Here is a 72,089-nt window from a genome sequence, read left to right as displayed (position 1 = left end):
AAGCAGATTGACTTTAGAGGCAAATCAAGAATACCCCATGACCAGCATGTGGTATTGATCTAGGAAATGCTAGTAATGTCTACAGTGATTTGGAAGAACCATTACAAGCAGTTCACTTTTACCTGGTAACAACAGTATAGCTTCGATTTTGTACTGCAGCTCTATGTCAATTCTGTAGTCTGACATAGGCTAGTCCATGAAAAAACCCAATCTTCCTAAAATCCTGCCCATGATCACACTGTATCACTACTTGGTTGACACTGGGCCTGGTGAGAGAAGGGAAGAAAAAACTAGATGCTTTCCTAACATATATGTATGATAGAGGTTGAGAGAGAAACACAAAAGACATTCAGGGGTCTTCTCTCTTGGAAAGTTTCCAGTCACCCTGTGAGCAAGAGCTTGTTAGGGTATTTCCTCTGTAAAGGAAAATTACTACACTTTGCATTGTGTGTCATGAGTGTGGAAGCACAGCACTTGACCGGCCTCTTTGGATTTTGGGGGCCACATTCCATGTCTGAGTAAACTACTCTGACACATTTACTGGGTAGCCAGGAAGGCTGCCATGTTTGAGCACAGCCTCGAGCAAATGAAGCTCTGAAGTATGTCTAGAAGATGGAGGCAGATGTTTTGCCCTTTGTACTTTAAAATCAGGTGAACAAACAACATTCAAAAGATTTGTGTCAAAGAGATGGCTCTAGTGAGTTCTAGGAAGCCCCGTCAGTAAATCACAGTATAGGGAGTTTACTCCCTAGGTATGGAAGTAAAGTCATGGTCTTTTTTCATAGATAAATATTCCTTGGAGGAACATCCCTTAGAGTGATATTAGGTTCTGGTAGAAAATGAAATCTGATAATGAGGTATCAAGTGAATGTGCACACTGGGTTGTTTATTATGAATGGAGTATTAACTTGCTCACAAGTGTGTTACTGGATTGACATTGACAGGAGTAGCTGAAGTTGCCAAAATTTAAAATATTTTTCTCAAAAGACAGGAGAGAGAGCCCAGCAGGTTTGTTTGTGGTGCTATAGTATGCTGAATAACAGGTCTGGGTAAATAAGGTGGTATGGGACAAAGTGCTTATTGTGTGACATGTACATAATAAAATTCCTATCAAGTGGATTTTAATGGATTTCATATTTCTTGTCTGTAAAGGCTTTTTGACTTAAATATATATTTGCCAATAATATAGAAACTAGGTCTTATCATTGGATATTTCACTATGTGTTTATATAGGCTGCTCATAATATTACATTATAAAATAGAATAAAATTAAGATAAGCACTCATAAAAACACTCTTCATCGTTATATTGGATAATGGTATATTATTTCTTATTTCACATTAACTTTTCATTGCAAAACCCAATTACGGTGATATTGCTTGCATAGCAACAGCAAATTGTGTTAGTATTCTTACTCTGTACTTTTGAAATATGGAGGCCGGGCGGGGTGGCTCACGCCTGTAATCCCAGCACTTTGGGAGGCCGAGGCGGGCGGATCACGAGGTCAGGAGATCGAGACCATCCTGGCTAACATGGTGAAACCCCGTCTCTACTAAAAATGCAAAAAATTAGCCGGGCGAGGGGGCGGGCGCCTGTAGTCCCAGCTACTTGGGAGGCTGAGGCAGGAGAATGGCGTGAACCCGGGAGGCGGAGCTTGCAGTGAGCCAAGATCGCGCCATTGCACTCCAGCCTGGGCGACTAAGCGAGACTCTGTCTCAAAAAAAAAAAAAAAAAAAGAAATATGGAAAGAAAAAGTCAATTGTAATTTAGTTTAGTTCCTTTATTATATCAATGAGTAACCTAAAATAAGAGAATTAAAGACTTCATCAGGTTTATACTATTAATTTTTGCAGCATTGAGTTCAAATTACTGTTACCAAGCCTATTGTAATGAGCTTTCACTAACTCATTAACCTCCATACAAAAGAAAAAAAAGCTCATCTTTTTATTTTTTCATTCAATTTTTCTAAAAATTCTAAACAAATACTTCATACGAAAGGTCATAAATATTGAGCAGTTTTGAGAGTAATATGTTTTATTATTCCCTCTACAAGGCTAACCAGTATTTTCAGCTATTAATAGTATAAAATGATTTTTTTCTAATGCACAATCTATCATTAGGCATTTATGGAATATCTATTACTTGCCTATTTGATGTTCATGGCTGAATGGAATCATGGTCCTTTATTTATAGATAATGAAATCTACTTTGCTATGAATGCATGACAGTGACACATAAAAGAGTTAAGTAACAGTATGACTCACTATTTTAATTCATTATAAGTTGGAAAAATGAAGAAACTCAAAAGATATATCTGCCCTTGAATTAATTATAGAGCTTAGATAGATTGAAAGGTTGAAAGATTTTCAGAAAGCATTTATAAAATCACTTTGAATACAAACATATAGTTCCCCCAAAATATTATTTATTTCTTCTTAGAATCTATTCTTCTACAAAAATAATTATTTTAGTCATTGAAAGAAGTAGAGGCTCTCCATTCAATATATAAATAAATTCATGGTGAATATATTGCTATCAATAATTTATTTAATAATAGATGAGACCATAAGACACATTTTTTGCCATCTGCTTTGTCTGGTTTTCCCTTCCTCCTTCTGTTGCAAAAACATTGTGGAGAAATTCTAATAACATTTCTGTTTATGTTTACTAATCTTGAGAGAAAGAAAACTATGATTTAATTTTCATGTTGGGACAGATACTATGATTAAAAAACTGTTATGTGGACAAGTTGTTTTTGTTATTTAAGACTAATTGCCTCATTTATAAACAAAGTGAAATAAAGCAATATGATTGCTAAAGTACTGTCGTAGATGTAATTTTGTTTCCAAATACTGTGATTTTCTTTGTTTCACGACTGACTCTATGTTGAACTCAGGATTTCCATGTTATGTGCATCAACTTTAATAGCCATGTGTGATGCTCCATTTTTCTTTTCCCATTTTGAAGATATTCAGAGAGAGGCTGCCTGGTCAATCTGCATTCTGGAGTGCAGATGACATAGAGAAGGCCTACAGCCAATCTATAATTGACCTGACTATGAGCAAGAAATAAAACTTCATTTCTGTAACCAAGGATTTTAAATACTTCTTTTATTGTAGCACTATTTATATTTCAACTGACACAGTGATCATTAGTTAATTTGTACAATAAGGCCTACTATTCAAAGTATATGTTTTTAGATATGAAGTTTGTATAAGAGAGAAATCGTTAGAACAACTTACTTAAACATATTGATTGCTACATTTTTAAATGTTTGTGTCACCCAAAATTCCTAGGTTGAAATCTAATCTTATATGATAGTATTAATTGGTGGGAAGTTTGGGAAGTGACTAGATCATAAGGGTGGAGCCCTGATGAATGGAATTAGTGCCCCTAGAAAAGAGGCCCAATAGAGCTTGTTTGCCCCTTTCATCATGTAGGGATGAAGCAAGAAAATTCCATTTATGAGGAATTAGCTTTCACCAGATGCTGAATCTGTAAGTATCTTGATCTTAGACTTTCCGGCTCCCAGAACTGTGAGAAAATAAATTGTTATTCATAAGCCACACAGTTTATGCTATTTTATTACAGCAGTACAAATGGACTAAGACATTTATCACCATGATAAAAGATTAACAAACTTTCAAATTTACTTAATTTAACTTTATTCTCTTTAACATGACCGCAAAACTGGACCTATAATTTATCCGCAAATGTGAAAATGATTCATTGTGTATTGACATGTAATTTAAATGTAGTCCCAATAGTAGATACTTTTCCCTATTATAATTTTGGGAATTCTGAAAAGGCCAGTAGCCTTAAAATAAACAAACAAGGACAGAGGTGTTCCCTAAGACACTTTTTGAGTATTGGAAATTAGAAAGTAATTTTCTTTTCTCCACTGTATATCAAATTCCTTTAAGGGAAAATAAAGGAACTTTCTTCTAAACAATAGATAGATATTTGTGAGTTTATCACCTCATTTTTGAAAGACTATGTTTTAATGGTGCATGTAAGAGGAGGATATGGAACAGGTCGGTGATAGAAGTAACCTATCCTAAAGCAGAGAAAAAGATGATATATATGTATACTGGTTGCTAAAGACTGGTTTTGTCTTCCTTAAATTGTTGCCATGATTCTCCTGAATACTATATTTTTTTCCTGATTTTTGCTCTTGCATGAGAAAAATAAAAGATAAGACAATTCTTTTTAAAGGGGGAGAAGCATTTGGAATATTGTGCAATTCAAATCCACATTAACCTTTAAGATATTTTACAGAAGGAAGCCAGATAATCATTCTGTATTAAGTTAAAATTTCTATTCCTGTAATATTTGAAATCATCAACAATTTAAAACATATTTTGAGTTTATTTTTCAAAGTATTTAAATGAAAATGCTATGGAGTCAAAATAAATTGTTCCGTATACTGAAACCGTGAAACATGATTATTATTTTTTAATGTTTACCAAAAAACTTCTTCAAATTATTTCATTCTTCATTATCTAACTTTCTTCCCCTGGAAATCATGAAACAAATATGAAGATACATTTGCAGCTTGTAAACTATACTTTTAAAATGATTTTTATTGGATTTTATTTCTCTTTTCTAACTTGATTTTAGATTCATGGGATACATATGCAGATGTGCTACACGGGGAAATGGTAGGTCACTGAAGTTTGGTGTATGAATGATCCCATAACCCAGGTAGTGAGATAAACTAAGCGGTGCACGATGGCTCACGCCTGTAATCCCAGCACTTTGGGAGGCTGAGGCAGGTGGATCATGAGGTCCGGAGTTCAAGACCAGCCTGGCCAACGTGGTGAAACCCCATCTCTACGAAAAATACAAAAATGACTCAGGCATGATGGCGGGCACCTGTAATCCCAGCTACTCAGGAGGCTGAGTCAGATAATTTCTTGAATCTGGGAGGCAGAGGTTGCAGTTAGCCGAGATGGCACCACTGCACTCCGGCCTGGGAGACAGAGTGAGACTCTGTCTCAAAAAAAAAAAAAAAAAAAAAAAAAAAAAAGTGAAAGAATTTAATGCATATATTTTTAAAATAATTCTTTAAATTTTATTACATAGTTTTTTTCATATTTGGATAAACTAAATTCTCTGAGAAATGTAATTTTTTCTGGGAAATAATAAAGTGTTAAGGATACATTGATTCCTTTTACTATTTGATTCCCTTGATGATAGAGACTATGCCCTGTGCTCTGCCTTAACAAAATAGAACTCAAACTCCATCATTTTGAGTGACGTGAAAAACATTGAAAAGATTGAGAATTTGATAAGGATGAAATAAAATATGGGTCTTGGCAGCTTTTCATTATTATGAAATAGACTTCAAGAAGATTAATGCTTCTAGGTATTATTTTATGTTATTTCAATTATATTTGTGATTATGACTCTATTCTAATCTATCTATTTTGCTGATTTTTTAAAATAAAATTTTGCTCTAGTACTCAGAATATCTCAATTAATTTTAACTAATAACTATTTAAAGACATGACAGTTTTCAGCCAAATCTAATATTCTTGTCTTAAATTTTGAAGGCAAAGGTAGTATCGGGACTTTTATTGTAATCTTTTTATATGCCATGCACAGGTAAATGTTCTATGCCCTTTATTTAAGTATTACAACAACTCTGTGAGGTAGGAACTTTCATGATTCTTACCTTATAGATGGTAAAGCTAAGAGCAATTAATTGGAGAAGTTAATTACTTTTCTCAAAGCCACATCGGGAGCATGTGGCAAAACTAGGTCTCAGACACAGGTCTACTGACAACACCTGTGCTATTGTAAGTTATTTTTATTCTTCCCCTGTTTACTGATAAAAACATTACATGAAGGTAACTAGATACAGTTTCTGTTGTTGAGTTTATGCTTTCATGTCATTTTATTTTTAATGAGATATAAAAATCAATAAAATGCAGAAATCTTATTTAACTTGATAGATTTTATAAATATATTTACTTAAGTAACTGTAACTACCACTCATATAATGATGTAGACTATTTCCATCAATCTATAAAGTCTATTGGATCCATTTTCAATCAGCCAATATCAGATGACTTATTTTCACATAAGTCACACACATCAAGTTCATGGTGTTTTCTGGTTTTGGAAAAAATAAAATGATGGCTAGGAGACAGGACAAATGGGCAGCTCACTCTTGGACGTACAGAACAGCATGTGGAGATTCACATTGTGAACTTTTGCTCCAAGAACCACCACAGGAAAGTACCATGAAAACCGAAAGAATTCACAAACCCTCTGAAAGAAGCAGTTTGCTGCTGCAAACTCCACGACACAGCTCAGATCATGGGAAAAGGACTGAACCTCACCTAGAGATGAAACAGATTTAGGGAGCCAAGTGAAATATAAAAGTAGAAGCAGCAGGATGAGCTCTGCAGGCACTCCTGGTCCCCAGCTCTAGCCCAGAGAAGCTTTAACTCACAGGGGTCCTTGGGGAAGGCAGCCAACACAATTGGGGAGGTATCCCCAAATGATGGACGTTTTTAGTTGAATTTTGTAATAATTTTGACTGAACATGAATTTTCCTGAGGAGAATCTAGGGGGTGCAAATGGGAAGTGCATATACAAGTTTAGATGCCACAGCCAATGGTGCCAGCAGTGGGGAGGGTTGAGGCCTGAAAGCCCAGCTTGCTTTCTCATCAGGAAGTCTTGTAGCCTGGGGCAAAATCTCAGCCCTGCACACTGGCTGCCTGAATATAAATTGGATGCTACTGATGGGGCATGGGGAAAGTAAGGCTGGCCTTCTTGGTTGTTTGGGAGCTGCGTGAGACCTGTCACTGCCAGTTTTCCCCCCACTTCCCTGGTGACCTGTATGATGCAGCAGAAACAGTCGTAATCCCGGGAACATAACTCTACTGACCTGGGTACTACTCTCCACATCCACAGTGGCTACAGCAATCCTGGCCCAAGGAGAGTCTGAGCTCAGAACCACCTAATGGCCTGCACCTGATGGCTTTTCTCTACGTGATCTGGTAGCCGATGACAAAAGACGTAAACTCTTGGGAGCTCCATGGCCCTGCCCATCACCTGAGAAACCCGAATACTGATTCTGGCCAACCTAGGGCAAGCTTATGTTCCCCTTCAACTACCACAGGTGGTGCTCTCCAGAAAATGCTACCTCCTGGCTGTAGGCCAACCAACTCAAGCCATTATGACAACTTATAACAGAACAACCTCGCTCCAAAGAAAGAGAAAGCAACAGTTAATTCTACCACCTGCAACACCTTGACTAACCAGAGGTCCTAAGTCTATCCACGTGACAACCTCACTGCTAAAATAACCAGAATTCCAGTAAACCTCCACACTAAACAAAACAACAACCAAGGACTCCCACAGAGAACACTTCACTCCCCTCCCACCTCCACTGGAGCAGTTGCTGATATCCATGTCTGGAAGACCTGAAGATGGATTATATCACAGGATTCTTTGCAGACATTACCCAGCACTAGCCCAGAGTCTGATAGCCCCACTGGGTGGCTAGACCCAGAGGGGCAATAGTAATCACTGCAGTCTAGTTGTCAGGAAGCCCCATCACTAGAGGAAAGGGGAGAGTACCACATCAAGGGATCAACAGTGGGAAAAAAATATCTGAACAGCAGCCCTTGAGTTTCAGATCTTTCCACTGAAAGAGTCTAACTAAATGAGAAAAAAACCAGAACATCAATTCTGGTAATATGACAAAACAAGGTTCTGTAATAACCCCAGAAGATCACACTAGCTCTCCAGCAATGGATCCAAACAAACAAGAAATCTCTGAATTGTCAGATAAGCAATTCAGAAGCTTGATTATTAAGCTACTCCAAGAGGTACCAGAGAAAGGAGAAAACCAACTTAAAGAATTAAAACAAAACAAAACAAAACAAAACAAAACAAAAAAAAACACAACAGAATATGGATGAAAAAGTCTCCAGAGAAATAGATATCATAAAAAAATCACAACTTATGGAAATGAGAGACACACTTAGAGAAATGTAAAATACACTGGAAAGTTTCAACAATAGAATTGAGCAAGCAGAAGAAAGAACTTCAGAGGTCAAAGACAAGACTTTCAAATTAACCCAATCTGACAAATACACACAAAAACCTTTTTTTAATAAATAAAGCCTCCAAGAAAATTGGGATCATGTTAAATGATCAAACATAAGAATAATTGGTGTCCTGAGGAAGAAGAGAAATCTAAATGTGTGGAATATTTATTTGAGGAAATAATTAAGGAAAACTTTCCTGGCTCACTAGAGATCCAGACATCCAAGTAAAGAGGCTCAAAGAATACCCAGGAAATTAATCACAAAAAGATCATCACCAATGCACAGAGTCATCAGGTTATCTACAGCCAAGATGAAGGAAAGACTCTTAAGGGCTATGAGGCAAAAGTATCAGGTAGCCTATAAAGGAAAACCTATCAGGTTAACAGCAGATTTCTCAACAGATGCCCTACAAGCCAAAAAAGTTTGGGGTCTTATTTTTAGCCTCCTTAAACAAAATAACTATCAGCCCAGAACTTTGTATTCAGTGAAACTAAGCCTTATAAATGAAGGAGAGATAAAATCTTTTTTCAGACAAATAAATGTTGAGAAAATTTACCACTGCAAAGCCAGCACTACAAAAAATGAAAAAAAAAGAGTTCTAAGTCTTGAAATAAAACCTCAAAATACATTACAATAAGACCACCTTAAAACATAAATCTTACAGGGCCTATAAAAGAATAATGCAATGAAAAAAAAGTATTCAAGCAGCAACAACTAGCATGATGAATAGAACAGTACCTCAAATCTCAATATTAACATTGAATGTAATGGCCTAAATGATCCACTTAAAAGATACAAAATGGCAGAATGGATTTAAAAAAAAAAATCCACCAACCAAGTATCTGCTGTCTTCAAAAGACTCACCTGATACATAAGGAGCCACATAAACTTAAGGTAAATAGGTGGAAGAAGATATTCCATGCAAATGGACACCAGAAGCAAGCAGGACTAGCTACTCTTACATGAGACAACATAGACTTTAAAATGACAACAGTAAAAAAGACAAAGAGGGACATTGTATATTGACAAAAGGATTATTCCAACAGAAAAGTATCACAATCACAAATATATATGCACCAAATACTGGGGCTCCCAAATTTATAAAACAGTTACTCTAGACATAAGGAATGAGATAGATGGCAACACAATAATAGTTGCAGGGATGTCAGTACTCCACTGACAACAATAGACAGGTCATCCAGACAGAAAGTTAACAAAGAAATAATGGACTTAAACTCTACCCTAGAACAAACGGACTTAACAGATATTTACAAAACATTCTACCCAACAACTGCAGAGTATACATTCTTTTCATGAGCACATGGAACGTTCTCCAAGATAGACTGCATAATTGGTCACAAAACAAGTCTTAATAAATTTAAGAAAATTGAAATTATATCAAGTACTCTCTCAAACCACAGTGAAACAAAATTGGAAATCCACTCCAAAAGGAACCCTCAAAACCATGCAAATACATGGAAATTAAATAATCTACTCCTGAATGATGGTTGGGTCAACAATGAAATCAAGAGGGAAATAAAAAAGTTATTTGAACTAAATGAGAATAGTGATACAAGCTATCAAAACCTCTGGAATACAGCAAAAGTGGTACAAAGAGGAAAGTCCATAGCATTAAATGCCTATATCAAAAGGTCTGAAAGAGCACGAATAGACAATCTAAGGTCATACCTCATGGAACTGAAGAAACAAGAACAATCCAAACCCAAACCCAGCAGAACAAAAGAAATAATGAAGAGCAGAGCAGAACTAAATGACATTGAAACAACAACAACGACAAAAGGATAATTGAAACGAAAAGCTGGTTATTTGAAAAGATAAACACAATCCATAGACCATTAGCAAGATTAACCAAGATAAGAAGAGAGAAGGTCTAAATAAACTAAATAAAAATGAAATGAGAAATAGTACAACTGACACCACAGAAATACAAATGATTATTTAAGGCTCCTGTGAATACCTTCATGCATACAAACTAGAAAACCAAGAGGAGATGAATAAACTCCTGGAAATATACAATCTTCCCAAATTAAATCAGGAAGAAATAGAAACTCTGAACAGGTCAATAACAAGTGGTGAGATTGAAATAGTAATAAATAAATTGCCCACAAAAAATAGTCCATGACCAGATGAATTCACAACTAAATTCCATCAAATATTCAAAAAATTGGTAAAAATCCTACTGAAATTACTCCAAAAGACAGAGAAATATGGAATTCTCCTTAAACCATTCTATGAATCCAGTATTAAACTAATATCAAAACCAGGAAAGGATGTAACAAAAAAAGAAAACTATGGCCAATATCCCTGATGAGCACAGATGCAAAAGTCATCAACCAAATACTAGCTAACCAAATCAACAGCATATCAAAAAGATAATCCACCACGATCAGGTGGGTTTTATACTAGGGATGCAGTGTTGGTTTAACATACACAAGTCAATAAATGTGATGTACCACATACACAGAATTAAAAAGAAAAATCACATTATCATCTCAATAAAGACAGAAAAAGCATTATGATTAAAAACCTAGGTAAAACTGGCATAGAAGGGACATACCTTAAGGTAATAAAAACCATCTATTACAACAAAAGCCATCTATTACAACACACCATACACATACAGAGAGACAACTAAAAGAATGTTAGTAGCTTTTCTTCTATTCTCATTTATGTTATGAAATGCTAGCAAATCTTTTTCTCAGGCATTGAAGAAAATAATGTAGCTTTTTTTTATTGGTGAGAATTATGCTTTTGTTTATTTATTTTTGCCCTTCGCTTAGCTTTGCCACGAGATGTAGTTACCTAAAACAGAAGAGATAAAACTACTTTTTAATTTCACTTTACCTTTCTACTAGTGTACTGTATTAGAGATAAAATTAGACAAAAGAAAATCCCTTCAAAACTGACAAATCAGGAAATCCACACCTGAGTGTCAAGCTTTTTCCAGCAATTAATTTAGGTGGGAAGGATAAAGCTGGCTTTGGGCAACCTGGTACTGCTAAGCCAAAAAAAAAAAAAAAAAAAAAGAAAAGAAATGGGAGCCTCGTGAAAGTACACGGAGCACAGCTAGAAATGTGTCCTCTGTCTGTGCTTTGCTATGCTCTCCTTTGCTCGTATTTTATCACAGCCCGATCCAAATCCAACTTTCCATCTATTCTCTATGTTGAGTGGTTTCACTTTAAATTCATAATCAAGAATCACGTATAGGCACTGTCTACACACTTTCTTAGTTTTCTCAAGTCTTACAGCTTTCATATTTAGCTGTATGCCAATGACCCCATAAATTATATCTTCCATTCAAACCTTTCTGAACTGCAAATTTGTATAAAGTACTTACTGATCTCTCCATTCAGATATTTAGCATATTTAAAGTTGAACTATTGTTTTTGGTTTTTATTCCTAAAAGAAATCCTCAATCCCTCCAGAATTTTCTCATTTAAAATAAGGGCAGGCAAAATAAATAAATAATAAATAGTATCATTTTAATACTACTTTCTTTCTTACTCTTATCCAATCCAACAGGAAATACTCTCTTCTATTGGCAATACATTCTTAATCTGATTACTTATTATCATATCCACAGTTACTACCTTAGAGGAAACCACCAACCCTTCTCTCCTTGATTATTTACTCTCTGGGATAGGTTTTTAGTTCCTCACTGCCCTACTAGAATCTAATCTTGACACAGCAGCCTGAGGCATTCTTTGAAATGTTTGATAATTTCACTATCTACTCAAAATCTTATAATGGCTTCCAATTCTCCCAGTATTTCCAGTGGCCTAAAGGGACCTGCAGGATATAATCCCCTCTCTCTGTGCACTCTGACCTCAAATTCTATTATTTTCCTTCACATTTGCTCTGCTTCGGGCACACTGACTCTCTGCTTTGATTGATTGTTTTTAAAATTCTACGCCTTTGTCAGTTTAGGGCCTTTGTCCTTCCTAGTACTTCTGCCTAATTTGAGTTTCCCTCTGAATTGTATGTAGCTAACTTCTTCACCTCATCTAATCTTCTTCTCAAATGTCATCTGCAAAATAAGGCCCACTCTGATCATTCTCTTTCATTCTTTGGCTTGCCTATTTTATGCTCACAATGTCCCTCACCTAGTTTTACTTTTACCCTCATTTATTACTCTCTACAATACTGTGTAATTTACTTAGTAAATATGTTACTTAGCTCTTGTGTTTACTACTCATCTCTTTGTGCTAGAATGATAGGGGGATCCTTATCTGTTTCACTACTGATGTAGACAGGTGTCCAACACCTGGTGAATGATTAATATATGTAAAATGAATGAAAGATTAAACAAAATGGTTAAGTGTTTTATTAAAAAAACTGTATGACTGATAAATAGAGTTTCTTACCATACCCATCAAGGACACGATTGCTTTTCTCATATTGTAGCTCCTAAATATATCTTCAATCTGTTTGCTTTTTTTTTTTCATCCTTGTTCACTCAATCTTGTTCCAAGACACCATCATTTTCATCTGGTCTACTTGCTATAGTTTTCTGTTGGTCTCCATTTTTTCACTTTTGCAGCTAAAATAAACTTTGAAAATATACTTCAGATTATGTCACTTCTTTGGCTTCAAACCTTTGAATAGCCTCTGCATTCCAAATTTTAAAATACCTATACAACTAAATATCATGACTGACATAATTTGGCCCCTTGCTAACTCAGCCATCTCTCATACTTCTCTTGCCCTCTCCACTGTTTATTATGATTGGCGTGCACCAGCTTCCTTGCTGTTTTGTGTAAAAGTGATTCATCTCTTTTAAACCCTTTGTATTTCCTGTTCCTGCTATATGTAGTAACTTTCCCATATTTTCCCTCTGATTGACTTTATATTCTTCATTTCCAAGTTTATGCTATTAACACCTCTCATCTCTCGGTAAACCTGGCATCACTGACATAGTGTCCCAGTCAGCAGACAGGTTCAGCACATAGAAAGATTCTTTGTGAATGGTACAGACATACGGACTTTGAAACTTAGGTAATGTGACATGATATACCTCATAGAAATTTTAATGTCATGAGCTCCAAATATACGATTCTTCATCTCTTCTTATAATCACTGGTTATGGCTTTCTCACAGGTAAATTTTTCTTTAGTGATCATCCGGTTACCCTGATTAGGTTGATTAAATAATTTATTATATTTTTCATTTCAAAAGTCATGTCTCATTTGAACTTTTTTATTTTCTGGTATACATATTCATGTCCTGATGACATTTTTTTCAAATACTTTGACATAATTTTACGCAAATGCTGACAATGCTCATATAAGGATCCAAAGAGCCCTACTGAATTTTTAGTACCAGACTTCTAAAGAAAAAATATATTTTTTTAAAGAATTATTTTCACTGCTTATCTGAAAATTAGCTATATAATACATTTGCCTGGCTTTAGATTTAAATACATTATATAAATATACTAATATTTTTCTCACACATCATAAATTTTTATTTTCTGTTTTATTTTAAAATGAAAATATACCTGAAAATACATAAATGTACAAAAAATAATGAGACACCTACGTATCCGTTACTCAATTGTTTTGTTTTGCTTTTAGAAACAAAACATATCTATTACAGCTAATGCCCCACCTAACATTTCATCCATTCCTACGTTTTACAGGAGTAACTTGAAAATTTGTGTGTTTCTTTTCCATAAACATTTCATACTTTTGTCAAGGTTTCCTGTTTGTTTGTTTGTTTTTTCTTTTTTTCTTTCTTTCTTTTTTTTTCTTTTTTTTTTTTTTTGAGATGGCGTCTCACTCTGTCGCCCAGGCTGGAATGCAATGGCCCGATCTCGGCTCACTGCGAGTTCCGCCTCCTGGGTTCATGTCGTTCTCCTGCCTCAGCCTCCCGAGTAGCTGGGACTACAGGCGCCCACCGCCATGCCCAGCTAATTTTTTGCATTTTTAGTAGAGACGGGGTTTCATCATGTTAGCCAGGATGGTCTCGATCTCCTGACCTCGTGATCCGCCCGTCTCGGCCTCTCAAAGTGCTGGGATTACAGGCGTGAGCCACCGTGCCTGGCCTGTTTTTTTTTTTTTTTGAAATAGAAAAAAGTACAGAAAATTAAGAGCAGAATAAATTAAGATAATATTTTTTTACTTCTATTTGTGCTCTGTTAGCCTCGTGCTTGTGCTGCATTTTCCAAGATAAATATGTATATCTTTATTCTTTGCATGCAACTTATTTTGAGTTCTTTTTTCCATTAAGAGGTCAGTATTGTTAAAATATAAAGTTAGACTTAAAATGAAGGCATGCATTGAATATGTATGAATTCAGTCAACAAATACTGAATAAGCACCAAATAGTGCTAGGAATATGATTTAGATTATGTTGACATATACTGAAATTTTTTTTATATATATATGTATAGACACACACACACACATATATATATAAATTCACCATACCTTTGCAAATATAATTTTTATTACAAAAATATATTGTTAGATTTTACAATGTCAAGAACAAAATATAATTGGGCAATAATATTGAATATTTATATTTAGCTCAGTTAGCAAGAAAATACACTTTGTTGACAGTTAAACAATATTGTGACATGTATATGGCTCAACAATAAGAACCAATTTGAGGCTGATAGAAATGCAAACTAGCCTGCAAGGACGCATCATTCATACTGTATGTTGATATTTTCAGACTCAGTACAGTTTATTTTACATCCCAGGAAAGCCAAGAGTTCATCTATCACCTGCTTAATTGTCTGTGGCGAACATTCAAGCCTAAGGAGTGTTGAAAGCATACTGTCAGCATAGGGAAAGCGAACAGTCTATTCCATGCATCTTCTCTTTATAAACCCAAGGATGAAATAAAACTGCATAAGGAGTAAAGACAGTAAATACAATTGATGATGATTGATAATGATAATGATGAAAGTCAATAATAAGCATTGCGGATAAGTACTCAGGCTCTTGTTTTGTTGATGAATGAATTAGAATCTCATTGCTTTTGCTTATTAATTATACAAATTAGATAGGCTACTTAATTTCTTCATACCTCAGTTTATCTATCTTAAATATATAGATTAATCGGATCAACCTCATGACTTTCTTAAAGGAAGTTAAGATATATAATGCATTTGGTACATATCTTACATTTACTTTTTTGGTTACCTTATTAAAATGTGAATCTTTCTTCAACAAACGTAAGGAACAGTAATGAGTGTATTCATGAATGTAAGACCCATGGAATTTCTCTTTTTGAAAAATACAAGCCCAAGGGGATACATTTTTTTTAATCAGATTTTCTTTTAGGAGCAGTGTGGCTGTATCTGATTCCTCCATTCTTGCTTCTATTTTCTGCCCGCTAAATTTAGGTAGAGTTTTTTTTTTTTTTTTTTTGAACATATTGTTGCTATTCTGGATTTTTCCCTCTCTTTTAGATAACAAGTTTGATTTGGCATCTGAGAGCAAAAAGTAAAAAAACAAAATAAAACAAAACTTTTCTCATATTCTAGATTTTAATAGTTTTTGGTTTTTGAAGCCAAAACTGTTCACTCCAAATATGTAATATTCAATTATTTTGAGCAATAGCTGAAAATGTACACAAATATTAATGTGTTCTTTTTTTTTTTTTCCTCAAAGACATGTCATCTCATTCCCAGACTCAGAAATTGGGAAGATTTCAACTTCCAGTTTGAAGGACCACAGGAACAAGAAAACAAGTTTAAGTACCTTATTTTTCAGCCCCATCCAAAGGCCTTACAGTAGGGAAGGTACACCTAACTTGAAAATTATCTGCTTTCCTACGCTCAAGCGTATCTCTAATGGTCACCATGAACTTCATTGGCTGTTAATGCAATTCATCTAGATTTCTATCACAAATTTCAAGACAAAAATGCATATTTCCTTCTACATACAAAATACTGTGCTAGTTTGTAACATCTCCAACAACTTACAGTTCAGTATCTGACAGTGATATTGAAATGGGATAGTTCCCTTGACCCCTTCATGAGACTTGTAAAGGGGTTGGCTCATTTACTCAGCCTGCCTGTCTCAATCCCTCATGCGAGTGCGAACACACAGGTGAGTGGGTGCAGGGGCCAGGACAAGTACTTCTGAGCCCAGACAGGAGTAGAACTCTATGAGGCCCCAGGGCAGCATTTGCGGGGGTGGGGAGTACCTGCAACCCCTGGAGCCCCAGAGCGTATGTGTTGCAGTGTGGTCTTTTAGATTTGCCATCCATGGATAGCTTAAGTGTTTAACAGTTCAGGGGAGGGTCAGGGTGACAGCCTTTTGCACCCACCCTCTTGGTACCCAAGTTGTTTTCCAGTGTCCAGGAAGAATCAGGTCACATGAACAAATTGCATGTTGGTGAATGAGGATTTTATTGAGCAGCAGAAGTGGTTGTCAGCGGGAAGTGGCTCTCACTGGGGACCACCACACTCTTTTCCGGAGCCCTGCCATCAAGCCATTCGTCTGAAGTCAAACTGCTTCTCCCCAACACCCAGCTGCTGCTTCTCTTCACTCTTTCTCTGCCACTCTGCTGGTGAGGCCTTGAGTTTTTACGGGTACAGGATGTGGGTGGCGGGTGGGCCAGGGTGGTTTTGGAAAAGGCAACATTTGGGTGGGAAAACAGATATGCATGTTCTCGCTTTGGGCTACGGGTCCAGGCTTGAGGGTGTGGCCTTCACCAGAGACTGCCATATTCTCCCCAGTATTTCCCTGCCTCCTGTCCATATCAATATCATGGATTCCTTTCCTAGTTCCAGAACCAGTTGAAAGCTCTTTATTCCCTAGTTTGCCTCTCTGATTCCTTAATTTGAAAAAAAAACAAAATTTGTGTTGTGTGTGTGTAAATCTTGCTGGGAATTCATGTTTAGCTTACCTTTATTTTTTGTTTTGGGATATCTAAACATAGCACTCTAAAACACTCTAAAAAATGGTAACAAATGACCTCTCTCAAGTCTCACTGGGTATTGTTAATGGAAAAAAACATGTATGACACTTGTTAAAGATGATAAAGTAGACTTTATCATAGGTGGCCAGGGTGATAAATATGAGGACCACTGCAACATGGACATGTGAGGATTTATAATCAAGGAGTATGGCAAGTTTCAGTGACAGAAAAAATTCCCAAGAAGAAACGTCAGAGGTAAGGAGTTTATTGCTTAACTGTCTCAACAGAACTCTTTTGAAGCAGACATGAATTCCTAAAATATTGAGGGTGGTCAGATACCAAGGGAGAGGGATTTTCACTAAAGGATTCTCGCTCAAATTGGATTCTAAAGAAACAGACAAGGAAGTCCAAGGTAAGATCCAGTAAAGCTGAAGGCTCATAGGATTCTGACTAAAGTTTTGGTAGAATGAGAGCGTCTTTGTCAATATATACGGGCTTCTACTCTTAGGTTATTTTCTTTGAAACTATCTGGTTACAAAGCAGTCTTTTCTTTGTTGGGGTAAAGTTATATGACTTTGTTCACTCACTTTATGTTATATTGAGGCCTGATAGTGTTCTGTGCCCTGCCATTGTCATCTTTCTCTTGTTTCTTCCCTTCTGCTTTCTGTAGTATACATATAGCATGAGGTTAAATATATTCTCTATTTAATTGCTCCAAGTAACATTTTGATAGTCCCATATCTCCCTCCCTTTTGATCACATTTTTTGGCATTGATGGAAATGGAGCAACTGATCAGACTTTAGTATGCTGTTTTTTTTTTTTTTACCAGAAGTCCCTCATGAATGTAGTGGAAATTAATAATTTGTTCTTAATTTTGAGATGAACTACTGTATTACTCAGGGTTCCCTAGAGGGACAGAACTAACAGCATTTATATATATATATACACACACACACATACATACACACACACATAAACAGGAATTTGTTAAGTGTTAACTTGCATGATCACAAGTTCCCACCATAGGCTGTCTGCAAACTTGAGGAGCAAGGAGAGCTAGTCTGAGTCTCAAAACTGAAGAACATGGAGTCTGATGTTTGAGGGCAGGAAGCATCCAGCACGGGAGAAAGATTTAGGCTGGGGGGCTAGGCCAATTTCACCTTTTCACATTTTTTTCTGCCTGCTTTATATTCACTGGTGGCTGATTAGCTTGTGCCCATCAGATTAAGGGTGGATCCACCTTCCACAGCCCCATGACTCAAATGTTAATCTCCTTTGGCAACACCCTCACAGACACACCCAGGATCAATACTTCTCATCCTTCAATGCAATAGTTGACATTCAGTATTAACTATCACAAGTCTGCCCCTTGTTAACTTAAACCCATACACATCTACTGAGATTATACATAATCTTCAAATAAAGATTAAGGTCATAATTACACCTAACATAATACAACTGTCCTTTGTACAACTGGAAATGCACCAATCCCCCACCCAAATACTATTACATAAAGTTAACGATACTTAAATACTGATATGAAGTCAATAAATCTTGCTACATGATAAAGGAAAAGGAAGTAAAATGAAGACATTTTCTTAGTACAGGTGTAAACATGCACAAATATGTTTTTAACAAAAGGAGGAGGAAATACTCATGACAATTACAGTCCTCATTTCTGCAGCTGGTCACAGGATCATAGCTGGTATTGATGACTAGCTTCTTCTACTACCTATTCTGTATTTCCTTTGCCTTCACCAATCATCTCACCAGGTCATGGTTTTTTTCCTGGTAGATTGACACAAACCATTATTCCCGAGGGGTCTGAACCATTTGTTGTCCTGACTGGATTGGGCTGTTGTAGTTTCCCATTGACCTTAATCACAGGGCATGGTAACACTAAGAGACGCCTTAATGGTCTCCTGTGTTCCATGCATTCTCTTCCTTACCTCTATTGTGGAGTAGTAGACAGATTTCATCTTGATAGTCCATGTCAGTCACCCCAGTCAACACTGTAACTTCCTTCTTAGCCTGTTGACTTAAAGGTAGGAGGAGCCCAAAGTGTCCAGGTGGGAATCTGAACTTCCAGTTTAATGGAATCATTGTTGTGTCTCCTGGTGGCAGTGTTCCTCCCTCTGGAACTAAGACCTCTAGGCCAGCACAATGTAATGTCATGGGAACAGGAGGTAAGCAGTTTGCTAGTGGATCACTAGGGGTGATGGTGAGTGGTGCCACTTCAACTTCCACCCCTTGATTCCTGGATATGTGAATCCTGGCTATGGGAGAAACAGTACCATAAATTGGACACTGATTCAGAGCATACACAGCCTTCTGGAGAATTTGGGCCCAGCTCTGCAAAGTATTGTCACCTAGTTAGAGTTGTAATTGTGACTTCAAAAGGCCATTCTACTGTTCTATCAATCCAGCTGCTTCAGGATGATGGGAACATGGTAAAACCAGTGAATTCCATGAGCATGAGCTCACTGCTATACTTCTTTAGCCATAAAGTGAGTGCCTTGATCAGAGACAATGCTGTGTGGAATACCATGACAGTGGATGAGGCATTCCGTGAGTCCACAGATAGTAGTCTTGGAAGAGGCATTGCATGCAGGATAGGCAAACCCATATCTGGAGTAACTCTCTATTCCAGTGAGGACAAACCTCTGCCCTTTCCATGATGGAAGAGGTCCAGTATAATCAACTTGCCACCAGGTAGCTGGCTGATCACCCTGAGGAATGGTGCCATATTGAGGGCTCAGTGTTGGTCTCTGCTGTTGGCAAACTGGGTACTCAGCAGTGGCCACAGATAGGTCAGCCTTGGTGAGTGAAAGTCCATGTTTCTGAGCCCATGCATAACCTCCATCCCTGCCACCACAGCCACTTTATTCTTGGGCCCATTGGGTGACAATAGGGGTAGCTGGGGAAAGAGGCTGAGAGGTGTCCACGGAACGAGTTATGCTATCCACTTGATTATTAAAATCCTCCTCTGCTGAGGTCACTCATTTGTGAGCACTCACATGGGATACAAATATCTTGTTTTTGCCCACTCGGAGAGGTCTCTCCATATACGTCTTCCCCAAATTTCTGTCACCAATTTTCCAATCATGCTTCCTTCAAGTCCCTGACCATCCAGCCAAACCACTGGCTACAGCCCATAAATCAGTATATAATTGCTTGTCTGGCCATTTCCTCTTCTATGCAAAGTATACAACTAGGGGCACTGCTCAAAGTTCTGCCCACTGGGAAGATTTCCCTTCACCGCTGTTCTTCAGGGATGTCCTAGAAACGGGCTGTAGTGCTGCAGCTGTCCACTTTCGGGGGATGCCTGCATATCATGCAGAGCTATCTGTGAACCAGACTCCAGTCTTACTATTCCTCTGATAACTGATCACAGGGAACTCCCCATGGGGCCATAGGTTCAGCCTGGGCAAGAGGATGCAGGGTGGCAGGAGTGGAGACCATGGGCATTTGAGCCACTTCCTCATGTAACTTACTTGTGCCTTCAGGACCTGCTCGAGCCCAATCATGTATATACCACTTCCATTTGATGATGGAATGCTGCTGTGCATGACCCACTTTATGGCTAGATGGGTCAGAAAGCACCCAGTTCATGATAGGCAGTTCAGGTCACATGGTGACTTGATGACCCATAGTCAAACGTTCAGTTTCCACCAAAGCCCAGGAACAAGACAATAGCTATCTGTCAAAAGAAGAGTAGTCATCTGCAGAAGATGGCAGGGCCTTGCTCCAAAATCCTAGAGGCCTCCTCTGTGATTCACCTATGGCATCTGCCAAAAGCTCCAAAAAGCATCCCTATCTGTCACTGTCACCTCAAGCACCACTGGATCTGCTGGTTCATATGGCCCAAGTGGCAGAGCAGCTTGCACAGCAGCCTGGACCTGTTGCAGAGGTTTCTCCTGTTCTGGACTCCATTGAAAACTGGCAGCCTTTTGGGTCACTCAATACATGGGCCAGAGTAACACACCCAAATGAGGAATGTGTTCCCTCCAAAATCCACATAGGCCCACTAGGTGTTATGCCTCTTTCTTTGTTGTAGGAGGGACCAAATACAGCAACTTATCCTTCACCTTAGAAGAAATATCTCAACAGGTCCCACACCACAGGACCCCTAGACATTTCACTGAGGTAGAAGTTTCTTGAATTTTAGTTAAATTTATTTCCCATCTTCTGGTGATATCTTGTGGAAGTGAAAAGCGATGATGTTCTCTGCAAATAAGATTATGAGACAAAGCTGGGGAGTTGATATACCCCTGAGGTAGGAGAGTAAAGGTATATTGCTGGCCTTGCCAGCCAAAGGCAAATTGCTTCTGGTCAGCCTTATGGGCAGAAATGAAGAAAAAGTCATTTCCCAAGTCAGTGGCTATGTACCAGGTACCAGATGTGTAAATTTGCTCAATCAATGAAACCACATCTGGTATAGCAGCTGCAACTGGAGTCACCAATTGGGTTAAGCTTATGATAATCCACTGTCATTCTCCAAGATTCATCTGTTTTCTGCAGAGGCCAAATCAAAGAGTTGAACAGGAACGTGGTGGAATCACCACTCTTACATCTTTCAAGTACTTGATGGTGGCACTAATCTTCACAATCCCTCCAGGGATGCAATATTGTTTTTGATTTTCTATTTTTCTAGGTAGAAGCAGTTTTTTTCCCCATTTGTTTTTTCCCACCATAATAGTCCTCATCCTACCAGTCAGGGAGCCAATATTTGGGTTCTGCCAGCTGCTAAGTATGTCTATGCCAATTATCCATTCTGGCACTGGAAAAATGACCACAGGAAGAGTATGGGGACCCACTGGACCCACTGTAAGTTGGACCTGAGCTAAAACTCCATTAATTACCTGACCTCCATAAGCCTCTAGTTTAGCTGGAGGACCACAATGATGTTTTGGGTCCCCTGGAATCAATGTCAGCTTAGAGCCAGTGTCCAGTAGTCTTGGAAATGTCTGATCATTTCCCTTTCTCCAATGCACAGTTACCCTGGTAAAAGTCCAGAGGTATCATTGGGGAAGGATTGGGGAAAGATTTCCTGCAAAAATTATCAGTAATGTAGTAAAGTCCTTCCTCAAGGAGACCCAGCCTCCCCTACATTCAAGGGGTTGTGGGTGTGTAAACTGGTTCAAATCTGGAAGTTAATTGAGGGACTGTGATTCTCTGTTTTTATCATTCTAATTAGCTTTTTCTCAATTTGACCTAGAAGTTTTCTGCTTGTATAAATTAAGTAGAGATGCAGTAGGCTTCCTATCAATTTCATTGCAAGGAACACTGTGATAAATTAGCCAGTGCCAGAGCTCTACACGAGTCAGACTATTCTGATTTCTGCTTTGCCTCTGTTGTCCATTACGTAGCTACACCCACCTTGCCTTTGATGGTTGAGTGCCGCCACTTGGCCCCTGCCACCTGGGGATCCAATTATTCCCATTGTATTTAAATTTTGTAGTTGAGTGACTGAGGTTCCCACCATTAGATCTGACATACAGAGAAGAGCAATTATAGGGCTCTTCAATAATGCAGGTGCTGCCCTCACAAATCTATTTTGCAAGGCATTGGTCAAGGGTATGTCTTCTGGACCCTCCCAGCTGGGATGTGCAGGCCTAAAGTGACTAATCCACTCTACCATGCCAATCTCCCTAACCTTTGGATTCCCTTCCTCTACATTAAACCAAGGGAGACCAGGCATTTCCAGGTCACTCACAGTGGGCCCTTTTAATTCATATTTCGGCTAAACAAGCAAGTAAACTATTAGAACCCTTTTTAACTCCCCGAGCTGCAGCATTAAATGCAGAGTCCCTACTTAGTGGGCCCAAATCAAAAAATTCAGTCTGACTGAACTCTATGTTCCTTACACCATTAGCCCACACTCTTAATATCCGTTCCTATACCTGTTCCTCAGATTTCTGTTTATATACATTAGAGAACACAAAGAGTTCTTCTTGAGTGTACCGCACCTTCCATGGGTCACACTCTCAACCTCACCTCTAGGGTCCCATAGGGACTTTAGTTATAGGTGTAGAAGCAAACAAGGGCATTGGGGTTGACTCCTGAGGAGAATCAACATTATTTTGCCTGGCAACTGCCTCAGGAGAGCCCACCACTGTTGCCTAGGCAGTGTAGGGTTTATCCCCTCAGACAAAGGTAGAAAGGGTGATGGTACCATGGGTTGGGGAGGGTATGTTGCCACTACTGGGGATGGGGAAGCTGTTCCTTCAGGCAAAAAAGGTTCATCAGAGTTTACAAACTCAGTGTCCCTAGTTTCATCAGGGTCCTCCCACACATCCCCATTCCAAGTTGCAGGGTCCCATTCTTTTTCAATCAATGCTCTCACTTTAACAGTAGACACATGGCAAGGCTGTGTGTGCACCTTTTGTGGCAGGTCAGCCACTCCCATGGTAAGAGCTTGTGTCTGTTTTTCCACAGTTTCAGCTATTTCTCTACAGAAGATAAGACTCTCACTCAGGGCAATCTTAGCAGATTTGAGGCTCAGTATCTTCTTCTAAAGCCCAGAGACAGAATCCCTCAGTTCATCATTTTCTTTCATCACTTTGTCCATTGAACTTAGGAGTAACCAACCAGCTTCATTATGTTCCTTGGTTTTCCACATATGGTAAAAATTATTGTGTAGAGGGTCACTAAACTCCTTGCCTCTCACGAGCAGTGAATCAGGAGTGTCAAATGCATTTATTTCGCATAGCTCTCTAAACAGTTCACACCAAGGACTATCAGTATCCTTCATACTATTAGAGGTAGAGTCTAATCACATTAAGCAGCAAACTCCGGAAACCCCAAAACCAATGAAAGAACTCCATCCTTAATATTCTGTTCCTCTAGAACCACTTCTGGTACCAAAATTGGTATTAGTCCAGGTTCCCTAGAGGAACAGAACTAACAGAATATATATCCTATTAGTACTGCAGCATATAATATATAAAATATATTCCACAATAGGCTGTCTGCAAGCTTGAGGAGCAAGGAGAGCCAGTCTGAGTCTCAAAACTGAAGAACTTGGAGTCCAGTGTTTGATTCAGGAAGTTTCCAGCATGGGAGAAAGATGTAGGCTGGAAAGCTAGGCTAGACTCACCTTTTCATGTTTTTCTGCCTGCTTTATAGTCACTGGCAGCTGATTAGGTTCTGTCCACCAGATTAAGGATGAATCTGCTTTCCCCAGTCCACTAACTCAAATGTTAATCTCCTTTGGCAACACCCTCACAGACACACCCAGGATCAATAATTTGTGCCTTCAATCCTATCAAATTGACACTCAGTATTAACCATCACAACCACCGAAAAGGGAAGAAGGGATGACTTACCTAACTGATGAAGGAAGTGGCTGTCAACCCCTTTATCCACAAACTTTTAGACCTGGCTTTCTATAGGTAAAGTATAATCAAATTGTTTTCTGTTTCTTTGTTGGAGGCCTGCACCTTTCCACTGTTACTGGTTGGATACGTGAATAAGTACTAATAGTTTAAAGAGAAATATTAGCCATGTGGGTTAAAGATAGAAGCATGAGTACTGCAGCATATTATATGCATAACAATTCTGACATCTGATAATCCTGTGCCTGATTGCTATATTTGTGTATATTTCAACCTGTGAAACCTCAGCGATTTTAAATATATATACAGATGTTTCCAAAAGAGCTGTGTAGCTCTACATTACCTTTTAAAATGAAGCAATAATGTCAAGTCAAAAAGTTTACATGTTATTTAATTTAATTAGGAGTTTCCACTGAAGAAAGTAAGAACGTCACCCTAACTTAAGATAGTCTGCTTTTTGCAAAACACTGTCAAGAGAATTAAAAACAAAGTATAAATTGGTAGAAAATATTTTAAAAGCACATATCTGAAGAAAAACTTATCCACAAACTGTAAAGAGTTTAACAAATTCAGTAATAAGAATCAAATCATTAAAAATTGTGCAACAAATTTAAACATTTAAACAACCCATTCACCAAAGATTTGCAGATCATAAATAAGCACATGAAAAGAGATAGTCATCATTTGTCATTACGAAAATACAAAGTAAAACCACACATACTTGAAAGTCTAAAATTAAAAAGACTAAGAATTTCAAGTATAGAAAAGAATGTTGAGTAACTGGAATATTTATACAATGTTAGTGGCAATGAAAATGTTACAAGCCTTTCAGAAAACAATTTGAAAGTTTCTCAAACACATACATATAGTGTAATTAAATCATTATACTATTAAGTATTTTCCCAAGAGAAACAAAAGCATATGTTCATACATGTATAAGGATTGTACACAAAGTTTGTATCAGTTTTATTTGTAATATCTTAAACCTGTAAACAATCCAAATGTCCATCAACATGTGAATGGATAAACAAATTGAAGCACACACTTACATATCTTTCCAGCAATAAAAATAAATGACTTACACAAACAATAAAATGGATAAATCTAAAAATAATTTTGTTGAATGAAAGACACTAATGAGTATCTACTGTGTAATACATGACATTATACAGTAGATACTTATTAGTCCAATATATATAAAATTATTTAGAATAATATATATTCAACATATTTAAACCACAGAGACAAAAAGCAAATCAGTTGTTGCCTGGGTATAAGGAATTAGAGAAAGAATATAAAAATTATGGATGTGTTCATTATCTTGATGTGGTGATGTTTTCATGTGCATAAGGATTTGTCAGAATACTTAAAATATGAACATTTTATTGTATGTTAATTATACCTCAATAAAGTGGTAAAAGGGGAAGAAAGAACACATTGTCCAAGAAGACGGGCAGCTGCCGTAACTCAGAATGATCTATAGCAAATTATGGTAATAAATAAACAAAGTCAATATACGTTCCATATTGACTATGTCCAACCTACGTTCCTATCATTTTTAGCTAAATAACAGAAATATTCATGAACGTGCTAGAAATCAGAGGTAGCATGCCTGTCCTTTCAAGCCTTGGTATGTAAATTTTGGATTCTGGAGAGAAGGAATAGACTGATTTGAAACATCTCTGCAATGACTGTCTTTGGCTTGCATATAAGTTCACTAATCAATAGCAATAATGGTTTGTAACATAAATTTTGCCAAGATTGTACAATTGGAACGTTTTTTAGAGCAGGAAAAAAGTACTTGGCATTTTTTTCCCTCACAAAATTTAATAATAGTGGGCCAGATTTTCAACTCTTATTGCCTATCATCTTTGTGTTGGTTTCTCCACCCTCTGCTATGCCTTTTGTCATGCTTGTAGGATTGCCAGATAAAATAAAGGATGAATAGTTAACAGTGAATTTCATGTGAAAAACAAATAAATTTGTAGTATAAGTATGCCCAAAATATCATGTGAGGCATAGCTATACTAAAACCCACAGCTAGTCTGAATTTCAAATTTAATTCAGAATCCTATTTTTGTTCCCCTAAATCTAGCAGCCTTACCTTCTTGACACAGATGAAGTCAAATTATCATTATAGGCCTTCCTAGCACCGTAGGACACGTTTTCCTAGTCATTATCAGAACTGCAGTTTTACAAAGAAGGAAGGAAATGGATAATTAGGAATTACGCAAAGAACTGGAAGAAAGGCTGTTCCAAGCTGAATTAACAACGTTAGTAAAGTCACTAAACGAAGACATTGCATTATTTTTTCAGAGTATAATGCGTATTAGTTTTGCTGGAGTGTAAAGTGTATTCAGAGAGAGAAAATAAGGCAAAAACAGCAATTCTCAGAAATGTCATGAAGATCCATTTTTTTTTTTCAAGCTAAGGGGCCACTGATTAATCCTAAAGTAGAGTTGGAGTACTTGGTAACTGAGGAAAAATGTTATCAAATTTGCGTTTCATATAGGTCAGCCTAGCTGTGATCTGGAAGACAATGCTGAAATGTAAATATTGAAAGAATGGTTATGAGACAATAAATATATTTTATGTCTGAGGTTATGCGAGTTTAAGCTGGGACCAAAGGAGTATAATTTGAGAGAATGTGACAGATGTGAGAATAACTTGAAAGTAAAATAAAAACTTGATGCATTAGTTAATGTATAAAATAAGAAAGGGGCTGGGTGCGGTGGCTCATGCCTGTAATACCAGCAGGTTGGGACGCCGAGGTGGGCGGATCACCTGAGATCAGGAGTTCGAGAGCAGCCTGGCCAACATGGTGAAAACTGTCTCTACTAAACATATAAAAATCAGCTGGGCGTGGTGGCACGCACCTGTAATCCCAGCTACTTGGGAGGCTGAGGCAGGAGAATCACTTGAACCCAGGAGGCGGAGGTTGCAGTGAGCCAAGATCATGCCACTACACTACTTCAGTCTAGGCGACAGAGGAAGACTCTGTTTCAAAAAAAAAAAAAAGGGATGCTCCAAGGATACTTCTTAGGTTTACAATTTGGAAAAATAAAAGAGTGATGGATAGATGGATATAACTAAGAAGTGGTAACCACTAGCTCTTGGGTGAATGTGATTTTGATTTGGGCTAAGTTAACTTTGAAGATACCTGTACCACAAACTGTACAGTTGAAAATATAGGTTGACAAATGAGAAGTTGGATTCAGGGATCCAAAATTCTGGAAAAGGATATAAATGGAGACAGAGATTTCAGATTTGAACATATCAATGTAAGTCATGTAACTGTGAGAGTGGATGATACTGTCAGGCCTCTGAGCCCAAGCCACGGCCCGCCTGGCCATGCTCGTGGCCACGTTCCCGGGGTTTGCGTGCCCCAAGCGGTGACCCCTGGGACACCGCGGTGTCGTCTGCCGTCACGCGGACGCTGAAGACTGACGCTGCCCCATTGCCTGGGAAGCCTCCTGGACCATCACAGATGCCTTGCGTAACTCTTACATTGGAGGGTAAGTCCGTCCGCTTCTTAATCAATAGGGAGGCTACCCACTCCACATTACCTTCTTTTCAAGGCCCTGTTTCCCTTGCCTCCATAACTGTTGTGGATATTGACGGCCAGGCTTCTAAACCTCTTAAAACTCCCCAACTCTGGTGACAATTTGGACAACATTCTTTTATACACTCCTTTTTAATTATCCCCACCTCCCCAGCTCCCTTATTAGGTCGAGAGATTTTAACTAAATTATCTTCTTCCCTGACTATTCCTAGGCTACAGCCACACCTCACTGCTGCCTTTTCCCCCAGTTCAAACCTCCTTCGCATCCTCCCTTAACCCACAAGTATAAGATACTTGTGGTGACTGATCATGCACCCCTCACCATCTCATTAAAACCTAATCATCCTTACCCCGCTCAATGCCAATATGCCATCCCGCAGCACACTTTAAAAGGATTAAAGCCTGTTATCATTTGCCTGCTGCAGCATGGCCTTGTAAAACCTATAAATTCTCCTTACAATTCCCCCACTTTACCTGTCCAAAAACCGGACAAGTCTTACAGATTAGTTCAGGATCTGCGCCTTATCAACCAAATCATTCTGCCTATCCACCCTGTGGTGCCCAACCCGTACACTCTTTTGTCCTCAATACCTTCCTCCACAACTCACTATTCCGTTCTTGATCTTAAAGATGCTTTTTTTCACTATACCCCTGCACCCCTCGTCCCAGCCTCTCTTCACTTTCACTTGGACTGACCCTGATAACCAACAGGCTCAGCATATTACCTGAGTTGTACTGCTGCAAGGTTTCACAGATAGCCCCCATTACTTCAGTCAAGGCCAAATTTCTTCCTCATCTGTTACCTATCTCGGCATAATTCTCATAAAAACACATGTGCTCTCCCTGCTGATCATGTCCGGCTAATCTCCCAAACCCCAATCTCTTCTACAAAACAACAACTCCTTTCCTTCCTAGGCATGGTTAGTGTGATCAGAATTCACACGCTGGCCAACAGACAAAATCTCCATGGCTGACTGAGGGAGCAGTTACATACTCTGTGTCCTCAGAAAGATCAAAAAGATGTAAAGTATCAGAGGATCTCACTTTTAAGCCACACAAGTTTCTGTGTTTAGTGCCAAGGTAAGTTGCTGCTGGAATCCCGTGTCACCTGTCATCTGAAGAAAACATCTGGCAGAGAAATCTGTTTTTGGACTTGGAAACCAACCAATCAGAGCTCACCTGAGCCAATCAATCAGAGCACATCTGCCTAGGCAGACCCACTCAGAGCTCAACTGTATCAACCAATCAGGACTCAGCTGTGTCAAAATCCGAACTAAGCAAGTTTGAATTCTTCATTTGCATAAATGGACCAGATTGGGAACCTGCCTGAGAACTTTTAATACAAAACCAAACCCTGTCTTTGTTCTCTAGACTGTTAGCTTCATTTTCCACCAATAGCTGCATCTCCCAGGTTTCCAAACTATTCACTGGATTAAAGTCTTGTTCCTCCAAATTCCTTCTCAGAGAACTTGTGTTAACACTTGTACAATAACAAAATTGAGATATGGTTGACTCTTGAACATGGGTTTAAACTGTGTGGATCCACTTATACATGAATTTTTTTTCAACAAAACATTGATTGAATAGTATTCACAAGACGCCAAACTTGCATATGTAGAGGGCTAATTTTTTGTGACACTTGAGTATGTGTGGATTTGAATATAGGTAGGAGTCCTGGAACCAATCCCCTGTGTATGCTGAAGGACAATTACATGCTTAGATATGTATAACTTGATCACCATCCTTGATACTTTCTTGACAAAAGACACACCAAATGTATACTGCAGTCCTCTGGTTCATAAAGTATGATTCTTAAATATACATGAACATGATCCGATGACATCTTAAAATTGGATATATTCTGGTTTCATCCCATATTCTACTGAAACCGGAAACTCTGGGAATGGGGTACAGCAAATTTTGCTTTAGAAAACTTCCCAGGTGATTCTAATGCACACAATTTTGAGAAGCACTGCTTTTAGGTCACCATCAAATAACGACAAAAAAAGTTAAATACAATTTTATAACTTTAAATAATTGAAATATCTTTAATTTTGATTATAATAGTAATAAATGTTTTTAAAAATACCCCAAACAGTACCAAAATATATAAGGTAAGATAGAAAAAATAACCTTCATTTTGCCCCATTAATACATAATTTTTAATGCTTTCATATACAGTTTTATTAAACATTGCAAAATCTACGTGTTGAATTGATTCTACTTGATAGGATATATTCACAAACAACTTTTAAAATTTCTCACTAAGGACTTGTACTCATTTTATTTCTTCCTTGTCACTTGATTAAATTTCTTATAGGTTTTGTATACTTTGGACATTCTTAAAACAGGCAACATGCTCCAGGGAGTTTTTTGTTTGTTTGTTTGTTTTTGGTTTTGTTTTTGTTTTTTTGAGACGGAGTCTTGCTTTGTGGTCCAGGCTAGAGTGCAGTGGCGCCATCTGTTGCCTAGGCCGGAGTGCGGTGGCGCTATCTCTGCTCACTGCAAGCTCCGCCTCCCGGGTTCCTGCCATTCTCCTGCCTCAGCCTCCCGAGTAGCTGGGACTACAGCCGCCGCCACCACGCCCGGCTGATTTTTTCTATTTTTAGTAGAGAGGGGGTTTCACCGTGTTAGCCAGGATGGTCTCGATCTCCTGCCTCGTGATCCGCCCGCCTCGGCCTCCAGAAGTGCTGGGATTACAGGGTTGAGCCACCGCGCCCCGGCGCTCCAGGGAGTTTTGGAAGTGGGGATAGGTGTGAAGCCGAAAAGATCTTATTTGACTTACACAGTCATTTTTTTTTTTTTTTTTTTTTGCTCTCTGGGCATGGTAGGTGGTCAAAGCTGATTTCTTATGGCACATTTTTATTTTGGTGTGTCAATAATTTTTAGCATCCAATTATCTTTTGAATAAATGAAAATAAAAGGATATTTTATATGCTTATGTGTTTGCCATTTTAAAAGATTTTTATCTGGCATTATTTTCCTGCCTAGAGCTTTTTTATTACCATTTCTTACAGTGTTGCTCTGCACGGGATGACTCTTTCCAATCTATATATGTTTGATAGTCTTTGTAAAGACTTAAATCTTAAGTCATTACATAGGCTTTACAACACATTTATTTTAAAAAAAATTGTGTTGGATAAAGATTTCTAAATTGACGTTTTCATTTCCCGGGAAAAGAGAAAAGGGAGAATAATAAACAGTTTATACATAAGAAAACTAGTAGCCATATGGTAGAAATGAGCATTATTATTAACTAAAATTGTCTAAATTTTTAATATGTAATATGTATATTTCTGAAATGTATATATTTGTGAGATTCAGTTAAGTCAGTATTTTCAGGTATATTTTTAACAATGAAAATCAATATTAAAAAGAACAATAAGATTCAAACCAATGATCTGAGCTTCTCTCCCATGAAAATTTAGGCTACCTGATTCCAATATATATGATAAAAATGCAGTAGTCCATACAGCATGGTAGTTAGTGGGGGACAGTCCAACAAATTAATAGAACAGATAAGAAAGTCTAGTAATGAATGGCCGGGTTCAGTGGCTCACGCCTGTAATCCCAGCACTTTGGGAGGCCGTGGCGGGCATATCATGAGGTCAGGAGATGGAGACCATCCTGGCTAACACAGCGAAACCCCGTCTTTACTAAATATACAAAAAATTAGCTGGGCGTGGTGGTGGCGCCTGCGGTTCCAGCTACTTGGGAGGCTGAGGCAGGAGAATGGCATGAACCCGGGAGGCGGAGCTTGCAATAAGCCGAGATCGCGCCACTGCACTCCAGCCTGGGCGACAGAGCGAGACTCTGTCTCAAAAAAAAAAAAAAAAAAAAAAGTCTAGTAAAGTCTAGTAATGGACTTACACATAATCAGACAATTGATCTTTTACAAAAATGTAAATGCAATTTATGGAGAAAAGAAACAATCTTTTTCAGGAAATGGTGGTAGCATCAGTCAGTGTTCCACCAGAGAACATAACCATTAGGGTAAGTAAGTGAGAGAGAGAAGGTGGGAGCGAGGGAGAGAGAGGGAGGAGAGAGATTTATCGCAAGGCATTGGCACAGGGAAGGCTGTGAGGGCGGGCAAGCTGAAACACTTCACGTATTCTAGACATTGGCTGAGGTTGCAGTCCATGGACCGAATGGCATCCTCCTCAGGGAAAACTCAGGTCTTGTCTTAAAGCTTTTCAACTGACTGATTCAGGCCCACCATGATTATCTAGAATCATCTTCCTCACTTAATAATATCTACAGAAACGTCTTTGAACAAAACTTAGGTTAATGTTAGATTGAATAAGTAGGAACTATAGCTTAGTCAGCTTTGCACATAAGGCTGCTTATCACAGTGGTAAAACAATTAATGGCCGATCATGGTGGCTCACGCTGTAATTCCAGCACTTTGGGAGGCCTAGGTGGGTTGATCACTTGAGCCCAAGAGTTTGAGACCAACCTAGGCAACAGAGCAAAACCTAGTGTCTACAAAAATTACAAAAATTAGACGAGAGTGATGATGCATACCTGCAGTCCCAGCTACTCATGGAGGCTGACGCGGGAGGATTGCTTGAGCCCAGAAGGTCAAGGCTGCAGTGAACTGTGTTCATTCCACTGCACTCCTGCCTGGGCAACAAAGTGAGACTCTCTGAAAACACAAACAAACAAAACAAAATAATTAATGGCCTTTTTTTTTGTTTTTTAAAAAAGGAAATATGCATAGTATCTTTATCCTTACCATGCACCATAGACCTAAAGTTAAAATCTAAAACAGACTCTTCTAGAAGAAACCTTAGGAGAACATCTGTGTGACCATGAATTAGGCAAAGTTTTCCTAAATAAGACAATAAAATCATAATTTATCTAAAAAATAAATGAATTGATAAAATGTGCTTTATTGAATTGAAGAACTTCTATTTTTTGGAAGACATTAGAAATAAAATAAAAATTTAAGCCAGATATTAGAAAAAGTATTTGTAAATCTTGTATGTGATAAAGGATTTTATTTAAAATATATGATACACTTGTAAAATACAATAGTAAGAAAAAATACCCAAATTTTAAAACTGTGCTCAAGATATGAAGAGGCTATACAAATGGCAAATAAATTTATTAAAAGAGGCTGGAAATCATTAGTCCTTTGGGAAATACAAATCAAATCTATAATACTGTGTCAATGTACACTTATTAGAAGGCTAGATTTTTTTAAAAAAATGAAAATTAAGAAAAAATACAAAGTGTTGATGAGGATGTGGTTGAACTAGAACTCTCATATACTGCTGATGGGAGTGTAAAATGGTACAACTACAAAAATTAGCCATGCCTGGCTAATTTTTGTATTTTTAGCAGAGACAGGGTTTCACAATGTTAGCCAAGATGGTCTTGATCTCTTGACCTCATGATCCACCTGTCTCAGCCTCTGATCTTTAATCAGCATCTGTTCTAAAGTCTCCTTTGCTCTTCTTTTGACACACACACACAAATATGTAACGCACACATCACTGCCACTGGAGTCAGACAGAACTAGATAAGATCCTGATTTGTACTTCTCACTCATTTGGTATTTTTGAAACTGACTTAACCCCCCTAAACCTGTTTTACAAACTTTAATATGTGAGAAAATATCTACAACAAAAGAGTAGTATGAAGATATAACAGAATAGTTTAAATAACGCCTTTGGCTCACAGTAGCCTCAATAAATTTTATTCTAGTTCTGTCCTTTTGATGTAATACGCAAATTTAATTATTTGTTGGTGATATTTTAATGATTTGGTTCCTTCCAAATACGGTTCTGCAATCCATGAAGAATGTCTCTTCAATTTTAATATCTCTATTTCAGTTATATAACCTCATCCAACCTTAAAAAAGGAGATTAATGAAAAGCTGCCTCTGCTCTCCAAGGACATGTAAGTTCAAGAATGCAATTTTTTGATTAGTAAATATAATGCCTATTAAATCTGAAATGCATTTAACTTTATTCAGTTCAAATTTCTTTTAATTACATTGAAAAAAATCTGTTCCCTGTCTCCATTTCTATAACCAGTTCAATCTTGTGTATAGTAGCTTTATAGTTCAGGAGAACATCGGAATAATTGTTCTATGAATAATACTTACCAATTTGAGTTCTTAAAAATTAACGCACTGAAATTATTAAAGTAAAACCTTGGGCTTTTAAAGCATTATTACTGCAAATTGAAGTATTGCGCGTCAGTGTGCTAATAAAATTTAAGTGAGTAAATAAAAGTAATTTAAAAAGCAAAAGTTTCAAATAAACATGATTTGAATGCATTCTTTTTAGTTCAGAATTCTTTTGCATTAAAAGGACAATGAATAACATTTTATCTTTTTGGTTATATTGCTATGAAATCATGACAACTTAATTGTTAAAGAAAATGTCCTCTTTGTTAGTGAATAATTTGAATTTTTAAAATTTACTTCAATATACTGCACTTTCAAAACTGGATGGATTACTATCAGCAGAACGAGCTCATGTAAAGTGAGAATATAAAAGTAGTTCTAAGTAATTCTTGAACTTAAAATGTTTAAAATCATGAGTGTGTATAAATTAAAAACTATAAGGTGAGTGATATCCCCAAACAAGTTCTGAAATATTTAACTGTTGCTTGTAATAATTTATAAAGTAGGTATGTAGACATTTGCCTGATAGATCTGAGGGGCATGTTAATGGGGTACAATGAAGACAGATAGCTCCATTCTGGTACCACTGAGCAGACAGCCGCCTCACGAAACCACTCTCAGCCAATGTACATCAATCTTGCCATGATGGCTGCTCAGATTAGACAAGAAGGCACCCTCCTTTGAATCTTAAAAGGCCATTTCTGTCTCTTGTGAAGTTGTTTAACTTTGTTTTCATTTTATGGAGCTCGGCTGGCTGAGGTCTAACACACACAAGATTTGACAGATCAATTTTTATAAAATACTGAGGAAACTGATTTTTACTGAAATATAAATTACAAATTTCACAGAAGAAACTGAGTTTGGTGTTAACTTGAGACACGATAAGAAGGTATTTATTATTTATGACTTTTCATATATTATTTATAGGTAGATTTGTATGTTTGTGACGCTATTTGATTTGTTACAATTTAAATGTGATACCCGCCAGTAGGAAGGCAAACTTTGTACAACACAAGTTTAATTATTTTGAAACTTAATTTATATGGTTTATGAATCACTCAAAATTATTAAGACATCCCTAGGAAAACATCCAGTAACTGTTCCTGGACAGTCAGTAGGATGATGATTTGATGTGCTCAAACCTGCTCCCTACATAGATTGCTGTCATTCTTTATTCAGTATCATGCAGCAACAGAAAACAAAATGCAGTTCCTATATTATCCAGAAATGTTTTTTTCTCAGATTTGTAAACCTGCAGCAACATAAAGTCAAAGTAAACAATATCAATATTCCAACTATTTTCATGTATTTATATCTAAAATCAAGTACCATCTATTATTAAAGATACCATCAGCAAGATACCAGACAGTGCTGCTCAGAAATCCTACCGTGTCATTTGTTTGATTGTTTACAATACACAACACAATTGGCCAAACTAAGTCAGTGTAAGCATACTCGAAAAACATATTGCTACAAAATTTAAACATTCCTAGGAGACTGAAGGTCTTTGCTATAAATTCTATGAATTTCTGAAATGTGGAATGATTCTTGGGTAAATGATGATGATAGCTGGAGTCTGAAAATGACTTTGAGAGGAGGACTTTTGTTCCACATCGTCTTATCACCTACCAGTACCCAGTGTCTGTCCAGCCTCAGTCTCCTCCACTCCCCTTATATGCATTGGCTTCTTTATCTGTCAAGCTCAGGCCTGTCTCAATTCCCAGCCAAAGTGAGGCTTACAGCAGTAAGTGGGTAAACCACTCATATTTTCCTGTTTCAGGCAAGCCATTATTGCATCTTCCCTTCTATCACCTTGACACATATGTCCCGGGATGACCAGTATGCTTAAAATGCAACGCAATAGTGGAAAAGCAAATGGTGAATATTCTGTCTCATCAGCTTCAGTTCAGCCCTGCTACAGCTTCCACTCTCGTACTTGGATTCCTTAATCTTGTACTGAGAGGGCAAAGTCAGTCCTATTTTCTTACCTTCTGTCCCCAGTCTTCTGGGTACTATCTTGAATATTTGTTCCAGTAACTAAAATAGTGTTTTAGTTTCCTGTGAGGATGAAGGTCTGCCTGGATCTTCCCCTTCATGAGGACTAGAATCCTACCTCTTTTTTTTTTTTTTTTTTTTTTTGACAGAGTTTCACTCTTGTTGCCCAGGCTAGAGTGCAGTGGCTCAATCTTGGTTCACTGCAACCTCTGCCTCGTGGGTTCAAGCGATTCTCCTGTCTCAGCCTCCTGAGTAGCTGGGACTACAGGCGCCCATCACTAATTTTTGGTATTTTTAGTACAGATAGGGTTTCACCATGTTGGCCAAGCTGGTCTTGAACTCCTGACCTCAGGTGATGCACCCACCTCGGCCTCCCAAAGTGCTGGGATTATAGGCATGAGCTAGAGTCCCACCTCTACCTTAACATAATACTTGGGAATGCCTGCCTGTGGACAAACCTCCACATTTTAAATAGTTGCCTGACAAGATTTCTATGCATAACCCAACTCAGTTTTTCTCCACCTGGAAGGATGCTATTTGAACCTCTAGTGCAATTGTTAGTATCTTGATCAGAGACTATTTGCTTCCCCCAACCAAAATCCACCTGGATGTGCAATTTTACATCATTGATGTGTTTTGTTTTGTGTGTTTCATTTTGTTTTGTTTTTGCTGGCTTTCTTTTTCATGAACCCAAGGACATATGTGTGTTTTTTTTTTCCTTTTGCTTCCCCAAGTTGTTCCCAGAACTCAGCATATGGTACGTGTGCTATGAGTGGTGAAATAAGAATCTTATTAACTCTAGGTGAAGCACAGATATTTTCCTTCTTCTTGCTCCAATCACTCATAAGGATTATGCAGGATAAATGGAGACAGACCCCCAAAGAGGAGAAGTAAGGGTAGGTTCATGTTCAAAAATATCAATTGGGCCATATTTCTAGGAGTTGGGTTTTAAATAGAATAAAAGAACATCACTGTACATCTTCTATTGAGAGTTAGAAACTGATATGAGAAAACCGATTTCCTTCTAACAGTAAAAAAGAGCCCTAGATAACATACAAACCCATATATTTTCTTAAACCTGTTTGAAAGCTGAGGTTGTAAAGAGACTTAAGGAATCCACATAGTCTGGTCCTTTATGTCTATTTTTTTTGAGAATTTTTATGTCACAAATTCATTTTGTTAGACAACTGTATTTGTCAATTCTCAAGCTGCTATAAGGACATACCCAAGACTGGATAATTTATAAAGAAAATAAGTTGAATTGACTCACAGTAAGCATGGCTGGGGAGGCCTCAGGAAACTTACAATCATGGTGGAAGGGAAAGCAAACACATCTTTCTTCACAGGGTGGCAGGAAGAAGAATGAGAGCCAAGTGAAGGGGAAAGCCCCTTAGAAAACCATCAGACCTCGTGAGAACTTACTGTTACAAGAATAGCATAGGGGTAACTGCCCCCATGATTAAATTACCTCCCACCAGGTCCCTCCCAGGACATGTGGGGATTATGGGAACTACAATTAAAGATGAGATTTAGGTGGGGATGTAGCCAAACCATAACAACAACTCATAGAATAAAGAAATCTATTCATTCAACTGAATATCTCCAGTATGTGAATAAATACCTCTGATGTATAGAAAAAGATGTACCTTTCTAATGACTTGATCATCTGTTTTTGTATTACAAACATCAAAATGTGTCCACCACTGGAAGTGATATAATGTAAAATACATAATATATTGCATATAACATACAATATTATGGTGTATAGAATATGACAAATAATGCATTATTATATAGTATATAATATATAATGAATCCCAGTCACTTTATCATAACATAACACTATGCCCAGAAAACATATGCTTGATTTCCCTCATTAATGGGCATCTATGTTATCCCAGCACTTTGGGAGGCCGAGGTAGGTGGATCATCTGAGGTCAGGAGTTTGAGACCAGCCTGGCCAAGATGGTGAAAACCTGTTTCGACTAAAAAAATTTAGATGGACATAGTGGCATGCACCTGTAATCCCAGCTACTCAGGAGGCTGAGACAGGAGAATTGCTTGAACCTGGGAGGCGGAGGTTGCAGTGAGCCAAGATCGCACCATTGCACTCCAGCTTGGTCAACAAGAGCAAAACTTCATCTCAAAAAAAAAAAAAAGAAAACAAACCACATGTTCCAAAGGGACAGCTGCAGAGAATTTAAGACAGGGACAATATAAAAGCTTACACAGAGAAGACAGACACTAATAGACAGTTATTAGACAGAAAAGCCAACAAAAGACAGCAGACACTTTTGGCTTTGATAAAGGAAATGGCCTAATGAGAACTGTGTCTGTGGGAGAGGGCTGCCCAACAGAAGCTGTGGCTTTGGACTTTAGCCACTGCCAAACTGCAGCCTGCATGGAGGGAGAGTTGTGGGATTGAGAAAAAAAATATTTTGACCTCCATATTAGTTTCCTAGGGTTGCCATAGAAATTACTACAGATCAGGGGCTTCGACAACAACAACTCATTTTCTCACAGTGCTAAAAGCTTGATCTGGAATCAAGATGTTGGCAGGTTTGGCTTTTTCTGAGGCCTCTCTGTTTGGCTTGCAGATGTCACCTTCTCACTTTGTCTTCATCTTAGTCTTTTCTCTGTGCAGGAACATTCTTGGTTCTTCCCCCTGCATGTCCTAATCTTTTTGGTTAAACAAAGGCTACCAATTATATCGGATTAGGGTCCACTCCAAAGGCCATATTTTAATGAATGTACTGCTCTCTTTAAAAGCTCTATCTCCAAATATAGTCCCATTCTGAGGAAATGTGAGATAGGTCTTCAACATACACATTTATGGGGACACAATTTCATCCATAACACCCTCTGATTCATGAGTACCTCCTGTAGTCAAAGCCACCAAGAGGCCAAAGGTCATGAAAACTCTGTATGCAGTTTATTGAGATCAGCTTCCTGGATAGCCTCCTGCAGGTCAACAGGGATGTGAGGAGGGAGGAATGGGAAACATTCAGCACACCTGGCTAATATCTCCCACATATGTTTTCACAAAATATAAAACAATGCATTTATATTTTTCATCAAAAATAAACGTACTATTAACTAAATGTTTTATTAAACTACTAAAGATATGCTTTTTACATCAAACATAGTAATATCTCCATTACTCACAAACTATACTACTATAATTTTCCTCTGTTCTACTGTACATTTCTGATTGCCAAGTTCATCTGTTCTCAATCTGTTTTCTCTTTCCATTCTTACAGAATTTGACATGGAATATTACCTCCTTTATTCACACACACACACACACACACACACACACACACACACACACACTTATTTTGACTTAAATTGATTCACAGTATTCAATTCTTGCCTTAAGTTCTTCAGGACAGGGGCTTTTTAACCAGTTTACCATTGCATTGCCAATATACAGTTGTTATTTTGCGAGTGTAAAACATAAATATCATTCTGGCCAAAACATGAATTTTATTCTGGACCCTTCATGGAAACCAGATTATTGGGTTATCCGTCATCAAATTCCATCCCAAATGGAAAGGACAAAGTTTTACATTTCAATTGTTCTCTCATATTAGTCCATGTTGTTGCAGATAGCCATTTTTTTAGGCTGTTGAAAGTGGATGGAGAGCATACTTTTGTTAATTTTTCCCTTTATGTGGTTTTGCACATATAGTTGAAAGTGAAAAGAGATGTTCTGCTACAGTGAAAAGGAAGATGATGTATTATCAGATTTTTGCAGCCTTGTGCCATTGGTGTGGGTAGCCTGTACCCCAGTGAATTAACTAACTGCAGAAAAAGACTTTGGTGGACATGTTTGCTGCACACATCAACATAGAAGGCGGTGCCAGCAGCGGGTCAGAATTCATTCTGAGGACTTAAAAAGCCTTGGGCAGAAACACGTGGAAAAAAAAAAAACAAATCTGTTTATAGAACTGTGAATAAATTCTAACTTCACAGAGCTGGACAACTATTTTGAATTGACAGACATCCTGAAGAAGTAGAAACTAGAAAACTGACACTTTTCTTCTTAATCAATGTAACAGGCATTGTGTTGATATGCAGAAAACATTCCTTTGGTCTTACAGGTTAGAAGTGAACCTGAGAGAGGAGAGTTTATTTTTCTAAGTTTGCACAGCTAAAATGTTTAGTATCAATTTTGATGGCAAAGCCTGATGTATTTTCTCCTATTTACTGCTTTCTTACAGAAGCACAGATTTGTTCACAAGAACTATGCTTCTTCTCTTGTTTAGTTTTCATATTTTATATTTTAAAGGTAATACCCACTCTTTTGATATGATTCTTATGTACTAATCATGGAGCTACCTAAAGGTGTCTTTCCTAAGTACTAATCATTTTGTTGTTTAATGTGGTTTAGAAGCTGTTCTATGTGCTTTGCCCGTATTATTTACTTTAATTCTGACAACAACTCTATAAGGTTGGTTCTGTTTTCCCTTTTAAGGGATGAAGAAACCGATGGAAGAGACTAGCTCAAAGTTACTCAGATAGTAAGTGGAAAAACTATAACAAATCCAGGCAATCTAATTCCAGAAATGAAGCTTTTGTTTACTATTCTGCTTCTTTCACACACAATACAAACTCACTGAAAATGACAGAGCTGAAAAGAATCGAGAGACCAAAAAAATTGTGTATTTATAAAACCCAGGAAACTTTGTGTGTCAAAAATCATGAAGTATTTTTAAATAAATTATCTTATGCAAAATCATTAAGAAAACAAGAAGTGATGAGAAAGACATATAGAAAATAATAAGCCTGATTCTCTGAAGAGAAACGATGAATGGCGCCATGGGATGAATTGTGTATCTCCAAAATTCTTATGTCGAAGCACTCCCAGTACCTCAGAATGTGATTATATTTGGAAATAGGGCCTTTAAAAGATAATTAAGTTAACACAGGCCCTCATCCAAGATGTGTGGTGTCTTTATAAGAAGGGAAGATTAGGACACAGAGGGAGAGAGACACCAGGGGCACATGTACACAGAGCGAAGACCATGTGAACACACAGCAAGAAAGTGGCCATCTGAAAGTCAAGGGGAGACACTTCAGAAGAAACCAAACCTGCTGACACCTTGATCTTGAACTTCTGGCCTCGAGGTGTGAGAAAATAAATTATCATTTTCTAAGCCACCCAGTCTGTGGCATTTTGTTATGGCAACCCTAGGAAACTAATGCAAATAGCTTATAGGAAATACAATTATTTACACATTTTCTAACTATTAGGTAGACACAGACATCTACCTAATAGTTTAATGATAGAATGTTTTATAACCCTCACACTAGGAAAATTTAAGAATCTTAAAATGAGAAGTGTTTAAAAGAATATGGTAAATTGTTATGCACATAAATCACTGGTGATGCTGTAAATTAATACATTTCTTGACAATTTCTGTCCTAAGTCTAGGTCATTTATATATTTCTTGACAATTTCTGTCCTAAGTCTAGGTCATTTGCATAATTAAAATTAATATTGTATTGTATGCAAACCTGTATCTTGCTTTTTAGCTTAGCAAAAGACAATTCGAAATTTTCCAAGTGATTAAATGTTATTGTAAGTACAATTTCAATTACTCTCTGATGGTTATGTTAATGGATTTCATGTAATTATTAAACCATCAAATATATTTTATATCTAGATTACATATTTTTATTATTATTAGTAACACCACAGTGAACATTTTTCTGTATAGAACTTTGCATATGTAGCATGATTGCTTTTGGCTAGATTTCTAGAAGTAGAAATGGTGAAACTATAAATATAAATGCTTTAATGCTTCATGAAATATACCATGAAAGAAAGTTCTAGTATGATTACACCAGTTTATAATCCTTTTATATGTAGTATGATTATGTCACTTCTCTTAAAACCAAAATTAGCCTTGAATCTGCTATTGATAAGAATAATTCTATACTTTGTCTTGGCAAAATAAACAAGTTTCTAAAGATTTAGACCTGTATATTTTAAAAATAATAAACTGCCACATCCATGTAAGAAAGTAAAAATAAATGTCTTGTATTGTTTCTATATATTGAAAGCCTCTAAGCATTAAAATAATCTTATTAATTACCAAATTTTACTTTAAAAATATAAATTTTAATATTTTCAATACTGAAGTTAGTCATTCTAGGAAACGGATATACATTTTTGACATTTCAGGCAAAGCTATGTATAAAATATATCAGATGTTTGGGAAATAAAAAGTTATGGATCTTTGTTCAATCACCACAATTTTGTACTACTAGAAAGTCTTACAGTAAGCCTATGTCTTACTCTTGGATAAGCTAAGATAACTATTTTGGAAATAAAATTTTCATCTACATGAATTCCTATTTATATGAGGGAATAAGATAGCCTATTATAATTCATTACCTCTTTAAAGGCACAAGTTCAAGCTTTACCTCCATTCTCACCTTTTCATCAAATTCATAGAATTTGACTTATATTATCTCAAATACGTCATCAAATACTCTATGCTGAGTGGGCTTTCAGTGGCTTTAGCTGACTTTTATATTTCTTTGGTCGATCATGGACTTTAAGATTATTGCGTTTTTGAAAACTAACCTCTCAATGCCAAAATGTTAGACTAAAAGTGACCTGATTATATCTCCAACAAATATACCAAATAATTACTAGACTTACAATCAGTTGATTAAAAATAATGGCTATGTATTTATAAAATATTTTATCTCATGTTTCTTATAATTTCAATTTTATTTTATAAGCATTCTGAAGTATATATACTCTTTTCCAGACATTCCATTAAATTCCTCTTTTAAACTGTCCATACACATACTTAAAATAAAACATTTCATTTTAATCACAATGAGCAACGTCTCCGTGATAGTTTTTTTATGATGACATAACAGAAAATTATGTTCTTACACATAGCTAACTCAAAAATACTTATTTTTGATATGCTTTATTATAGTTGTCAAATACTATGAGTCACTATAATTGGTTTGCTATTGTTACCTTGTTTGATACTACCTCAGGGTATCAGAATTAATTATAATTCGGAACTGTGTAAGCAATTCCCACATTTGATTTAAACACACACGCACACACACACATACACAGACACACACACACACACAAAAATATATTTTTCTCTCTTTTTACCTCTTCTGTTTAGTCATATATCAAAATAAGAATAAGAACTTTTCATCTATTTTTCAATTTGTGTATCTCCTAATATATTAGGTAGGTGCAAAGTTAATTGCGGTTTTGGACTGTAAATTTTAAATCATTATAATTAGGCTCAAATACATTTTTATTAATCAAAATAGGAATGATTGCAATCGACACATTTTTTTGCCAATGAGAAATAAGCTTGTTTATTCCTGTAGCATAAAAATCTGTGCTTCAGGATTCAATGAACTCTTGGAAAGCATTTTCTGCATCCTCCTGGTTGTGGAAGCATTTTCCCTGCAAAAAGTTGTCAAGATGCTTGAAGAAGTGGTAGTTGGTTGGCAAGAGGTCAGGTGAATAAGGTGAATGAGGCAAATCTTTATAGCCATTTCATTCAACTTTTGAAGTGTTGGTTGTGTCACGTGCTGTTGGACCTTGTTGTGAAGAAGAATTAGTCCCTTTCTGTTGACCAATGCCAGCTGCAGGCCTTACTGTTTTTGATGCATCTCATTGATTTGCTGAGCACACTTCTGGGATGTGATGGTTTCTCTGGGATTCACAAAGCTGTAGTGGATCAAACTGGCAGCAGATCAAACAGTGACCATGACCTTTTTTTGGTGCAAGTTTGGCTTTGGGAAATGCTTTGGAGCTTCTTCTTGGCCCAATCACTGAGCTGGTCATCGCCAGTTGTCATATAAAATGCACTTTTTGTTGCATGTCACAATTCTATCGAGAAATGGTTTGGTGATGTTGCATAGAAAAAGAGAAGGTGACACTTTAAAATGACAATTTACTTTTATTTTTGTTTTTGCTCATCTCATGAGGCACCCACTTGCCAAGCTTTTTTTACTTTTCCAATTTGCTTCAAATGCTAACGACCATAGAATGCTCGATGTTGCAATTGGTCCTTGTCAACTTCCAATGACCGGCCACTACGCTCCTCAACTTCAAGGCTTTTGTCTCTTTTACAAAACTTCTTGAACCATCACTGCACTGTACCTTTGTTAGCAGTTCCTGGGTCAAATGTGTTGTTCATGTTGTGAGGTGTATCCGCTGCTTTATGGCCCATTTTGAACTAGAATAAGAAAATTGCTCAAATTTGCTTTTGTCTAACATGATTTCCATAGTCTAAAATATATGTAAAATAAACAGCAAGAAGTAAGTCATTAGCAAAAGAACATAAAGTGAGAAATGCACGTTACAATGATATGTAAAATAACCACATTTACTTAAGAATGTATTCCAATATCAAATGGCATATTTCAACAATGCAAAAACTACAATTACATTTGCACCAACCTAGTACTTCATATAACTGTACATAGCACTATGAACTGCAGCAAATAAAACCCTGTGTGAACTTTTAATATATTGTAAAGTTAATTAGGATGGTGTAATTTGAACACAATATAGAGCCTATTTCTTGGTACTTACGTTCCATATCCTCAAAAATTACGTCTTTAGGAGTCTCTCAATTATAGTTATTTTTTCCTGAAATTTTATTTATAATATGAATTAGATTATTCTCTTTTATAATCTAGTATAAAATCAAACAAAATTTTATGCTTAAAAAATTTCCAGGTCTGTAATGTTGAAGGACATATTCTCAGGCTGGGAAAACTATGAGATGATAAAATCATTATTCAGACACATACAAGTTTTGTCAAGAGAAACTAGTTACAGTATTTTTTTTTTTTTTTTTTTGAGACGGAGTCTTGCTCTGTCACCCAGGCTGGAGTGCAGTGGCCGGATCTCAGCTCACTGCAAGCTCCGCCTCCCGGGTTCACGCCATTCTCCTGCCTCAGCCTCCCAAGTAGCTGGGACTACAGGCACCCGCCACCTCGCCCGGCTAGATTTTTGTATTTTAGTAGAGACGGGGTTTCACCATGTTAGCCAGGATGGTCTCGATCTCCTGACCTCGTAATCCACCCGTCTCGGCCTCCCAAAGTGCTGGGATTACAGGCTTGAGCCACCGCGCCCGGCCCTAGTTACAGTATTTTTTAAAACACTTTAAAATACTAATTTTTAAGAAATGCTATCTTTAGTGTTTAAATATAACCTAAGCACAGTTAAAATTATTTAGATTATGTCCATGATATCTTTGATAACATTAAATGAATGTTATCAAAGATAACAGTAAAGTGATTATTTTTTTTCCCAGTAGAAATAATGTTCTGTAAATTAGCTATTATCTTTTGAGTTTGATAACACTCAAGAAAAAAAGTAACATGCTGTAACCCTTCAAATTGGAAGATAACATTTAGCAATGATTACATCGAATGTTTAAACTCTTACTTTTCTTAAACTTCAATATCATGCTAATACATACTGTAGCCACTTAAACCTAAGGGATGTTTAGAATCACATGTTGTAAACACATGAATGCATTTTTTTGTTGTTGTTGTCTAAATCAACATTGGGGAGAAAGAGTGCTACAGATCTTTTGCAAATGGAGTCCAGGGAAGTGAAATTTCCTGTAATGCTTGAGATGCTATAGCCCACAAGGAAACTATATTTCCGAAATGCCAATAGCACACCTAATGACTATGATGGAGAAAATAATGAAATCCCCAATAGGTTATCTCCTTATATTAGTTAAGAGAAAAAGTATATTAAAACCACATTGTTTGATCTAATTCTCTCCTCAGGTATTGAGCATTTAGCATTAAGTTTTAGAAAAAAAAAAGATGCCTTTCATTACTAAAGCAAAACAGGTTTTACATGTCCAGAGAGTTTAAGATAAATAACAACAAAAACAGCCCCCCACCCCACACACAAACACCTATTTTTTGTAAGACATCTGGCACATTTTAGCTAAGCTTCAAAAATGATGTCTGGAATGGAACAGCCATCATCTCTGTATTTAAATAATTCAAAGTTTTCATCTCTTCCACACTTACATGTTATTTTAAAAATCTATTCGGGGAATTTTAAACTACAAAAGCATGAGGCAGTGTTTCATCTGGCTCTCCTGAGATTCCTTTCTACCTTTTCTGTAAGTCCCCATCCTCACTTCCTACTGCACCTGTTTTTCACAGGCCAGCCACCCAAACTCTTCTGAGAATTGCACTCCTAATAGGAGCCTCTCTTTTCTGCCATCCATGAAAGCTAGAAGTTTAGCTCCCTTACCATTGATGGAGGAGAACAACACTGGGGCTTGACTTCATTTGTCAGTTCCCTATGGAATCAAGCTGAACACTGTCTTCAAGGATGAAATCATACCCTTGTTGAGCTCATTCCACTTTCTAATCTTAAATTGGCCATTGATTTACCTGTTTGTCTTGCAACCACTTTTTAAATAAAAATTATTGGCATACCCATTTTTATCTCAGGACCTGCTTCTTGGGACTTTAAAACATTAGGCTCGATATGATCAAAATATCTTCAGTTTGAAATTTTTTTGTTTTAATTCAGATATAATTTTGAACTTACAAAATAATTTCAGGAATAGTAAAAAGAGTATCCTTTACCACTCAGATTCACCTCTTATTAATATTTTGCCCCATTGCGCTCTGTCTGTGGGTATGTATGCATGTATATATACATGTTATATATTAGATATGTGCATACATATATATACACACATATTTAGTTATATATATAATTTTGCTATAACTATATATAGTTATATATATAATTAAACTCAGGGATATTATATATAATATATAGATAGTTATATATATTATATATTATATATATAATATCCCTGAGTTATATATATATTTATATATAGTTATATATATAATTAAACTCAGGGATATTATATATTATATTATAACTATATATTCTATATAATATATAAAATATATTATATAATATATAACTATATATATTATATATTATAATATATATAATATCCCTGAGTTTAATTTATATATAGTTATATATATGATTTTGTTCAACAAATGATATAAGATGCATACATCATGGATCTTTACATTAACTATATTAGGGGTATATTTTCCTGGAACAAGAACATTCCTTTAAAAAATGGCATTATCAACTTTGACAAACTTAACTCTGATACAGTACCTTCCATACCCATTTTTGGCAATTGAGCAAATAATATGACTTATAGCATGTTTTTCTCTCTCCAAGGAAAATCCATTCTAGGATCACATGTTACATTTGCATATCATTCCTCTTTAGTCTCCTTTAATCTAGAAAACCTCTTCATACTTTTCTTAAATTGACACAGAGGTTTTCAGTCTTTTTCACTTAATAAAATTAAGATTTTTTCTTTTTTGTTTTTTGAGACGGAATTTCACTCTTGTTGCCCAGGCGGGAGTGCAATGGTACAATCTCGGCTCACCGCAACCTCCGCCTCATGGGCTCAAATGATTCTCTCACCTCAGCCTCCCAGGTAGTTGGGATTACAGGCGCCCGCTATCACGCCCAGCTAATTTTGTATTTTTCATAGAGACGGGGTTTCTCTATGTTGGTCAGGCTGGTCTTGAACTCCCGACCTCTGGTGTTCCGCCTGCCTTGGCCTCCCAAAGTGCTTGGATCACAGGTGTGAGCCACCGTGCCGAGCCAATAAAATTAATTTTAACATTTGTATTCTATTTCCTTGTTTATAAATGAAGCTTACACATCCTCAGGCTGCCTATTACATAAGTCTAACATGTCCTTTACAGAAAGTAACATCTAGAAACTCATGGTGCCCATTTGCCTGGCATTAGTGATGTTAATTTAGACTGCCTAGTGAATGATACTTGCCGATTTTGTCCAGTATGACTGCCATTTTTTTCATTTACTAATCTATGGTCTGTAAACAAGTCCCCACATATTTCTTCTTGTAGATATGGACCCATGGATTCTTATATTTAAACTCATATTCTGAGTTTAAATACTTAGGTGCACAAAATGGTCCTAGATCTGGCTATGAGGAACCCCTTTAAGCTGATTCCCATGTCTTTGTGATAGATATTCAGCATTGTTTATCCCTATAGTTTTCTACTGTTTGATCACATTCCTCCCTTATGGCAAATAATATTTTCCAGACTCATCTTTTACCTCCTCTGGCCTACCCTTAGAATCAGCAATTCTGAGAAAGAGATGATTCCTTTTAGTGAAGAATGGTATTAAAAAGAAAGATCTGGATGTTGGATAGTTACATGAACTCATTGCTATTGGAAGGATTTTGCGTTTAGATCATTTTAACAAATAGAGATAATAAGTAAATGTAGAAGTGTAGAAATAAACAATTTATTATAACATACATATTTATGCATAAGTGAAATATATATATATATACATATGCATATATTCATGCATATACATATTTTAGACATCATAAATTCACATTGAAATCTCTTATTCCAATTCAAATCATGGGGTTCTTTCTTGCCTCTCAACATTCTATGCTTGACACTTAGATCTCTGAACAATTTGGGTTTTTCTCCTATAAAAGCTCTGAGGATTAACTCTGATTTTACCATATTTCAAATAAATAATCATGTATTCGGAAGTTCAGCTTTCCTCAGTAATTTGAGATAACACCTTCATCATTAACTAGATTAATATATGCAATTGGGTCTATTTTTAGCTTTCTATACCCTTCTCTGGGTATCCACATACAGTTATCATTTCAATGATAAAACCTTAGTGAAATGTTTTTATAATCAGTAGGGCTAGTCCTCCTCACAGCTTTACTTTTAAATATTTCTCTATTCTGTGTATTTATTTTATAAGAATTTTAGTATTCATTTATTTAGCTTCATAAATAAAAAGGCTTATTAGTATTTATCTTGGGATAATGTCAAATTTATAAATCAATTATGTAGAACTGACTTCATGATGATGTTGAGTGGTTCTAAATGAGGAAAAAAGGATATCTTTCCATTATCTAATTGGCATAAACAGAAAGTTGGATGGCAAATAGATAATAAACAGGTAAGTGGGTGAATATATATATAATAGTGATTTTTTAAAAATGCAACCTGCCAACTTGCATAATTTTATATTTTATCATTTAACTATTATTTAGGCATTCCATATATATTATTGATATATATTATTGTCATCTGCAAATAGAGACACTTTTTTTTCTCTTGCTTTTGTTTGTGTGTCAATTGTTGTATCTAATTGCATCAACTAATACCAATATTAAATAACAGTGAGGAGAGTGGGCACACACCTTTTTTCAGTACTCTTTTGGGACTACCTCTATGTTTTTACCCATTAAGGTGTGGACTTTCCAATTGAAGTATATATATTTTATCATTTGAAGGAATTAACTACACCTTTCTACATTCTCAAGAAAAATATACACAATTAGGAATGGATGCTGACTTCTCTGACAGGATTTAAAGAATTGCAAATATACATATACAGTTTTTTCCTAAGACCTATAACTTTGTGTATATTAGTCTGTATTAATAAATTTCCCAGTACTGAACCATCATTATAGTCCTGGAATGCACCTCCCTTTTACTGTGACCAAAATCATCATGAGGATGGAAATACTTACCTTTTTTATTATTGCTGTATAATAAACTCTTCAATCAACTTTTAAATTATTGAAGTGAAATAATATAGACTCAATTTTTCACTAATCATCATTTCAGGAAAAATGTATCTACATGGATGTCAGTATGCATAGCTATATAATACAAATTTGCATAAGATGTCTATGTCTCCTTAGAACTCCTGAGTTCTGTAATTTTATCCTTGAGAAGGAATATACTAGCTTCTACAGCAAAACACAAAAATAAAGGAAATTCTATCCCTGTTCAGTGTTTGGATTTTATTTATATTTCTAATGACTATATTCTTATTTCAATTAATCTAATCATGACCGTATGCTATCAGATTTCAATGAATTTCATAGAAGGAATCCTTGGTCAAATTTAGAGATGTAAACTGTAAACTATTTGTTGAACACATAGTAACATATAGGCATAGTTAATTTCTACGATCAAAGCAGCCCTGAACATTTATATTGACTTGCTGATAGCTATTGGTTATGTTAAATAGTATTTGTGAGAACATTTAATCCATTGTCTCATATATAGTGGAGAATAAAGACATAATTTAAGTAATATGTTCTTACTCTTATTTGTATTTTCATGTTACAATTGAGAATATTCTGATTCAAGACCAGATTGTGTAAAACTTTGTAGTTCATATAGTACACTTACAAATATCATCTTAGGTGCCATTATAATGCTTGTTTTTGCTTTTGGAAAAGACACAAAATAAAAACAAATGATTAACTACCAGATTTTAGTTTAGATCTGAATGCAATTTTCAGAGTTATTTAATATTTTGGAGACAGTTTCTGCATCTGTAAACAATAATAATAATAATATTTTTAAACTTATTGTTTAGAGAATAAAACAAATGTGTAAATCTGTGTAAATTTCTTAGCAATATGACTGATATTATAAAAGCAATAATAAATATATTTTATTAGTAGTAGTACTTCAACCACTCCTCCTCATCCCATCCCTTATTTTTATTCTTTTCTACTGTAGTCATTATTTGGGTTCTATTACAAATAATGCTTCTTAAACTCTCTGTGGTGAAAGACACTTTAAAAAAATATTCCATACTTCTACACCATACAAAAAAGTGTCATTGCAATGTGCTTTACATGTTTCTAAACACTAATTCACTTTTTATAGTTATCTTGCAGCTAACTCTCAACAAGCAGTTTTCAGATAAACACTACTCTGTGGGTCTACACTTTAGGTAGCATGTAGTATATTATTATATCTTGCATATTCAGTGAATTTTTGATTATTTAAAAAATAAAGTTAAAAATAAAATTGTTCACCCTTATTTATTTCACAGTTATAAATGCTAATTTCATGCAATTTACTTAGAATAGAAGTCTAGGAACAATGTTTTGAATTCTTCCTACTGGACTTACTCTTGCTTCCTACTCCTTATATAGTTTATGGTTAGGTAAAATGTGACTTAATTATGATTACATGAATTATGATTACATGATTACATGACTTAATTATGATTACTGGGTATTAGGTATGGCATTTATGTTATAGCAATTTCATTAAGCAACTTCAAACTTTAATATAAAAACCAACAAAAGATAGCTATTGTCAGTTTTGCAAATGTAGAGTCCCTATAAATTATTTATTATGAAAGGATCTTTAGTTATTGGCTAAATGACTATTGGTATTGTTGGTGGAGTATTTCTTTGGGTGAACTTGCATTTCCACATTCTTAAAAATAATCAGTAATTGATCATAAATTTTAATAAATATTATTTCATATTCTCAGCTAATTTTTCTACATTTTATACGTAATTTATTATTTTGAAGAGTCACTCTTATTTTACTTGTCTTAGCATTTATGAACATAGTATTTATGGCAGCATTAGACATTTGGTATGATTTTTATTGTGTTTATGTCAACATAATTATATCTCAATTTCATTACGATTTAATAGAAAAATTGAATTTGTAATAGACAGTATACTGCAATATTTATAAAATATTTTAATTGTACTTTAAAATAAATAGTCTCTTCTAGCTTTTGAGTTCTAAACTTAAACTTGTGTCAAGGTTACCTTTTCTTGGGCCACAACTAGAGGCTGACATTTTTAAATGGTCTCTTCTAGCTTTTGAGTTCTAAACTTAAACTTGTGTCTCTCTCTAACAGAGAGTTTACAAAAATTATAGTTGTCAGTTTGTTAGCCACCCAGTTGTTCTTTTTTGTTTGTTTGTTTGTTTGTTTTTTGCTTGGGGTTTGGGCATTTCAGCCTGAGAATAGACAGTTTAAGATTTGACAAATGCCTGGAGGGAATATTGCACACAGAATTTTTGCCTTACTTAATTTGAACTTCGAGTCTTAAACTTCTAGGCAACCCAAATTCCAACTTATCTCCCCCAGGCTCACATCTCAGCAAGACCTCTGCAAGTCATGGCCCAGGTTTACCTTAAGCCTTTATTTTCTGCTCTGTGAACTAGCAAATAACCCAAGGGAAATAGTGGTGGCAAATCCGAGGCTTACTTTCTCATGTTTTCTTTGTCTATGGGATTTTTCTCCCATTCTATCCTGACTGACTCAGTCGTTCTCCAATCCTTTTCAACAAATGTTTTGTTATTTTCTGTTAAGGGCTTAGTATAATGAAATACTTTAGAATGGTACAAAGAAAAGCCTATATAGTAATTGCATAATTAGCTTAAATAAGTCAACTTAAATTTCACTAATTTTGATTTTATTATCTAAGAGTAATGAAGATGTTAGGGCACTGACCCCTATATATCTAAACAAGAAAATTGAAACTGAAGGAAAGTCGCCATAATCGGTAGCATAATAGTCACTGTTTTCAAATTTACCTACTTCTCTTAACCTTCTTGACTCCCATTTAATTCTCATTTTTTTCTTTTGCATTTGAAAAAACATACAAAAAAAACCAAACAATCAAAAGTCAATCATATTAGGAACGCTCCCCTTTTCTCCAAGTCATTTTTGTTTTTTGACAATCTGTGAGGAATGCTCACAATGCACCTTTCACTCTGGAAAGCACATCTGTGAAGTAAAACAGCTGCACTTTCATCATAGATATTTCCATGTCTGATTCTAATCCTCTTGTGGTCCAACATGTACACTCAGCTAACTTTTCAGAAGACGATGACTCCGAAGAGTATTTATAAAACTTTCACGACAATTAGGTCAGCAGGACCAACCAGTTACTCAACTAAGGTTGCAAAATTACACTAATACTCCACTAAAATACTGAAATGTCAAAAAACATATACGTCACAAAATAATTTTGATTTATGTATTTATCTGTTCTTTTTTCCTGAAGACATAAAAATTTTTAATGAGTTTGAAATCAATTTAAAACTATTCGCTGATCACTTAGTTACAAACAAGATTTCCAGTAGACGCATACCTTTTACTTGTATGAATCAAGTTCACTGTTCTGCTATTTGCATAGCTTTTGATCATGTTATCCAATATTTATATTTTTTATTTTTCTTAACAATATAGCACTAAAACTAATATGTAAAGATTCACTCTTTAGTGTAAAGCTTTACTGAATAAGGTGTTGTAAAATTTATTTTTTTCATTTCTAAACATGTTATTTGCATTCTTTATTTTTTATTATTTTTCAAGTTCCGGAGTACATGTACAGGATGTGCAGGTTTGTTATATAGGTAAAAGCGTGCCATAGTGATTTGCTGCACCTATCAACCCATCACCTAAGTATTAAGCCCAGCATGCATTATTTATTTTTCCTGATGCTCTCCCTCCCCGCATCCCAGCCCCCAACAGACCCCAGTGTGTGTTGTTCCCCTCCCTGTCTCCATGTATTCTCATTGTTCAGCTTCCACTTATAAGTAAGAACATGCAGTGTTTGGTGTTCTGTTCCTGCACTAGTTTGCTGAGGATAATGTCTTCCAGCTTCATCCATGTCCCTGCAAAGGACATGACCCGAATCCTTTTTATGGCTGCATAGTATTCCGTGGTGAATATGTACCACAAATTGCTTATCTAGTCTATCATTGATGGGCATTAAGGTTGTCTTTGCTATTGTGAATAGTGCTGCCATAATGAATGTAAAGTTCTAGTGCCAAGACATTGCCTTTCAGTATGTCTCTTCTTGCTATTGTTTCCTGTCACACAGGGTCTAAAATTTGAGCTTTATACTATAGGTAAAATTTTCTGAGGGTTCCTTTATGATTTCATAATGCCATTTTTTCTTATAACTAGCTAACTTGTTTTGTAAGTGTAATTGTTATAATTCAAAATCAATAACCAATATAAACATTGGTACCTAAGACCTATAAGCAGTAGAAAAATTACATATGGCTTAATTTTTAATTTACTAATAACCTGTGTTACTGGTAAAATCAGTAAATTTTTAGAATGGAATCTAATAAGTAATGCTTTACATAAATATATTATAAAAACAGTACAGTAAATTAAATATGTATTTAACCAATAAGTTAAATATATATGTAATCAATAAATTCTGTTACTTCAGTCTATTGATTAGGACCACAATGAATGTTCATTCTGGTAGACAAGTAATTGGCATGATAATAGAGAAATATTTTACCATGACATGTATAGGACAATTTAGCTTAATATATACAGTTTTATTTTTCTTACATTTTGTTTTGCGAGACTTTTGCTATGTCTAATAAAAAACTTTATTGTGCTCATCATAACAACTCTGTTTAATTTGCAGTGTTGTTATGATATTGAGACAAAAGAAAACAGGTCTATTATAAAAGATTTGTTTATTCTTCAATGAAATACTGAAACTTAATTCCGAATATAAATACAAGACTTATTTTCTTCGAGTTAGCAATGACATTCATTTAAAAGTCATTATAGTTCATTGTGTTAGACTTAAAGAACTGTGATTACACAATATATTGTTTCTCATTTTGTCTATTTGTCTATTTACATCATTTATATATCCCAGACTGCAAGATAAATGTGGGCTGACCCTTGAATAATGGTAAAACAGATAAATAAATTTTGAATTACAATTTCTGGAAAAACTACTGCTAGGCAATGCATTGAACTCTAGTATTTTAGCATTCTTTAAGATTCTTAAATTATACTGTCCAGTGGCAAAAAGTTTCAAGATTTTGGTTAAGGTCATTTTCACTGTCTTTAGGTAATATGAGTACAAATCATCTGCAGAATGCCTTACATTTGACAACATTTTGTATAGGTCTAATTTGATCAAAACCTCATAATGATTTTATTCCATAGGTGATGAAACATGTTCAAGGAAATGAAAATTTCTATGAATAAGGCAGATAAATTGGATAAATAAAGAGATATGAAACCATGCAAGAGAAGCAAGGTTCATGTGCAAATACTAAATTCTTCACAGGATTTCCAGGATGATGTACTGTGTTATGCACTAGAAAAAGAAAAGAAAAACTCTGAGAAGTAATGGGCTCAGCATAAGCTAAAGAAAGAGATAACCCACACCATAGTATGTCAGCTGATACATTCATTAAATCACTCATTTGCTAATCTATTGCGCAGCTGTCATTGAACTGGGTATACAGTAACCAATACGACAGAGCCTGTCTCTGTGCAGATTGTATACTAGTGTGGTTGATATTAAATAAAAAATAAAATAATGATCTATTATTATTTTATGTTACTAATGAAGACAAATAAGAGGTTCTTAAAGGCAATAACTGGGAAGATGCCATTTAGTCCCAAAATAAAAGATAAGAATGATATAGATGGAAGAGTGTTCCAGCATATACAGATGACTTGAGTGGAAAAATAGTAATTTGTATTAGAGAACAACTTTTTGGTGGGTCATTGATGATTGTAAAGGACATAGTAACCAGAGTTGGTATAATTAAGATGGTCAAAGGATTTTGCTTTGGAGATGGTTGAGCCGAGAGATGGAGGAAGCATAACTAAGCAATGTTAGAGGGGTATGAAACGAGCAGTCCTTTGGATGAAGAGGCCAACATGCCTAAAAGATCCCTGCCTGAAGTTGTACAGGTAGAAACAGAAATATGAAGTGAAGTTCTTGGGCAGGTGGTTTAACAAGAAAATGTTTGTACTGGTAGGTAGGATGCTGAGAGTGTGCAGGGCAAGGCTTCCTGGAGACAGGCAGAACACATTGATAAGGGATGACTTTTGAGTTGAAGTTGAATTCCCATTTCCACACTAGGAAAAAAAAATATGGATTCTCAGGTAAATCCTCCATATAGCCTATGAGGTTCTGAAGTTTTATCACTGTGGAAGATGGTGCTTTATTTATTGTGGTAGGAAGTAATCTGTTTTAAAAATAAAAATGCATGGCCAATAAGTGTTAATATAGGAATGCAAAATCTAGTCTTTTGATCATATTACCATCTTTCATATTCCATTCTAGAAAAGTCTGTATTCAGTTCATCCAGACTATTGTTAAAACATTCCTATATGAAAAATATTGTGTTCTGTTAAAATTAAGTCAGGTTGAAGTGAATCTTCAGAGCCTTCCATTTCACTTGTTTATGTAGTTAACTCTGGGCAGAAGAAACAGCAGAGGTAGAGTCAGAGATGTAGTGTTTTTGAAAAGCTTGCTAAATTTTGGCAACTGCAAGTGTTTCTCTCTTTCTCTTCTTTTACACTGTCCCCACTAGTCCATCTGACATCTGTGTCTCTGACAATTGTGATTGGGATGAGACTGACATTAGCCAGCCCCAAATGCTCTTACTCCCTTGGCTTAAGGAGGATTTTGGAATCCATGCAAATTCCATTCAGCATCTCTCAGGCATGTGAAACTTAAAAGATGCCCAGGGATTTGGTTAAGTCATGTGATGGCAGTCTCCTGAATACCCTGTGCCCAAATTTTTGCTACTGAGATCCCTGTTTCTGCCCCAGTTCTGTTTCCAATGAGCTGGATATGCATCTTCCTTATTCCTAAGAGCTGTGCATTATCATCACGAAGACTAGAAGATATAATCAATCAAATAGTTTTTGTGACTTGTAAAAAATTCTGAGAGGAATAGTAATATTTCGCTGAAAAGTCATGGGGAATTGCTTAGCATGCTGGGGTATAATTTTTTTTTTAATTTAGTTTTTGGTTTCATTGTAGAACTAAAGATTACAAATTCAATTTTCTACAGGGATAGACAAGTAATTTAAATGTTTAACAAGACAAAGTGAAGGGGAAACTAAAAATATCATTCCCCATCTCAAGATATTAAATTGCAATATTTGATGCCAGCTAGATAAAACATATTCTTACCTTGAATTTATGTTATTTTGTTATAAATGTATGTTATTTGTATACTACTCTGTAACTATCACGTAGATCATGGGTAAACATCATCTGGGATTAACAAAGCAATTTTTAATCATATTTATTTGGTTGCTTAAGCATTGCCACATTTCTTATATTCATTAAGCACTAAACACTCCTTGCAGCTTCTTTTATCAAAGGAAGGAGTCTATTTCCCTTAGTCTTGAATCTGGGTTGCATTTACGACTTACTCTGGTCAACAGAATGGGGCAGACATTATATTGTGTGAATTCCAGAACCTAGAATTTAAAAGGCCTCGAAGCTTCTATGCTTACTCTATGGAATTCCTCCCTCTACCATGTAAGGCAGCCTGGGCTAGTATTACAGAGTATGAGAAATCACATTATAAACCAAGAAAACAGTTCTCAATCAATTTAGAAAGCTTATTTTGCCAAGGTTAAGGACATGCCTGTGAAAAGCCTCAGGAGGGCCTACCACATGGGCCAAAGGTAGTCAGGGTGCAACTTGGTTTTATACATTTTAGGGAGACAGGAGACATCAATCAACATATGTAAGATGTAATTGTTTCAGTACAGAAAAGTGGGACAACTCGAACAGGGGAAGGGGCTTCCAGGTCAGCGGTAGATAAAAGACAAACGATTGCATTCGTTTGAATTTCTGATTAGCCTTTCAGTTAATATGTGATCTACAGGAATAGTCCCTTATGCCTTAATCTGGCTTAGTGAAACAATAAGGCAAAGGAAGCACAGTTATGCATTAGTCTCACATAAGCAAAGGGATGGCTTTGAGCTCTGTCTGTCCTATGTCCACAAGGAACTTCCTTGTGAGCAAATCGTGAGGGAGGTATGAAGCTTCTTATCTTTGTAGCTATGTTATTTAGGAATAAAATGCAAGGCAGGTTTGCTTGACATAGCTTCCAGCTTGACTTGCCCCTTGGCTTAGTGATTTGGGGACCCCAAGATTTATTTTCCTTTCACAACATGGAGAAAGGCTCAGCCATTAGCCAGCACCAAGTCTCCTGACGTGAACACTTGAGACCCTCTAGTCCCAGACTGCAATAGCATCTGAGGAACCACAGTAGAAACCTAGGAAAGAACCAACCAAATGAACCCAACCCTTCTACATAATCATAAGAAATAACAAACTATTGTTTTTAGCAACTGAGTTTTAACGTGGTTTCCTTATTTTCTAATTTTTATTTTATGTGCAGGGATACATGTACAGGTTTGCTATACAGGTAAATTACATGTCATAGGGGTTTGTTGTACAGATAATTTCATCACCCAGTTAATTAGCATAGTACTCAACAGTTATCTTTTCTGATCCTCTCCCTCCTCCCATCCTCCACCAACAAGTAGGTCCCAGTGCCTGTTTACGCCTCCTAATATCCATGTATTCTTCTTGTTTAGCTTCCACTTATAAGTTAGAACATGCCATATGTAGTTTTCTCGTCCTATGCTAAGATAATGGCCTCCAGCTCCATCCTTTTTGCTAAAAAGGACACTATCTCATTCTTTTTTTATGGCTGCATAGTATTCCATGGTGTACATATACCACGTATTCTTTATCCAGTCTACTGTTTATAGGCATTTAGCTTGATTCCATGTCTTTGCTATTGTGAATAGCACTGCAATGAACATATGCATGCATGTGTCTCTGTGCTAGAATGATTAATATTACCTTGGGTATATACCCAGTAATGGGATTGCTGGGTCAAATGGTTATTCTGTTTTAAGTTCTTTGAGGAAATGCCACACTGCTTTCCACAATGGCCGAACTAATTTACACTCCCACCAGCAGTGGATAAGCATTCATTTTCTTCTACAACCTTACCAGCATGTTATTTTTTGACTTTTTAATAATAACAGTCATTCTGACTGGTGTGAGATGGTATGTCATTGTGGTTTTGATTTGCATTTCTCTAATTATTAGTGATGCTGAATATTTTTAATATGTTTATTGACCACATATATGCCTTCTTTTAAAAAGTGTATGTTTATGTCATTTGCCCACTTTTTAATGTTTTTTTTCTTGTAAATCTGTTTAAGTTCCTTACAGATGCTATATATTAGATCTTTGACAGTTGCATAGCTTGCAAATATTTTCTACCACTCTGTAGGTTGTCTGTTGGCTCTGTGGATAGTTTCTTTTGCTCTGTAGAAGTTCTTTTCTGTACAGCAATAGATAAATAAGATTTTATTTTTAGAATGGAGTAGAGAAGTTGAGATTAAAAGAAAAAAGAAGAGTTACAGTAATTCGGGCAAATACATGACCATGAAAGGCTGACAGAAGAGAGCCAGATGGTCAAGATGGTCTAATTGATAGGGTTTGGTGAACTAGAAGGAATGAAGGAGAGTGATGTACTTTTAGGGGATATCCATGGTGGTTTCATTTTAAAAAGTAAGGAAAATAGAAAATATTGAGAAGGCAGCTGCTTTATGTGACAAGAACATTATATTTGATTTAATTCCAGATTTAATGAGATTGGATGTCTATGGGACATCCAGTTGGAGATATACAGTAACATCTAGACTACAGCAAGAAGACAGAATTAGACAATATGGCTCTTCAATTGGCTTTTTAAAGGTTATCACCATACCTGTCTTACTGTTTTCACGTGTATAGTATAAATTATAAAGACACTGTGTTACTGAATGGTTTTTATTATATAACAGCTTTACTGATGTATAATTCATATAGTATACAATTCAACCATTTAAAGTGTATAATTCAATGTTTTTTCTTTTTACCATATTCACAGAGTTGTGAAACCATGACCACAATCAAGTTTAGAATACTTTCATTACCGTCCCCAAAACACCACATCCATAAACTATTTGTCAATTTTTCCTCTACCTTCCCCACCTAGGCAATTGAAAATTTACTTTGTGTCTATGGATTTTCCTATTCTTCATGTTTCATGTAAATTTAATCACATAACGGGGTCTTTGGCTACTGGCTCCTTGAATTTAGCAATATTTATTTTGTTGTAGCATTTATCAGTACTTTATTACTTATTATTGCTTAATATTTCATTGTATGGAGATACCACATTTTACTTAATTTTATGGACATACCACATTTACTTATTTGGTTGTGGATATTTGAATTGTTTCCATCTTTAACTATTATTAATAATCCTGCTATGAACACTCTTGTTCATTTTTGTGTGGACATACGTTTTATTTTCTCTTTGACATACACTTAGGAATGGAATTGCTAGGTCATATAGTAACTCTAAGGTTTAGCTTTTTTTTTTTTTTTGAGATGGAGTCTTGCTCTGTCTCCCAGGCTGGAGTGCAGTGGCGCGATCTTGGCTCACTGCAAGCTCCACCTCCCGGTTTCAGCCATTCTCCTGCCTCAGCCTCCTGAGTAGCTGGGACTACAGGCGCCCACCACCACACCCGGCTAATTTTTTGTATTATTACTAGAGACAGGGTTTCACTGTGTTAGCCAGGATGGTCTCGATCTCCTGACCTCGTGATCTGCCTGCTTTGGCCTCCCAAAGTGCTGGGATTACGGGCGTGAGCCACCGGGCCCGGCCAGGTCTAGCTTTTTAATGAACTGCCAAACTACTTTTTAAAGTTTCTTCACCATTTTATAATTTCACCAACATCATATGAGGATTTCAGTTTCTCCACATCCTTACTAACACTTGTCTTATCTGTCTCTTTTTTAATCTGTTTTTTATTTTATTTTTTTATTTTTTATTTATTTAGTTTTTTGAGACGGAGTCTCGCTCTGTTGCCCGGGCTGGAGTGCAGTGGCTGGATCTCAGCTCACTGCAAGCTCCGCCTCCCGGGTTCCCGCCATTCTTCTGCCTCAGCCTCCCGAGTAGCTGGGACTACAGGCGCTCGCCACCTTGCCCGGCTAGTTTTTTGTATTTTTTTTTAGTAGAGACGGGGTTTCACCGTGTTAGCCAGGATGGTCTTGATCTCCTGACCTCGTGATCCGCCCGTCTCGGCCTCCCAGAGTGCTGGGATTACAGGCTTGAGCCACCCAGCCCGGCCTAATCTGTTTTTTAAATTATAGCCATACTTGAGTGTGAAGTGGTATCTCATTGTGGGATTGATTCGCATGTATCTAATAGCAATGTTAGGCATTTATCCATGTGCTTATTGGTCATTTGCATATATAAGTATTTAAAAAATCATAAGCTCATTTGGGATTACCTTATTTACATATTTACTATTGAGTTGTCAGAGTTTAGAATTCAAATCCTTTATCAGGTTTATAATATGTGAGCATTTCTTCGAATTCTGTGAATTATGGTTGCAGTCTTGATGATATCCTTTGAAGAACAAATGTTTTTAATTTTGATAAAGTCAAAATTTCTCTTTTTTTCTTGTTATTTGTGCTTTTGGTGTGATATCTAAGAAGTCTTTGATTAATCCAAAGCCATGAATATTTACTAATGTATTTTTCTGAGTTCTTTATCTCTTAACATTTTGGTCTGTAATACATTTTGAATTAATGTTTGTATATGGTGTGAGGAAATGTTCCAACTTATTTACATGTGCTTATGTTGTCTAATCATCATTTATTGAAAAGAATATTCTTTCTCAATTGAATTTTCTTGGCAACCTTGTTGAAAATCAATTGTTAATATAAGGGTTGATTTATGGACTATCAGTTCTATTCCCTTTATCAATATGCCTGACCTTATTTTGGTACAACGTAATATTGCCAGTAGTTCTGAAATAGAAAATAACACTCCTCCAATTTATTTTTTCTTTTCTTTTGAGACAGGGTCTTGTTCTGTCAAACAAGGCTGGAGTGTAGTGATGCCATCAGAGCTCACTGCAGCCTGAAGCTCCCAGGCTTAAGCAATAAACACCTCAGCCTCCCAAGTAGCTGGGACCACAGGCATGCACCACCATGCCTGGCTAATTGTTAAATTCTTTTGTAAAGAAGAGCTCTCACTATGCTACCCACATTCATCTCAAACTCCTGGGCTCAAGTGATCCTCCCGCCTAGGCCTCCCAGAGTACTGGGGTTACAGGGATGGGCTACCTCACCAGACATTTTTTTAAAATATTGTTTTGTCATTCAGGGTCCTTGTAATTCCATAAGAATTTAAGTATTGACATTTACATTTCTTCACAAAGCTGTCAGAATTGTGAAAGAGACTGAACAGAATCTGTAGATCCCTTTGAGGAGTATTGTCAGCTTAACAATATTAAGTCTCAAAATTTATGAATCTGTGATATTTAAAATTTAATTAACCATTCCTAATTTTTTTCAGCAATGGGTTACAGTTCTAAATATACAAGTTTTTCATTTCCTTGGGTAAATTTATTTCTAGATATTTTATTCTATTTTATTCCTTTCAAATTATTTTCTCAATCTTACTTTTGACTGTTCACTGGAAATAGTTTATTTTTATATTGATCTTATGTCCTGAAACCTTTCCAAATGTATTTATTAGTTGCCAAAGATATTACTAGTTTGTACTAGATGTTTTAGGATTTTCCAAATATAAAATTAGGTTATTTTCTCACAGGGACTATTATATTGTTTTTAGTTTTAACTTATGCCTTTCTTTTCTTTCCTAACTGCCCTGGCTAGTGTTTCCTGTATCATGGTGTGTGTATGTGTCATGTGTTCTAATAATATGGCTCATAGCATTATTTTATTTTTTTTATATGAAAACAACCTTACATTCCTTGGGTAAATTCCCCACCCCCAAGTTTTGGTGCATAATTCTTCTTATTTATTGCTGGATTTGATTTGGTAATATTCTTCTAAGAATGTTTTGTGTCTATATTCATAAGAGACATTGGTTTGTAGTTTTATTTTCTTACCATGTCTTTGTTTGATTTTAGTATAAAACTAATTAAGCCTTACACAATGGGTTGTGAACTCTTCTCTTTGTTTCTGACTTTTGAAAAACAATTGTGAAGAATTTCTATTAATTTTTCATCAAATGTATGCTAGAGTTCACTACTGAAGTCATCTGTGTCTGAGTTTTTCTTTGTTGTAATTTTTTTTCAATCACTAATTCAATCATTTTCCTTGTAGGTCAGTTCAGACTGTCTATTTGTTCCTAAGTCAGTTTTGTTGGTTTTGTCTTTTTATTTTTTCACTTTATCTAAGTTATCTAATGTTTATACTATTGTTTCTAATCTTTAAAAAATTATATAAGAACAGTAGTAATGTTCTTTCATTATTGATAGTAATAAGTTGAGTTTTCTCTCATTTCTTGGTCAGTCTAGCTCAGTATTTGTCAATATTTGCCTTTGCAAAGGACAAATTTTTTGTTTATTTATCACTTTTTTTTTTTGCTATTTTATTGATTTTCACACTAGTATTTGTTGTTTCCTTTCTTCTTCTTACTTTGAATTCAGTTTTCTCTCTTTTTACAGTGCCTTAAGGTAGAAGGTTAAATTATTAATTTGCTACATATCACAAAACAAAACAAAGTATCACAAACTAGTATCAAAACTAATATCACAAAACAAAGTATCACAGTCTAACATTTCTAGAGGCTTGAATTCTAAGATCAAGATGTTGACAGCATTGGTTTCTTCTGAGGTCTCACTCTTTGGCTTGTAGATGAGTTTTTCCTGAGTCTTATATGGTCCTCCTTGTGTACCTGTCTCTGTCCAGTCATATTGGATTAGGGTCTGCCTTAATGACTTCATTTCATCTCTATTACCTTTTTAAAGACTGTATGAACACTATCAATTTCTGTGGTAATGGGAGCTAACACTTTAACATATAAATATAGGGGGATACAAAATTCACCCCATAACAATTTGAGATCTTTCTCCTTTTTCACAGAGGCATTTACAGCGATAAATTTCCCTCTATGCACTGATTTAGGTGCAGTCCATGACTTTTGTTATGCTGTCTTTATTTTTATTTATCTTAGTGTTTTCTAATTCCTGTTGTGATTTCTCCTTTGACCTATTGGTTTAATTTATTAGTATTATACTTAACTTGTATATATTTGGAAATTTTCCAAATTTATTTACTAGTAATTTCCAATTTCCTTATGTTATGGACTCAGAGCATACATTGCATGATTCAAATATTTTAAATTTTATTGTCTTATTTTGTGACCTGGCTATGGCCTAGCATGGAGAATGTTCCATGTGCACTTGAGAGAATGTGTATTCTGTTGTTGTTTGGTGTTGTTTTCTATATATGACTATGAGATCCAGCAATTCGATCTAGTTGGATAATTGTGTTATTTAGGTTTTCTTTTTCCTTGTTGTTCTGCACAATTTTTTCATTCCTTATTGAATATTTGATATTTGTGTTAGTCAGAGTTCTCTGGAGAAACAATCAATAGATTATCTATCTCCTATCTATCTATCTATCTATCTATCTATCTATCTATCTATCTATCTATCATCTCCTTCTCTATATCTGTCTCTTACTTTAGCCTATTATCTCACATGAATATGAAGGCTGAGACGTCACACAAGCTGCTGTCTGCAAACTGGAGACCTGGAAACACTGGTGATGTAGTTAGTGGACCTGAGAGCCAGAGAGCCAATAGTGCAGAATGAGGAGAGCGAAAGTCACCTGGTGACTATTAACAGGACCTGAGACAAAAACTCCTTATCTGAGGAATTCAGAAGAGAGCAAAGACCACCCGATGACCATCAAACAGGCCATCTGGAGGCAAAACTCCTTATCTGGGGGAATTTAAAAGTAATTAAACTTCCCTAGCATTTAAAGTCAGCATCTGGTTCCAGGCCTCTTTTCAACGTAAAATTTGTAAATAACTAGAATTTCTATTCATCTCCAGAATGCCATGCCACAACTCATTTTGCAACCCTTACTTACATTAAGGCACCAAAATTACTACAAATGCAATCATGTATCATGACAAACCTGGCTAGTGTGGTCCAAATTATCCTCAAGTTTCTTCCTTAAGGTCCATAAATGCTCCCAAGGAAAAATCCCCCATGGAACACTCAGTCCTCTCATGCAGAGGTGCCCCACTGCACCTTTTCACAGCGTGCTTTCTAATAAACTTTGCTTTTTCAAACCTATACTGTTGTTGGTAAATTCTTTTTATCAATCTGTGAATTGACCAGTTCTTGATGCCAGGGCTCTGATGCTTCCCCTGGCACAGAATTCAGTCTGGGCTTGAAGGCTGGCCTTCTGGATTCTGGGTTTGGAAACACCCTCCAGACACACCCAGAAATAATGTTCAACCAGCTATCTGGACATTCCATGACTCAGTCAAGTTTAACACAAAATTAACCATGATACTTATTGAAGTCTTCAACCACTATTTTTTAATTGTCTATATCTCGCTGTTAATTTTTGTGTCCTGTACTTTGCGACTGTTTTTATGTGCATGTATATTGATAGTATTTATATCATACTTAATTAACCCTTTAATCAATATGTAGTTTTTTATGTCTTAAACATCTGTTGGTTAAATTATATTTTTGTTTGATGTTAGTATACCCATTGTAAGTTTCTTATGTTTGCTGTTTGCATGATACAGAGTTTCGTATGTCTCTGGTTCCAAGCTATTTTTTCTTGTGGCTACAGTATGTATCCTGTAGACAGCATACAGTTAGGCCTTATTTTTACTTAGCTATCCTGGCAGTCTTTGCCTTAGATTGAACTTTTTTGGGGTCCATAATTATTAATGTTATTATTCATATAATAGATTTACATCTACCAATTAACTGTTTTTCTCTGTTTTCTTTGTTGCTACTCTGTTCTTCTTTACTGCTTTCCTTTGAATTGTGATTATTTTCTACTCTAACATCTTAATTCTTTAGTGCTTTTATCCTTTATAATTTTTGCATTTTTTCTTAGTGGAGTAGCAGAGGAAAAAGTAGTCTTTATCTCACCACTCTAAGATCATGGCTAGTATCTCTACAACAAACAACAGACTGAGAAGAGAAAACGATAATAAATTTATTCTACCAAAGTTTTATATGACAAAAACCGGGTGTGATGGCTCTTGCCTGTAATCCCAGCACACTGGGAGGCTGATGTGGGTGGACCACTTGAGGCTATGAGTTTAAGACCAGCCTGGCCAATATGAATATGGCAGAACCCCATCTCTACTACAAATATAAAAATTAGCTGGGCATGATGGTGCATGCCTGTAATTCCAGTTACTTGGGACGCTTAGACATGAGAATCGCTTGAACCTGGGAGGCAGAGGTTGTAATGAGCCGAGATCACATCACCGCACTCCAGCATGGGTGACAGAGCAAGACCCTGCCAAAAAAAAAAAAAAAAAAAAAAAAGTCTGAAAAATGAAGATCAAAGACCCAAGGAAAATTCTGTATTTTTATAGTTAGGTTTATTGAAGCATGAACAGTCACATAAACATGCGATTGGACAAAAAGAGTATGATCTAATAGTAATAAACAGGAGGCAACTTAGCATGGCCTGTTTGCTCTGATTCTTCTCTGTGTCTCTGCGTGTTTATTTTTTTCCTCTGGGCATAAGGCAGAACACTTCTCACATGAGGGTCTTCAGGGGAGACAGGAGGGACAATTTTTTTTTTATAATCTCAGGGGAGCAAAACAGAATAAAGGCTCAGAATGACCTTTCTGCCTATTCGAAGGTGACATGTTTTAGGGTGTCATATCCTGAGCCCCAGCAGTGGCTGGTCTAGTTTATTACATTCATCTTATCTTGTTCGAATGTACTTCAGATGTATATTAAGTTTAGTGAGAAATCAAAATGTAGACGCCTAACCCATATAGAACTTTTTCTTCATCGTCCTTTTTGTGCTATCATTGCTATGCATATTTTATCTACCTATGTTAGAAAGCCAACAAAATATTGCTATAATTATTAGTTTATACAATGTTGTCTTTTAAAAAACAAAATAAGCAAAAAGAACAAATACGCATTTGTTTGTTGAGTTTGTTAGAGTAACCTTTTTGTTTGAAATTTTTGGTTTTCTTCATTTGTTTCTCTGTCATCTTAGATGACAGCGGTTTTACCAGAGCTTTCTTCGACTTTCTCTTTCCTGATGTCACTGTTGTGCTGTCTGCATCATAGTTCACTGTATCATACCCAGCTGTTAGCCTCCATTAAGTACAGATTATTTTATCCATTGTTTTAAAAAATGTTCTGGTGTATAAATTGTTCCAAGGCCTAAAACAAATAATTGCTGCCACCTTTGTCATTACAGGTTAGGCCAGTAAAAGTCTGGGACCAGGCTTTGAGATTTATTTTTATACCACAGGAGGTTTTCTCTTCTCTGTTTCTGTCTCTAATTCTCTCTGGGACCCTAGCTGGCCTAAGGTTTTGCTGGTTTCTCCCATTGGGTTGTCATTGCCCTACTAATTGCTTGCTAAAGAAACCTCCATTGTTTCTACCAGTACCTTTAGTCTCGAACTGACTTACACTGTTTTCCAACTAAAGGCAGCTCATTTGCGGAGAAGGTCAGAGCTCTGTTCTTAAGGCCAGCCTTTTCTCCTGGGTACTGTCCCCGAATTTCTGATCCAGGAATGGGGGTGGGAAAGCGTCATGCTACTCTCAATAGGACACCTCTGTTTTTGTTGTTGTTGTTGTTTTGTTTTGTTTTTTTCTTAGGCAGAGGCTTGCTCTGTCACCCAGGCTGGAGTACAGTGGCATGATCTCAGCTCACTGTGACCTCCGGCTCCTGGGTTCAAGCAATTCTCCTGCTCTAGCCGCCTGAGTAGCTGAGATTACAGGCACCCACCACCACACCTGACTAACTTTTGTATTTTTAGTACAGACGGGGTTTCACCATGTTGTTCAGGCTGGTCTCGAACTCCTGACCTCATGATCCGCCCACCTTAGCCTCCCAAGTGCTGGGGACATCTCTGTTTTCTAAGCTGGTGCTGGGCAAGGTTGGCAGCCTGTCATCTTCCTGGTATTCAGTTTCCTCTTTATGAGTGGTCTGGGTGATGATAAACTGGGTTCCAGTGTTCTCAGTCTGCCATACTTGGGTATAGCCTGCTCTTTAATCCAAGGGGCCAAGTACAGGGAAGGAGCAACAGACTTCTTAGCCACCCTTGCCTTGAATTTACTCTTCGCCAGAAACTGTGTAGATTAAAAATTGTTGGATTTCTGCTTCTACTGATTAGTAGCTGAGGAAAGAGAGAATCCCATTTTCATGGTCACGGCACCCAGAAGGGTGTTTTTATTATTCCAAAACGGGAGATGGGGGAAAGCAAGAGGTGGTAGGTTATGGCTCAAGCACACAGATTTTCCTTGTTCTTACCAAGATTTGCTATATTTTAGGATATTTTTTAAACAATGTCTATGAGTTAGTTTTATCTGCTCAGGATAATTTCCAGAGACTTTATTTTAAAAAATGTTAACAGACAGTGTTGTTTCATTAGCATATGGGTCCATGAAACTCCTCACACAAATATTTCCTTCTCAAAGTCCTTCCTCAAAGTGTGATGTAAAAAAATTAAATGCTATTATACAGAATTATATGTGTGTGTATATATGTGTGTATATATAGAGATACATGCTTACATAATTTACATTTTATATTATAAATATGTATAACATATATTATAATATAATATATACAGTGTGTGTATTCAAGAGAAAAACGTTGGCTAGAAGTAAAAATCTGAGATTTCAGTCATGAGAGAGATGAAATCACACAAAAAGTCTTCAATATTAGGTAGCCAGAGAAAAGTCTTGTTTCAAAATTATAACTAGCAAGAAATCTTTAAAAATTCTGTTTGCCTACTCTGTCTTTTTTCCTCCAACATTTTTTTCTATAGTCAGCATTCATTTGCAATGCTATCTAAACTATCACATTTTATACCACACATAAGAGCTAAATGATTTTCATGATATTCTCTTAAAGGAGCTCTATTGTTGATGATAGCTAAAAAAAAATAAACCTCAGAAAACATCTGCTCATCAGAATTTTGAATATGTTTCTTATCAAATCACAAAATGAACACTATTAAGACCTCTCAGTGTTGTTTATGACCAAAAAAATAGAATGCTAAATATAATATGGATATATGTATAAATGCAGTTGTCCTCATATGTTTTGGTTCTGGCTTCATAGAAAATACTAATAGAAAATGGTAAGTTATTGCTTCTCAGCCTTTTGGCTAAAATCAAGTAAAAATGGTAAGTATGTTTTGAAAAATGGTGATCACACCACTTTAGTCAGTCCTGGAGTTTAAATAACAGCCTTGGGCAGTAAAAGTTATATCTAAAACCTGTGATCTAGCTGCTTCCTTTCTTGTAATGGACTCTGCAATAATATGACCTTCATAAATATTATAGCAACTGCTTCACCTTGAAGCAGTTGGACTTAACAACATAAGTTAATGGAGAAATAAAAAAAAATGCTGTCTTATCTGTATTGTGTTATGCCTATAGGGTTCAAGCAAAATGAGATTAAAACACTGCAAGTTCAGGATATTTTGGTCAATTATTACTAAGGTTTTCAATAAATACTGTCAACCCCAAAATAGAATACTTGGAGAAATAGGGTAACTTTCTGAGCATGTCACAGAATTATAGACTAAGAATAGGGAAGAAACACAAGGATATCAACTATTGTTGAATGTTTCAGAAAAAAGAAAATTCTTGCCCTAGAATTAAAAATTCATTTTCTGGTCCTGGTATAGTAGCTCCTATTAAATCAACCCGTTCCTTCTGCAAATAACTATAAATTATGAGAAATCACAACCAACTGAGGGCATTGCAAATTGAACAAGAATAGAAGGCCATTGGCAGAGAAAAACGTACTGGGAGAGTTACCAATCTGTCCATTTCTGTCTGAGGGCACATCCCAATTGTAGCCTGGTTAAATTCCAATGGAAAAACTGTAGTCTTCTTTGAAGAACTAAATAACTGAGTCTGAGGTGCACGCAAAAAGAGCAAACTTTGAAAAACAGAAAACTGCAGGAAAAAGCAGCCCTTTGCATAGTATCTGCTCAAATCTCTCTCTGATCTCTAAAGTATGCATGCACGGTTGCATTCCTAGCACCACAAGTCAGGTGAAAATATAAGATATAAGATTTTAGTTTAGAGTCTTATACCACAAAACATGCAAGTGAATGTTCATTGCAGCACTGCTCACTCATCGTATCAACCTAAATGCCTATCAAGAGATGACTGGATAAAGAAAATGTGGTACATCTATACCATGGAATACTATATAGACAGCAAAAAAGAACAAGATCATGTCCTTTGAAGGGACATGTTTATAAGATTTTGGTTTATAAGATTGACATAAGATTTTAGTTTAGAGTCTGATATAAGATTTTAGTTTAGGGTCTGAGTGTAGCTTTTATTAACCATCTGGTGTTCTTTTTAACTTAATACAAATAACTTTGGAAAACAGAATCTAAAGTCTTCAAACTTTACTATTCATAATATCTAAGATAGAACACCAGTTTCTATGCATATAAAGTAACCGCAAATGTGACCCATACTCAAGGTAAAGGAAAATGAAGGCCAACTCCGTGGTGACTTTGGTGTTGGAATTAGTACACCTGAAAATATGCTCAAAGACAAAAAAACAAAAACAAAAACAAAAAACAAAACAAAAAAAACCCCATAATTGTTACAAAAGAAAAGCAGAAATTAAACAACTGAAAGACACAGTACAGAAAATTATAGCAAAAAAAAAAAAAAAAAATTCACCACGTGACCCTAGCAGAAGATGGAGAGGACAGAAAAATAAGTGAGAATGAATACAGATCAATAAAATAGCTATCTAATCTGATGTACAAAAAGAATTAAGATTAAAAATAATAATGAACCAAGTATCAGGAACTTGTGAGGCAATATAAAAATACTTAACATCGATGTAACTGGAGACCCAAAACAGAAGGACAAATAAAACAGACAGAGAAGCTATGTTAAAAGGTGATGACCCCTACACCTCAAATTATTGAAAGACATACATTTAGATAGTGAAAAAGTCACAGAAGCCTAATCAGTAAGAAATAAATGTATACTAAACACACTATAGGTAAATTTCTGAACCCCCAGATACAGACAATGTTGTATAAGGGGACAGAGAAATAACACAATGCAAACAAGACAGGAGCAATTTGAATAACTAGGCAATTCTTATCAGAAGCACGAGATAGTAGAAAACAGGGGAATGATATCTATAAACTGCTAAAAAGGAATCCAACGTCTTCAAAAAAACCCTCAAGACAAACAAACCCAAATCAAAATAAAACAACATTTTATATTTAATGAACATATCTTTAAAAATGCAAGTGAAATTAAAAACATTATTAAATATATTAGAGGAAAATTTGCATAATGAAGCAAATAAGTACTTCAACAAAAAAGAAATTATGCAGAGTAGATATTTGGATTTTCAAGAAAGAATGAAGAGCACTGGGAAGTAAAATATTTGGCAAACATGCAGACTATGTTTGTCGTATACATTTCTTTAAAATATAAAACTGTGTATAGATTATTGCTCTCAGCAATTGTATCCAGGAGCTTATGATAAATAGAAGCATAATACACATAAAACAAGGCATAAAGTACTTCAGACATGCTAAATTGTCTTAAATCATTGTATGATATCTACATTTTACATAAAGTTGTACAATGTAACTCTTAATAGACTGTGAAAAGTTACAAATATATATTATCTCTTGAGCAAGAGCTAAAATAATGCAAATAGATAAATGTTACATTGCCAAGAGATCAGTTAAGATATAATTATAAATAAATATCCTGTTATTTAAATTAAGGCAAAACAAGGGGAAAAAGAAACCAAAAGCAGAGGGGACCAAAAAAATTAAAATGCTAGACATTATACATCCATGTGGATTACTATAACTTTAAATAATAATGGACCAAATATTTGTATTGAAATACAAAGAATAGAAATAAGTGAATACAATTGTAAAACCTAGATAGATGCCATCTGCAAGAGACTCATGTTAAACATAAAAAATAGATAAGGAGAAAGTAAAAGAATAGAAAAATTTACATCATGCAAAGGGTAAACAAGAATAAGGAAGTGGATACACTATCAGATACAGAAGATTTTCAGGCAAAGTATATTATCAGAAATAAAGATAGACATTAATAAAAGGGTCAAGACATCATGAAGACATAGCAATAATAAACAACATTTGCCTAAAAGTAGAACTTAAAGCAAAATTTATTAAACTGAAGCAAAAATAAATATACAAAGGTCATGCTGGTTGGAGATGTTAATATACACCATTAAGGGTTTGATAGAACTAGACACAAATACCAGAAAACTTATGTGTAATTTGAAATAAACACACTAA

This window comes from Macaca nemestrina, chromosome 4 (assembly GCF_043159975.1).
Source record: "Macaca nemestrina isolate mMacNem1 chromosome 4, mMacNem.hap1, whole genome shotgun sequence".
Taxonomy (NCBI): domain Eukaryota; kingdom Metazoa; phylum Chordata; class Mammalia; order Primates; family Cercopithecidae; genus Macaca; species Macaca nemestrina.
Note: the sequence above shows the minus strand (reverse complement) of the source record.